General features: G+C 44.5%; 1 protein-coding gene and 1 long non-coding RNA gene across 3 annotated transcripts; one reads left to right on the top strand and one right to left on the bottom strand.

Moving 5' to 3' along the window:
• Nucleotides 1-60,142: 60,142 nt before the first annotated feature.
• On the top strand, nucleotides 60,143-63,846 carry LOC136498459 (uncharacterized). Of its 2 annotated transcripts, none has more exons than XR_010769628.1 (5): nucleotides 60,143-60,830; nucleotides 62,530-62,742; nucleotides 62,813-62,922; nucleotides 63,495-63,612; nucleotides 63,715-63,846. It is a non-coding gene; the product is annotated as an uncharacterized lncRNA (long non-coding RNA). The 2 variants fall into 2 exon arrangements; XR_010769627.1 differs by lacking the exon at nucleotides 60,143-60,830 and adding an exon at nucleotides 61,307-61,949 and having other exon boundaries at nucleotides 62,063-62,742.
• LOC136498458 (non-specific lipid transfer protein GPI-anchored 5-like) lies at nucleotides 63,011-64,103 on the bottom strand. Its single transcript, XM_066494386.1, has 2 exons — nucleotides 63,677-64,103; nucleotides 63,011-63,602 (listed from the first exon to the last, which is right to left on the bottom strand). Exons 1-2 carry the CDS (start codon nucleotides 63,978-63,980, stop codon nucleotides 63,409-63,411), a joined length of 498 nt encoding a protein of 165 aa, XP_066350483.1. The 5' UTR covers nucleotides 63,981-64,103; the 3' UTR covers nucleotides 63,011-63,408.
• Nucleotides 64,104-72,089: the final 7,986 nt, after the last annotated feature.

Below are 72,089 nucleotides of genomic sequence, written 5' to 3'. Positions count from 1 at the left end.
TATCTGCTAGGCCAGGACCTCTAGATCTGCTTCAAGGAGGCCTAGCAATGGCGGTGGCATCAGGAGCTCGTTGCTCACTAGCAGAGTCCCCATTGATTAGATGAAGTTTGCCATAGTAATCGGTGATGTAGGCCAGGCTCCAAAAGTTGAGGACCTATCCTAGAGAGAAGGCACTGGCTATGATGAAGAACTCGCTAGGGAAGTGGATACCGCTGTCTAGGGTGGTGTCGCTTGCTCCGGCGGCAAGGCAGATGGCTTCAGCCACCATAGAGCCTGAATCGCACTTGACACTGCCCCCTACCTGGCGAGCCAGTGATCGCCGGGTCAAAATCATGGCAAGCATAGTTGTTCAAGTTGGTGTCAAAGTACGGGTTTTTGGTGGCTTCGGGTGGACTCAAGAACACAAGAATCACAGAGAGGACGCAATGGTTTAACCTTGTTTGGGCCAATCAATGCCCTACACCCAACATCTAATGATCCTTATACTCAAGAGCACCCAAAATCGGGGGATTACAACAGAGTGTAAAGAGAGATTTGGTAGGGAGTTAGCTTGGTGCTAATCCTAAGGTTGCCTCGCTGTTGGTGGAGCCTTCCCCTCATCATAGAGGAGGAAGATGATGGGATATGGTGGAGGAGCTCTTGGTGCCCCTCTTGAAGCGACCTGATTTCGACGAAGAGAAATCCACAGAGTCGATGCGTATTATGACCGTTGTAGATCATATTACCCAAATTCCAGTCGAATACCACATCCATACAATGATAATATCAGAGTACATAAAGTGCGGAATTACATAAATTATTACATCGCTGCATTGGCAGAATCAAAAGTAGCATTCATTCAGAATAGCTTGAAGATAAGATTGCCAAACTCGAGCGTATGAACGAACCCCTCAACTGTCAAACTCCTCGGAGCTATACTCCTCAGCAGAACCCGTGTGCCAAAATTTATCAGTACGATTTGTATTGGCCACTCCCACACTATGCAAGTTGGATATAATCAAAAGGAACCTATAAGGCTAGGGTTTCCTATGTTTTAGCATATCAAATATATAGTCAAGTTTTAACACCATTCCCACACACATTCCACCCCATTCCCTTTCTAGAGCCAGGTTTCGATCCTAGGATCGATATACCACCATCTCCACACCATCACCATACCATCGCTCAGTCGACAGGCCAACTCCCTCTCGGCACTATCTCAAGGCCCGTAGCCCCTGGCTATGACCAACACTCTCTCATGGGGGAAGAAGAGAAGGACTCATCTCATTATCTAGTTTAAGCAAAACCCAGGAAAGGTCCATAGCCGACAAGTCGGCACATGTATCGATTGATCAACCATACACTCTATAGAGGTTTTACATATCCACAAGATCTGCCTTCTTCGCTGACCATCGTCAACTAGGCTGATTCCGGTTGCTTGCTAGCCTAGGATAATGCCACTCTACCATTCAGCCCTGGTACACCCCAAGTCTAGTGTGGGGTGGCTGAAACTGTGAGTCATGAGCTGGGTCCACAAGGTCTCCATGAAGTCTCGGAAGGGTGTGGGGAAAATCCTCCGTGCCCCATACCTCCTTACACTGTCCGCTATCAACCTAGCAGTAGTGGCAATATCCTACCAAGTAGTCCGGCCACCCCGCACCATATAGAGCGAGTGGTATGTAAGGCTTCCCGGTGAATCTGAGTACTAGTAAGTCCTTAGGGATGACCAAGTCAGAACATCTTCATCAGGGTTTCCATTTACCGTGCCACCACAGCACCTCCATCCTAGGCTCCTCCCATCATAGGTTCACACCCAGGGCCACCTCAAATACCATTTACCCACCACAGGTATCCATTCCAGGGGTGCCTAGGTAGCACCCGGTGGCAAGACTTCCCCAGGCTCATCGTATACTCTGATTTGGTCGACACAACCCTCACCCTACACACACCCAAGTCACACATGCAACACTCTCCCCATAGTCCAGATAACACCAGTTTCCACCACGCATTTAATGCAGTATAAGCGTAGTAGAAGTATAAGCAATGAAATATAGCAGTAAGCGTGTGTCTAGCCTAATAGCAGGGTATGCAGGGGTAAGGTTGCGTCAAGGTAAAGGCCAATAAGTAAGCATACTACCATGCAAGTCCTATCATAGTATGATTATAACAGTAAAGTGAAGCAATAGCAGTCCTATATTAGCCATGCGTAATAGGTGCTACGAGATTTGGTGGGATGTGGCACCTTCAGTGTAGTCGTCTCCATACTCCTCATGGTACTCACGTTCCTCGTCCGTCTGGTTCTCCTCCAAGTCTACATACGATCGAATTATAGTCGTGTTAGCGATGTCTATAGAATAACATAAAGAAGCAATGAAAATTCAAAAGAGCCAAATGCACTCAAACATGGGTTCATTGCGTAAAGCTCGATTTTAGATGAATTTTGGTCCTGGTTTCGTATTTTTCTGAGGTCGTATGAATTAGTTATGAATTTCCAAAGTTTTAATCATTTCTGAAAATGGGAAAAGGCTGAATTAATCCTGGGCTGACACGTGTCACGCTGTGATTAGTCCATGTGGCATGCTGATGTCAGCATGATGTCAGCACCGGGCTTCGGATCTGACAGGTAGGTCCCACTGATGACGTCAGTAAGCCATCATCATGACATCATCAGGTCACTGTTTACTGACATGTGGGACCCTGCGGCTGTGACGCTGACATGTGGGCCCTGGTCAATGGTCAACGTTGACCGATCAACGGTCAGCTCAGACTGGGTCTCAAACAGGCTCTAGCGGGCTCAGGTTGGGCCGGTTTGGGCCAGGCCGGGCCCGCCATGGGTTGCTCTGTGGCATTGCCATGTGTCCAGTCAGGGCTGCCTGTTTGGGCTTGGTCCGGTGCGTCCACAGCGCACCCACACTGCCTGGTCCATCATGGACCAGGGCGCGCTGGTCTATGGACCAGAACGTGGTTCACGGTGGACTTGGTCCACCCATCATGTCCTCCGTTGCGGTCTTCGTGAATCGGGTGCACACGCATGTGTGGCCAGGGAGAAAAGGTCTCCCCAGTATCTCCGAAGTGTCCTCGCCGGCGGCGAGCGCCCGGTGAGCCTCGCCAGCAGCGCTGGTGCGCGATTGATGTGGGTGAAAGCTCCGTCGAGCCTCGGCGTCCTCATTGGTGGGGTTAACGTGGCGTGTGGGGTCCCATAGAGTGCCGGCCACGGCGGCGGTCTTACGGGCATGATGGCAGCGGCGGTGAGGTGGCTATGGCCTCGGAGAGGCGACTCGGTGGTGCGTGTGAGCTTCACGAGGCCATTGTGGGCACAGCGGTGCTCTTGTGCTGCCCCGGCGGCCTCTGGTGGTGGCTGGCCACGATGAGGACTATGGTTGACACGGCGGCGTCGCAGTGGAGATCGGCGCGGCCTGGTGTTCTCAAGCCGATTGGCTTGACGTCGCCCTCCTCTTGACTCCTTGTGTGCGCGTGGGACTGGCTTTGATTTCAAGATCATGTTTAGGGCCTATGCGTGTGTGCGTGCGTGCGGTAGGGAGTGTGGTGGCGTGAGCGGTATGCTAGATGCCGGCGTTTTTCGAGTAGAAGAACTCGGCGTCGTCCTTTCACTATGGGATCATGTTTGGCTCTACAAATCGGTCATGGCGGTCTTCTACGCTACTCGAGTGGCTAGGCCGAGTGCTCAGAGGCAACGGCAGGGTCTCAACGGCGGCGAGCTCGTGCCGGTTGGCTGGGGAGAGGTCTCAACAAGGTGCTCACCATGCTGTGCTCGTCGAGGCTAAGCAATGCAGCATGTGGTTGACGTAGTGACGATCACGACGGCGCCGGCTCGTGGTACGCTCCGACTTGATCCGCGGCGGTGCTCCGAACTCCGGCGTGCTCCTGGTCCTCCTCCCGGCAGCGGCTCCACCCTCCTTGTTCCTCTCCTCCCCTCGGCCCTCGTGCTGAGTGGTCTAGCGAATACTGCACGGCGGCGGTGTGATTGAGAGGGAGAGGCTAAGGCTCCGGGGTCTTTTTATAGCCAAGCTCCATGCCTCTAATGGCGATCGGCATTGTGCGGTGGGAAGGTGCGCGACGCATCCGATGGTGGCGTGAGGTTGCGTGAGTGCGGTGTAAGGGGGAACAAGGGCCATGCCCGAGCGTGACCCCCTGGCCCGCTCCTGCCAACGCTGTCGGCCTCCAGTCGCACTGGGCGGTTGATGCGTGGGCGCGAAGAAGATGAATAGGAAAGCTGACAGGTGAGGCCCGGCGGGCAGTGAGAGCAGCTCAGCGTCGCAACGCGTGCGCGTGGTGCAAGACTGGGCCGGCATGCTGGGTCTGCGTGAGCTCGTGGGCCACGCGTGTGGGTGGGAAAAAAAGGAAGGGATTGGCAGGTCGGCTGGGCTGGCTAGCTTGGGCCGAGCTGCTGGCTGCGAGGCCCTCTCTCTTCATCTCTCTTTTTCCTTTTCTTTTGTTCTTTGTTTGTTTGCTTAAGGCATTTGCTCATCAAAGGATTAATTAGCAAGCTTAATAGTTGTTTGGTGATTTTTAATTAGCATAACATAAGGCAAAAGAAGAATCCAACTCACAAGTGGTATTAATATGCATGCAAGGTTCATTTAGTTAAGGAACTTAATCACATGTTTATGCCAAGAGTTATGCCATGCTTATGTGTTGACTTAGGTTGGGGTTAGACCTAATGCATCTCTTAGGTTGGGTTTCTATACATGACACTCATCAACACATGGGAGTTTTAAGAAAATTTTTGTAGTTGGTATTTTTGGTGTATGGATTTTTGGGTTGTTACACCTCTCTCTAGGTTGCTCTGCTCTCAGTGCTGAGCTGGAGCGGATGGAATGGAATGATCTATCTTTTGATCCTCCCTCTGCCCCTAGGTCTGATCTTATCCCTTATATAACGAGATAGGTCAGGTACATGGTGGTTTGGGGAGGTGAGTCTATGGTCTACATGTGCCTAAGTCTAGGAGGGTCTTGCAGTGGTGCTCTATGGACCATGGCGGTGTCATGGAGCCAAAGAAGCCTTGGGCGTTGTCTGACTGCTCTATTCTGACACTCTGCGTGTCAGGCCATGTTAGCTTGGACCGGTCTCCCCCAGGTGGACCTTCTAGAGTCTTCTTGTGTCACAGGAGTGGCCGGCAAGGCCATGCCCAAACCATAGTGTATGGGACCCCCCCGAGCCTCGGTAGCTCGGGGCTTCTCTTCTTGCACCTAGGCCTTGGCTGGCATCGTAAGCCAGGCAGGAACCAAGGCCTAAGCTTGAGCATGTTGTCGATTGGGAGCTGGGGCTTAGGAGAGCCCTCGAGCCTTGAATGGGGGCTAAGCCCTGCCTAGGCTTAGTCAGGTTTCTTCATTGGAGGGTGCGTGCAAGTGTACCTAATGGGTATAGCCCCTGAGCCCCGAGTGATCCTAGATGTGTTGGTTGGGGTCCCTTCGGTCAGGAACCATTGATCCCGAGGCTTAACATACCCATATGTTAGGATCTCATTAGCTGGTCTTTTCAAAGATGATGAAAGCAGGCATATTCTATCTAATATGAGGTGGGTTGTATCTTGCTTCTCATCAACATCTTTGCTTAAGTCCTGGAAAGGCTCAATGCTATGTTGTCTTTAATGTTGCTCGTAACCTGTCAATTTTTTTCGTCCACTTCCACAGCTATAGTGGTGATTTCTGGATTTGTAGGTTCATACCAAACCTTGAACAGGCATAGCTTATATTCATTCTTTCCTATAAAATGTTAATAGACACATACCCAAGGGAATATAATGAATTTGAAACACGGGTTGTTGTCCATAATTTTTGTGATTTTCCTTTATGCTAATTAAAGGATATTTTTTTAGAATTATCTTAGCATATATTTTGTTTATCATGTTCTTGTAGCAATTTTTATGTGTTTGCTACATTCTAGCATGGTTCAAGGCAAAGATAACTTGAAACATATATTAAGTGAATAAACCTTGATACTCACAGTTCTTCCTTCCATGAAGAATGAGCTCAGTCTTGTTTGCGCAAAGTTATTGGAGTTCATCACATGCCTTGATTCACCTTTGATGTGAATTCATCTCTTGACTTACCCTAGATTAAATTTAAGAGTTTTCTATAGGGGTTAGTAAAACAAAATATCCAGTGTCTACACAAGCAATTTTTTGTTCAATAACCAAACTAGACTCCATGTCTAATTTTGATTAAGGAAGGCATTTTAACCTAAGCACCATGCTTAATTTAAAAGCCTATGGAAGTGTGTCGAGTACTTCCAAACCAAAGCATATTATAGCAGACAAAGGTAGTATGAAAGCACTATAGAGATTTATTCAAATAAAGATGAAAGAGCATGATCATGGTGAGTAATAACTTTTTTTATTTTTTAATAAAGATGCAAGTGACATGGATGTATGCAAGGAACTAAACATGCTATGGATTTGAAATGAGAAAACCTAAACTAAGCAGAAGTGTATGCATGGATTATTCAAAGTAAACATGCAATGGAATGCAATAATTAAAATATAACTACACATCAAGTTTAAAGACTACTTCACTTTTTTTATCATACTTACCATGAATCACATGGAATTTATGAGTTGTGTAGCGTCTGTATTCGTCACTTGAGACGTGATTTAAATTCTTGTGACGTCGACCTTTTTCTCCAATCTACACATAGTTAGAATAATATATATGTTTATGCAAACCTGTGAGATGGCAGGATTCCAATGTTGATGGATCTTCAATGTTCAGGCATTCTAGGTTCTTCAATGTGTCGACAAAATATGGTTGACGGTCTACCTAGGGGTATGCTCAAGGTAGTAGATTATCGGCAGACAGGTGCGCAAGCTACGAACGAGATGGTGACGTAAGACAGACACGAGGTTTTATCCAGGTTCGGCCGCCGTGAAGGCGTAATACCTACGTCCTGCGTCTGATTATATTGCTGTGTGTAAATGAGATGATCTTTGAGAGGGGTCCCCTACCCGCCTTATATAGTCTGGGGGCAGGGTTATAGATCTAGAAACTAATCCCAACCAGTTACAATAGTCATAGGTGGCCGGATAAGGATTCCTATTCTAACTGACAAGGATCTTGCTTGATCTCCAAGTCTGCCTTGATTCCTTACGTGGGACTCCGAGCAGATCGGCTGGGCCGCGCGTCGTCTTCTAGTGGGCCAGACCTCCTGGTCCAGGCTGGCCCAAACCTAGCCATAAGGGTATAGGGGTTAATACCCCCACAGCTAGTCCTTGAGCACCATGTATTATGTTGCGACACGCTATTTGATCTTCTTCGGCTAATGCGGCCTGTCTTCATGTCATCTCCAACTGGTTGAAACATTGACCAAGCAAATGTGCCAGTATTCTGGTCAGCAGAGAGAGCAGTAGACCACGATTATAGCTGAAGATTCTGCTTGTCTGAAGAATGCATGGTGCTCTAAAGAAAAAAGAAAAAGATTTCTTTCCTGATCAAGTGTGCCCACTTGTATTTCTGATAAGAAATGTAAGTGACCCTTGTACAGTAGTAGTTATGGCCAACAGTCAGAGCGTAGGGGTCGATAAAATAAGCACATTCACCTCAAGGTGAAGTGTGCCCACTTAGTCCCCGAGCCTGGTAGTAGGTGACGTAGGCACGTGGTGCGAGGGTCATAAAGTAGAAGACCAGCCAAGCAGTCACCAGTCCCCGGGCGTAGCCTCAAGATGAGAACAAGCATATTCACCGCAAGGTGAAGTGTGCCCACTTAGTCCCCGAGCCTGCTGGAAGATGAAGAATGAATCTTGTAGCAGGGTCAAAGAAGTCTGAAAGCTTGCCGACGTTGTCTGACATGCGCGTATCAAGACCCCAGACGTGCTGCCAAGATCAGCACCCTGATCCAAACAACATGGAACAGCTTGATAGCACACCAACGAGATGTAGCAAGATCCGAGCAGCAAGGGAGTCCCCGGCATTGCTGGCGATGACCGAGCACCGAGGAGCGAGGAGTCCTCGGCGTCGCTGGCGATGTCCGAGCACCGAGGAGCGAGGAGTCCCCAGCGTCGCTGGCGATCACCGAGCACCAAGGAGCGAGGAGTCCCCGGCATCGCTGGCGATGTCCAAACACCGAGGAGCGAGGAGTCCTTGGCATCACTGGCGATGATCGAGCACCGAGGAGCGAGGAGTCCTCAGCGTCGCTGGCGATGTCCGAGCACCGAGGAGCAAGGAGTCCCTAGCGTCGCTGGCGATGACCGAGCACTGAGGAGCGAGGAGTCCCCGGCGTCGCTGGCGATGTCCAAGCACCGAGGAGCGAGGAGTCTCGGCGTCACTGGCGATGACCGAGCACCGAGGAGCGAGGAGTCCGCGACGTCGCTGGCGATGTCTAAGCACCAAGGAGTGAGGAGTCCCTGGTGTCGCTGGCGATGTCCGAGCATGGCGGAGCGTGGAGTCCCCAGTGTCGCTGGTGATGCCCGAGCACCGATGAGCGAGGAGTCCCCGACGTCGCTGGCGATGTCTGAGCACCGAGGAGCGAGGAGTCCCCGGTGTCGCTGGCGATGTCCGAGCACCGAGGAGCGTGGAGTCCCCAGCGTCGCTGGCGATGTCTGAGCATCAAGGAGCGAGGAGTCCCTGGCGTCCCCGGCGATGTCTGAGCATCGAGGAGCGAGGAGTCCCCGGTGTCGCTGGCGATGATCGAGCACCGAGGAGCGAGGAGTCCCTGGTGTCACTGGCGATGACCGAGCACCAAGGAGCGAGGAGTCCCCGGCGTCGCTGGCGATGTTCTAGCACCGAGGAGCATGGAGTCCCCGATGTCACTGGCGATGACCGAGCACCGAGGAGCGAGGAGTCCCCGGTGTCGCTAGCGATGACCGAGCACCGAGGAGTCCCCGGCATAGGCGGCGATGTCCGAGCACCGAGGAGCGAGGAGTCCCTGACGTCGCTGGCGATGACCGAGCATCGAGGAGCGAGGAGTCCTCGGTGTTGCTGGCGATGTCCGAGCACCGAGGAGCGTGGAGTCCCCGATGTTGCTGGCAATGACCGAGCACCGAGGAGCGAGGAGTCCCCGGCATCGCTGGCGACCAGTTCGATCAACTGGTCGGCGATGGAGTCCATGAACCAAGAGGTCCAACCAGTTGATGGGTGGAGAAGTCCGAGCACTAGGTGGTTCGATCACTTGGACAATGATCCTGCAATACAAACATGTAGAACGGGTAGTACATGATGTAAAAATAAATGAACTCTAGAGAAAAATCAGCAATGGTGATGAAACGGCGTATGTAGTTCGGCGATTAGTTGGCGTGAAAATATATTTATGTTTAATATAAACCACCCGACCAGTTAGTGTGTAGCTGAGTCTCCAGCCCTAGCTAGCCCATAGTCCATAACATCGAGCGCGGAGCCCGTGCACGTGTAGGAGGAACAGGCATGACCAAGGAGCCGCTACCGACCACCCATAACGTAGAGCGTGGAGCCCATAGCACATGTAGGGAGGAGCCGGAGACAGGGCCATCTCTGGAGGTGTCCGAGCATCAACAGGACTATTTGGGGGTTCGGAAAATCATTTGGAGAGCAAACATGGAGAAAACAGTTCGGAGAAACATTATGGCGATATACAGAGATTGGAGAATATTTAGAAGAATATTAAAGAGTGACTTAGCTTTAGGCAGAAAGTATGATCGACGGCATATGGCGTTATCTGGTCGGCGTTGATGAAGTTGCGTGGCTTTGGCTGAGGTCGATGTATAAAACACAGATCCGAGCAGCGTTGTATATTGTACGCGTAGTTGGAAGTAGTGTTTCGCAGGCCATAGGGCTAAGCCTGGTAATTCTCCATCAAGGCTTCGCACTCGGAGAGCCGAAGACCTGTTGCGGGGGCTGGTCGGTGATGAACGGAGCGCCCTTCAGGAGTAGACGTGACCACGAGATCCATACCGAGTCGTGCAGGACGACTGGCATGAGCTGGTCGGGTAGATCTATTGTGGGTAGTGGTTACCTACTCAGTAGGTTGATTTTGAATCGAATCTACCAGAGCTAGGGTTTCAGCAAGCTTGGTGCCGACCTGATCGATGGAGTCGAGCAGGTCGGTGTTGTCGATCTACCTCCCTTTGTAGCGAGGAAGCGAACGATAGGTTATCGGCGTGGCTGAAGACGATGCTGGTGTGGCCGGAGCCAGATCCAACATGGTCGGAGCCGTAGCTGATGCTGGTGAAGTAGTGGTCGACGCAAATTGGATTTTGCGCCTACCCCCAGTGTAGGAGTAGTGCATATTTGGGTGGAGTGTATGTTATGTTGATTTTAAGAACATGACAAATCTCTCATAAGTGTCAACAAAGCTTGACAAAACTCAATGGAAAACAAGTAGCATATAAGTGGAAGTTTTCCTAGCCTAAATAATATGTATGGCTCTAGTGGGAATTCAAGCTTTATCATACTAGAACTCATCATTGGAACAAGATAAACAACAGACCTTCTCATATCATATCCATCAATTACCTAGACTTAGATCAAGCATATCCTATCCATGAGTTTCAAGTTCAGAGTAAATCCTTATATCAAAATAATTTTATCCAAAACTCAGGAGAATTCAAGGCTGAAAACTAGGTACTTGAAAATAATTACAACAGAGCAACTATTCATCATTTTCATTTTAAGAGATTATCTTTAGAATCCTTTTTATTTTATTCAGTTCTTCAAAACAAATTAAAGCAAACTGGACACACTCTCTTTATTTTGTTTTTATTTTTAGATCACACATTATAACTATATATATTTCTATAAGATAACTTTTTATTTCGTTTTTAGTTATTCATCTTTTTTCTAATATATATATAAAGCAAACTAAGAATAATAAATGGAAAAGAAATACTTATCTAGATACATGGGGGATGCCTTCTCCCCCAAGCTGGTTGTTGTCGTGGTTGCTCAATGAGGTAGCCAAATGTGGAGGTGCTGGAACATAGCCTTCCAATTTTGACTCGCTGGAGGCTAGCCATCTCGTGTCCCATGCTTAGCTTGGTTTGCTCTTGAAGATGAGGAATTTTGTGGTGACGCCCCCAGTAATGGCACCTCCAATGGTGGTGCCACCTTCTTCTACCAAACCTGTTTTGGTTTTGAATTTGATTTTGGTTTTACAGGTTCATCCTTCTTGGCTTGTTCTTCCTCCTTATTCAATGTTTCACATTCAATTATCAATAGTAGAAGCTGGTGACATCTTGTGTGCATCATTATTACCGGTTTAGAACTTTCACTTGTGGAATTTGAGAGATCAATTCCCCCACACTTTGCTCAAAGTGTGTTCTACTCATAAAGGCAAGGTAGAGATCAAGTGCATAGGCTCTGCTGGTGGAAAAACACCAATAGAACCAAAACATTATTTATTCTTCTCTAACCTTAAGCACACTGAATCGTGATAAGGTTGATGTTATGTGCATCGTTCATTCTTATAACATGGGTGGCAATATTAGAAGGATGAGGATGAATGAGACATTTGAATAGTTTTGACAAAAAGAGTGGAGTTGCTTAACATATAGAAGGATTGTCCATAATGTATCAAATTTTACATGATTATGACTATCATCTTCCAAAAATAAGATATGCAATATTTTAGCTCATTTGGTTAAGACTGAGATCAAGAAAGTGGTGCTATGAACAAACTTAAGGAACAAGACATGTTGAGTTAATCCGGTTGGATCGAGCAAAGTTGTAACTAAAACATGTTTGTTTCTTCATTTGTGAAAATAGCAAGATCAAAGGAAAGACTTTTAAATAATTACCACTTACCTTAAGACGTTACCTTCACTATTGGAGTATGATGACACCATGTGACGAAGGGTACATAGATGACTTGTGGTGGTCTTTTCTTCCAGCTTGAAGCATTCCTTGCTTCAACTGTCTATGAGCATCTTGTCTCCTGTATTGTATTCCTTTCTCATCCTTTTATCATGCCATCCTTTTGTCCATTCTTTTGTGGATCTCGGCACTTTGTTTGGATCTCCTACTGCACTCATTGATTCCTTCCTAAAAAGATTAGTGGACAACACATACCCGAAAGAATATACAAATGTTTCAAAGTAAGTGTAGTGTTGTCATAGAATTCAAGGTCATCCCCTATGCTATAACAGAGTTGGTTTTAACATTTTAATAGCATAGAATCTTTATCCCATGTTTTAAATGATGTGCCTCAATTATTACCAAAACTTCTACTAATGAGGATTGACCTTAAGTTTGATTTTTATGTACGGAATTTGTAAACTCGTTCAAACTTATAGTAATATAGAGCAGAGGGATTGCAAACCAGTGTGCTAGAGTGACAGGAGCCCGAGAGGAGGAAGGTTAGTGCTGTATCATCTATAGAAGATTCAGCCTTCCTCCTCCACACTTAGGCTGGTATGTCACTTGACACTAAAGGGATTTTGTCCTGTCGGTGAAGACTCATGGTTTTAGTTCTGTTGAGCAGGACCTCTCCCTTGTGTTTAGCTCTTCTTTGCACTATCCGATTGAGGAGATGAGGATACGAACAGTTGTGTAATCTTCTCAGTCGACCTCTCTTGATTTTTGTTGATTTCCTGGTTGATGAGTTGGTGTTCATTGAAGATGCAAACTCAAGTTCCTCCTTGATTGTCTTTGTCCTATGAGAGCGTCATCTCCAATGACTTAAGGGTGTCTTTGTGTGACCATGGTCGTTCATAGCCTTACAAGACACCGTCGGCAGACCACTACTTATTGATGGTGTTTGTTGGTATGAGGATGTATGGTATGATGTAGTGACAACTCGTCATCTCGGTCCTTGTTGTCGACGTGCGAGTCTGTATCTTCGAAGATGATGGAAGCAGGGGTATTCTAGCTAATACAAGTTGAGTTGCACCTTGCTTCTCATCATCAACATAGCTTGTCTTGGGAAGGTTTAATGCTAAGATGTCTTTGATGTTACTCATGACCTATTGATTTGTTCGTTCATTTTGTATGAGTGAGTGCTTCTTTTTTATGGCACTCGTCTTTTCCTCTTTGTTCCATAACTGAAGTGGTGGTTTGGTTTGGGTTCGTAGGTTCATACCAAACCATGGACAGGCACAACTTATATTCATTTTTTCCTGTAAAATATTAATGGACACATACCCGAAGGAATACAACAAATTTAAAATATGGGTTGTTGTCCATAACTTTTGTAATTTTCCTCTATGCTAATGAATACATGGTTTTAGGATTACTTTAGCATAGATTATGTTTTATCATGTTCTTATAGCAATTTTAATGTGTTTGCTACATTCTAGCATGGTTCAAGGCAAAGATAACTTGCAACAAGAGATAAGTGAATAAACCTTGATACTCATAGTTCTTCCTTCCATGAAGAATGAGATGGGTCTTCTTTGTGCAAAGTTATTGGAGTTTATCGCACGCCTTGATTCATCTCCGATGTGAATTCATCTCTTTACTTGCCCAGATTGAATTTGAGAGTTTTCTATAGGGGTTAGTCCAACAACATATCTAGTGTCTACACAAGCAATTTTTAGTTCAATAACCAAACTAGACTCCATGTCTAATTTTGATAAAGGAAGGCATTTTAACCTAAGCACCACACTTAATTTAAAAACCAATGGAAGTATGTATAGTTCTTCCAAACCAAAGCATACTATGACAGACAAAAGTAGCATGAAAGCATTTCAGAGATTCACTCAAATAGAGATGAAAGAACATGATCCTGATGAGATTTTTTTTATATATTTTTTTAGATAATTGATGCAAGTGGCGTGAATATATGCAACGGACTAAATATGATGTGGGTTTGATATGAGAGGATTCAAACTAAACAAAGTGGATGCATGTATTATTCAAAGTAAACATGTAATGGAATGCAAAAAGTTAAAGATAACTACTCATTAAGTTTAAAGTCCATGAGCATGACTATCACAACTTTCTTGATCATACTTACCATGACTCACATGATGAAACTTATGAGTAGTGCATCGTCTTTATTTGTCACTTGAGATGTGATTTGAATTCTTGTGACGTCAACCTTTTTCTCCAATCTGCACATGGTTAGATTAAATATATATATGCCTATACAAACCTATGAGATGGTAGGGTTCCAGTGTTGATGGTTCTTGAATGCTCAGGCACCCTGGGTTCTTCAATATATCCTCTTTTCTTGTGGAAGCTTGCCGAAAGGTCGAAACAACATCTACTGTCCTATCTATTCCATAATATAACTAGAACAGGGTTAATCCTACTAAAGCTAGTGGTATGGTAATGATCTAAATCTTTACATCAATTGTTTCCCCCGACAATGGTGCCAAACATGCTTGTTGGTTTTATTAACGCAAATAGAATATGAAGGATTCCTCAAGCGCGTAGAATACCATTGTAGCATTTAACCGGGAGTATTCCAGGTATCATTATTTATATTTTACCATAGGGAAACAATGGAATAAAGACTTATTATGTAATAAAGGAATATCTATCAATCAACATACCAGCATAGCTAGAGTAGGTGTAAATGTAATGATAGGAATTATGCATAATGACACTCACGGGGTAAATCAATAAAGATAAATAACTAGTCAACTCGAGAGAACTAAGGGAGAGGTAGATTCCTATGACATTCTTATTACATGGTCAAAGTACAAACAACTATAATTAAGACTAACTCTACTCTTGTGCACTTTGGAACACCGCTAGACGGTAGAGCTCCACAAAAGATAACTCTACTGACGCGACTACGGTCCTACAATTTAAGAACCTGCTCACATGGGGTCGACTACTGTAGCACCCGATTTTAAGAACAAAACCAGATACACACCATATATGAGCGTAGGAAGTCAAATCTCACATATAACTACAAATAAGGGTAATATCAAAAGACAATGCTCAATATATAACGTACTTAGTATAAAGAATATAACCTTAGACAACAAACAGCGGAAAGACAACTCCGATCTTCGGGTGGAGACTCCAATTCCACAGGGACAACTGACTAGTTGATCACAAGCCTAAGTAAAGCAATCTGGTACCCATTTGGGATTTTTCTAAAGATTTAAAAAGTAAAGCAAATGTAAGTACATGTCGTACTCAACAAATATAACATGCGGTTCATGAGGCTTAAAAGGCTAACACTGGTTTAACTACAATTAGCTTTTAATGAGTCATCTTTTAGCAATTGGGTGGCAACAAGTTCATTCACAAGCCCATATAAACACATGATCAGGTAAACATGAATAATAAATAGCATAAACAGTAATCATTAGTGAGCATCTTCATCATCAGTATCATCAGCGTCCATCATTTATTTCGTAAGGGTTCCAAGGCTGCTCATGACCATGAGCATGGCTGATATACCAGTTTTACACTCTATAGAGGTTGTACACTTTCACTATGAGTCGTGATTTACCCTTTCGCCCGAGGTGATCAGCCTCTTGACCCACTACCAAGGAAGGTCAGCAAGGTTCACTATAAAGCCTTTCAAAGCTTTGTCTAACAAGTTAGGGCCGCTAAGGTTTTCCCATCAATAAGCATGAACCCCCCTCCAAGGAGTGACTAACAAAATACCAAGAAACCAAAGTGCACCCTCTTGGTAGGCCAAGATCATACCTGTTAGAGCCCCTCTTGCGCCATAAAGGTAACCACTAACAAGCTAAAAAAGGTCCTCATACTGAGCTAAAGCTAGAGCCATGTAGCCCTCACTGCTATACTGTAAGTCCTGGATGTTCGCTTACAGATAAGTCCTTAGGGAGAGGAATCTAGAGCACCATAAAAATAGCCCAATGCTCTAGCCCCTTGTTCCATGTTGCTAAAAACATCTTTTAGTGTTTATTGCATATTCCATTAGTCAAGTTACAAGATCATGGTTGTAGTTGAGCACTAGCATCATGCTACCCAATGCAATACCCCATAGGTATCAAGGCACAAGGTACAAAGTACTAGGAAATCCGTAGTGGTAATCAAGGTAGACACATGCAGCATGAATTAAATGATTAAAGGTGTATAGGACAACAAGGATGATCCCATGCTATACTCGCCTTAAAACACTGATCCTTCGGTAAGCTTTAATCTTCAATGTCCTTCTTCTTCTTCTTGATCACCACGTATATCTCACCGACTGGATGTAATCATAGAACACCACACAAACATCCATACACAAACATGCATAGCATACAATTACATCTACATTAGAACAATACAACAACCATAGAAAAATAAGTAGAAGAGTTTGAAACACGATTCTACGCATCGCTACAAACATCCAGTCGCAAGAGGCACGCTAATCGGAGCTACGATTTGAAAGAAATGGCTACCGAAAGATCTACTCATAAGAGAAAATATAAAACTATAAGCTTCATGTGTTTTAACTATATAAAAGCTTATTTAAATTGAATTAAGTCAAATTTAGATTTGAATTATAAAACTAAAGTAAAACAAATCATATTTTATTTATAAAATCTAGTTGCATAATTATTATCCAAATTAGAGTTTAAACCATGAAATTCCAAAAATAGTGACATGATAAACATTGTTACTAACGCATAGATCTCGTTGTAATGAATCTAGTGCAACTTGAACATGTCAAATCGGAGCTAAAACATATAAGATATGAATTAAACAAGATTTCCTTTAATAAAATAAAAGATTAAATCTAACCTCGAATTTCAAAAGTTAAAAATATATTTAACAGTTGTATAAACATATAGATTATGCGATTATGAATCTAACGCAACTTGAACAGATCAAATCGGAGTTAGAACGGAGATTTTATAGCTAAAACAAGATTAGTGGCAAAACTGTAAATAGATGAAAGCGTATTTTGAATCTACTAGAAAGAAACTACGCTTTCAGAATATGAAAACGTATTCTGGAAGTGCGCCATGGACTACGGGTTAATTTCCCAAAAACAGAGGGACTCTTTAGCAAAAAGAACAACGAAGGGGTATGTTATAATCTGGGCCGTTGATCTCAACGCGGACGGCTCAGGATGATCGTAAGTATATGTGTATTTCCATTGTATTTCTGGATTTATTTTCTTAAAGGAAAACAACCACAAAACTCATGCATGACCTCATGTGATGTCATCAAGCTAGCTAGCAAATTGGAACAGGACAAAGCATGCACAGCTGGGCTGCTCTGCTAACTCCGCTCGCTCGCGTGGTGTCACACGTTTGCGCGCGTGTGTGAGGGAGCGCAGGAGCTATGCGCTCGTCTCGGCTGTGGGTTGGGCACGGCACCGCTGGAGCAGCTGGCACCGGTAAAAGCGTAGGGTGGCTATAGGTGGCACGGATTGCCCTGCAAATAAATGGCGACGTCGTGCTACCGCTACAGAACGAGAGGGAGCTCATGGGAGGCACCTGCGGCATCTTTACCTCAACGCGAACCTTGGCTGAAGATCCTCGATGATGGCAAGGCAGCAGGTGAGATCAAGAGCGGCGGTGGTGCTATAGCTCTGGACAGGATGCGAAGCGAGCTAGGGTTCTTGCAGCAATGCTGGGTTCTATGAAGGCGACAGCGGCTCCTAGATGCAAAGAGAGGGCGTGGAGGGGCGTCGGCTTTAATAGGGCCACGCTCGACGTGGGGATCACGCCGACCGGTGATGGTGGCGTGGAGGCGGACTCCCAGTGGTAGAGTCTGGCGGCCATGGGAAGAAGGCATGGCTGACGAGGTGGCCCGACCTATCGGCGAGAGAGCGCACGGGACCCGACGACCAGTCACAGCGAGAGAGAGGAGTGGGCGCGTGCTTGGGCTTCGGCCACGCTCGGGCCGACTTGGCAACTGGCCACACGAGGGATGGAAGGAGTTGGCCTGCGGAAGGGATGGAGTGGTGCTGGGCCTGCGCGGCTACACTAGCTAGGCCACCAGACCGAAAATAGAGAGAGGGAAAGGTTCTTCCTTTTTTTCATTTCCAAACCTTTTTCAAATTCTCATTTCAAAAGCATTTCAACAAATTTTGAATTTCTTTTTGAAGCAAAACAACTCATCTTAATAAATCAAATGCAATGACATGTATGCTCAAACATGTTTCTAAACCCTATGATGAATTTTATTTTAACAAAAAAATATTATTTCCTATATTTTATGAGCACAAAAATACATAATTGAATCATTCTAACTTTATTTCAGAAAAAACAAATTTTTGGGTGTTACAACTATAGAGGATAGACGGGACTGTCACCTCCCATTGCTACCACATGGCCAGGGAACAGGGTGCACTTACAAACAGAGCAACGTATAAGCACCATGCTTACACGAGGCTCGGCTACTTAGCCCAACCGGTAAACTAGCAGGCTAAGCGCTTTATGAACCCGTCCACAAAAGTTATGATAACCTTTAACTAAGCGAGATATATATTGAAAGTAAGCATAGTCATGTAGATAGGAATATGATAAATTGACAATAAGTCTTTCAAGTTGTAGAAGTGAAGATACAAGGCTTTGTTGAGCCTCTAGGACTAAATCCGAAGCTTGAGCATGAGCCCAACTCGACCCTCACTCCTGAGCTACTAATCTACTACATTAGAGAGTTCTAGACCTAATCCTCCTAGTGTGTGTTGATCTGAATGAGAGATATAAATTAAAACTTTAGGATGTCCTCAGGGAGAGTGGTAGGGGCTACTATATATAGGGGGAACCATTAATTCTGAGCCCTTGGATCAAACCGACTTAAAACAACAACGTAGATTTGATCTTTAAGGCGGCGAAGAACCGACGTAGCGAGGAGGAGCTGACTGGTGGGGCTAATAGGCCGGCTGGCCTGCAGGTGGGGCCAGCCAGCCCCCCTGTCCGCCTCTTGGCTTGATTTTGGTGGAGAGCCTTCTAGGGTCTTCTAGAGTCTTCTGGAGTTGTTTTCGTTGTAGATCAACATGACTAAATCTGATGATTGGGTCCACCTTGACGGTTTTCTGAATAAATCCTCCTGCAAACACAAATTCACCAAAACTTGTGTAATTTATTAGTTTACACCCCTAGACCTATGTTTGGTCATGGAATTAAGTCCATATGCAAGATCAATATCAAAATCATTATGCCAATTGTTTCCCCAACAATAGTGCCAGAAAGCTTGTTGGTATGTTTTAAACACACATAAATAAATCCGCAAGAGCACGGATAATGTTGTAGCTTTCACCTGGGAGTATTCTAGAGTATCATATTTATCTACATGGAAACAATGGTTAAAGAAGTTGATAATTCACTATGATGTATCTACTAACTGGTATACTAACTAAACTAAAGTGGGGGTAAGTGTTGATAATGATAGTAGTTATGAATAATAACACACATAAGAGAATTCCATAATAAATGAGCAGTCTAGCTAAGTTGAGAGGACAACGAGTGAGTTCAAGGTTCTTAAATACTTCTCTATTACTTTGGTTCTATAGGGTATAACTAATTCATCGGTAGATATAGCGATCACACACAATAACACTTTGGAGCAATAGTACCTTTCCAACTCTCGAGGGTGGTGAGAAAGCATAGTTGGGGGAGGGCTGCCTAAAGCTCTATGAACACCAATCCTAACGTGGTGGATTACAATGGCCTGACAGAGCTGTCACCCCTGGGGCTACCACAACAAACCGTAAGATTGAGCGTAGGTAACCTATAGTCTATACTATGGATTACTACTGTAATCACATATGCTAACTAAAGCACTCGATGCAAGTGGAGATCCCATGCTAAGGTATGATAACTATACTAACCAAACACATGAAAGGCATAAAAGTAGATAGAGAATATAACTATATTAAAGCATAAGTCTTGCAAAGGTGAGATACAAAGATATACCCAACCTCTGAAGATTTCTTCAAAACCTGAGCATGGCTCAACTCTCCCTAACTCTCAACTAGAGCTATTCTACTTCTACATCTTGAGAGCTTTGTGGAGATTTCTCTCTTGTGGTGTATCTTGATCTGAATGAGAGATGGCCTCTGTTGGTGTTTCTAAGCATAAGTAGAAGGAATCCACAAGCGCATGGATACACCGTTGTAGCACTTTACCCAAAAGTATTCAGGGTATCATATTTTCCTAAAGGAACAGTAGTGTTGAAGATCTCTTAGATAGTTCCCCCTAGAAGATAAGAAGAAGGATAACTTGGGTAGTGAGGTTTTCCTATGGATAGAGGATCTACGTGAAATGAGCTTTTGCCACTAGATACTTGCTTTGGGCACCGAATCACACCTGATCTGCCAGGCAAGGCTGGCCTATAGCTCTACGCCATATCTGAACATGGGGGATTTTAAAGGACGGACAGGGCTATCACCACCTGCCGCCTACCCCTCAACCGGAGGATACGAGGCAAACGAAGGTAACATGTAGCTTAGACACCACATCTATGCTATCTGCTACTACTCTAGCGTTGGTCGGGAACTTCCATCTTTATTAGAAGTCCTTTACTAGAGTATTCATCACAAGGACGAACGACGAAACCACAAGTATAAAGTGAACAAAACTAACTGAAGTAGAAACTCACCACCGTAGGTAAACACGAACCTTATACTCCAAGTAGTCTTGGTTCATAGAGGTACAAGTGTAGAGGGAGCCGAAAGCCCTGGCACTCCTTCCACTACGTGTACAAGTTGCCTAGTACAAGAAGTAGAGGTAGCCGACTCTTCCGCTACTCCTCTGACTTTTCCCTCTCTCACTCCCTATACTAATTTAGATATAAGCTAATGTAGAAGTGGTGCTTGCTCTTCTTCTTCTCTTCAAGTGTATGATTCTTCAAAATGTGAAGAGGGGGTCTTCTTATATAAGCTTGAGGAGGTCGGTTTGCTCGTTATTTTAGAAAAGAACCACATGCAATCGCCTCCCCGTGCATTGAATGCACTACCTGAGGAAGGTGGGGTCAAGCAGAGCTAGGGGCGGTGCACCCACACCCAGGGTACGACCGCACCCTGGGCTAGCCTTCTTGCCACCGCCTTGCTCTGGTGGGTTGTTGGCTGGGCCTGGATGGCTCCCACGCTGGTGTTCTAGCCCAAATCTAAACTTTGGATGGGCTTTGCTTGTTGTTTTGCTTGAATGCGCCTTCTCGGTTGCGCATTCTGGTGTATTTTCACGTGTTATCCTACAAAACATGTATATACCAAAACTCATGGAAAATATGAGTTGTAAACCCTAATTCCATGTTTCGGTATTTATATTTGTTTAATTTTTTTTAATTGTTGGTGGTAGAAATATGAGTTAAGCACTGCCAACAAGCTCCCCCACACTTAGTCCTTTGCTCATCCTTGAGTAAAGTTCAAAGGACTAAGTGGGTTCATCTCCTTAATTTTGAAAATCTGCATACAGGTTATTCCAAGCTTCACCTAAACCTGTAAACTTCCAATTGTCTACCAAAATATCTTAGGTAATTGAAAAATACAATAACTTGGATTCAAATCTTCATAGTCTACTCCTGCTTAGAAGCTTGGGTTTTTGTATGATTTTGGAAAACATAAAGATAGCTTTTGTTCGTTAAATGATTCTCTCAAGTTGCTCAGATTTGTAAATGGTTCCTCACCAAGGCATATTTGAAAGTTTTGCCTTCTCTTTTGATCATCCTACTTCTATAAAGCTTATATGGAGCTTTGGGTAGGGATGAAAACTTTGAGTCACACTTACCTTGCATATATTGTAAAGTCAAATCCCGGACCTCACCGAAGAGAAGCGTCATACTCTTAGATCAAAACAGTGCAAGTGTGTGGATTTTTTGGTGGAATTATACTCCTCTATTTGATATGATCTCACTACACCACAACACCAAGATTAGCGATGGACGATCTGATGCTAAAATTGGCTACAGTGACAGACGAACTGACGCTAAAAAGTTACAGCGACAGACTTGCGCAGACGCTGTAAGTCCTGTCGCTAAAAATCTTTAGCGTCAGATGGTACTTTTAGCGTCAGATAGTCTGTTGTAGTGAATATTTACAGCGATAGATAACCTATTGCCACTCTTTAGAGACAGATAATCTGTTACCACACATTCACCGTCAGATCATCCAACACTCCATATATTTACAGCGACAGACTGTTCAACAGAACAATTTAATATAGAAAAAAAATACAATTTTTAGCACATATCAAAACGATATTCAATGCTCATATAGTGTCCACATGTCACATGAAGATACACAAACACATATCACATGCAGCTCAATACATATAACATCCGATTTGTCTTGTACATCACATCCATCAAAGTCAAGCACCAAATGAATTTGTCTTGTACACCATATGTTTGTGTACATCACATCCAGCAAAGTCAACCACCAAAAGAATTACATGAATGTACTCCTCAGGAAACAATACTAGTACTTTGTGTTTCACATCCTAAGGTTTGTGCACACAATCATTTCTAGGAACTCAAAAGCCAAAAGGAATGACGTGCCAAAAGTAGAGCACATCCATCAGATTATGAGGAGAATCATTTTCCAGAAACTCAGGCCAAAGGCTAGTGCCCAGCACTTCCTGAAAAATAACTATGTAATTAGGCAAGTGGAGAAAATATGTAAAGCTGTTGTACAGATCAGTCAAGTGTAGACAACCATTTTCCAAAAACTGAAGCGAAATTAGATTTTTTTTCTCCTACTACAGTTAAATACTACAACCAATGAGGAACTAAACAACCAACCCCAAGCATATCAGTATGGAACAAGATGAAATCATCACTTCTATAGTAGTAAAATTGTGTATTACTCTATAATATATAAAGTGTTATTCTCAAAATAGAGAAGGCCTAATTCCCTGAAATACATGTACATAAGTATCACTTCAACAATAATACATCATTGGAAGCAAAGAAATAATGGATTTAACTTACTAATCTGCCGGCTACTAAATGCTCTAATTGATTTAACTTACTAATCTGCCAGCTAATAAGTGCTCTAATTAATTGAACAAGAGAGAAAAACCTGATGCACATGCTGCTATTGATCTAGTGCTATTGTCAACACACATGCAAAGCATTCTATAAAGCTCAGTGCGACTGTCAAGCTGATGTTTTTGCTACAATGTGAAGAATAGAGAGTTGACAAACCTGATGCTGTCAACTGTGATCAACTGCCATTGAGCTGCTAACATCCTTCATGCTGCACAAGTGAGTAAAACATGTCTTCAATACAAAGGAGGCAGTGAAGATTCATGTTCAAAATTCAAACAGTAATGCAAGGTCATGGATTTGTGGTTCAGCAAAACTCTGGTGAATGGAACCATACAGTATAAATAGGTCTTCAAGTTACTACTAAATTTCAAGTTCAGGGCCAACATCATAGCCTCATCGGCAAGGCCCGCATCACTGCTGGGCACTGCCGTGAATCCCTTATTAGGTTCAGAGCTTCAAGGACAAGACGTAGTTGCTCCCCACTAGCACCTTGCTGCTTAACTAGTCTTGTACCCATACATGTGAGCATCAGATGCTTGTGCTCTGAGAAAAAAAAGGAAGATGCTTGTGCTCTAAATTTCATTACCCAACCGATTCAATTTAACTAAATAGCTTCTGCTTGCTAATGAGGCCCGTCATCTGAAAATAATACTATTGTTCTTTAATTAGACAATCAGGCTCCTTTTCAGCTTAAAAACAGTACAAATATCAGTAAAAAGGTCAAGACACCTTTGTTTAGAAACAGTAACCAAGAGACTAGTATAACAATTTTTTCACTTAAGTTTTTTACTTTTATAACCATGGAATCAGAAAGTGTAGACAAGTTATGTAAAACTGAAGTACAGTATGAGTTATCATCTAAAGCACTAGGCCTCATTTGCGCCTAAGTGCGACAAATGCCTCTAACCAATTTAACTTTCAGTCAAGTTTAAATTTCAACAGTAAATTATCCCATCAACTAAGAGAAACATGCCTCTTGTTTGTGCCTAACAGTAATCAAAACTCTAGTCCATTGCTGGTTCTTAGCTGTCCTATGTTCTGAAATTGTCACTTCTATAGTAGTACATGCATACAGCAGTGAGTTAAATCATTACTTGAGGATGGAACAGAATGTTAGTAATTGTCTTCCAAATATATTTCTATATGCTGAATTTAGTCACTAGGTTTTTACAATTTGTCACTAGTTTTGTATGCAATTTGATGAATGTAAATTTAGGGACATACCAGCAGTGCCCTTGAGAGGTCTAGATGCCTTGTTGCACTCCTTTTTCTTGCATTCCTTTACCTATCACAGATAGGTTTAATTAAGAATGCCTTATTTGCCATTGAAAAGGAGCCATCAGATCATGTACAAATTGTACTAAGCTGCTATTAATTGGTATGTGGGTATTAGATTGCTACAAAAAACTGATTATTGAGGTACAGATTGCACTAAGTTGCTATTGATGCACAGATTATACTAGCTGCTATGAATTGGATAACTTGCACAAGGGCAGACAATGTTATACCTTCAGGTCATCCCAAACTTGAAGCTTCTTTTCAAGGGGAACAGCCCTCCAATCATTAAATCGAACTGGTAATTTCTTTCTCACTTGACAATGAATGGCACTAGCAAACTTCCTATAATTTTCTCCTACAGGCTGTCCATAACCATTGACTGTTATTTTGATTTTAGGCATGTCAGATGTCCTTGAGAATATGTCAGGCATTGTGGTGATTTTCCTTCCATTCCTCTTTTGAGTACCACTGCACAAATCTGTACAGATGAAAACATAAATGTGAATATTTTCAGAAAATATCAGCATATGTTCTCAGAAATTGTAGCAAGAAATTGTAGCAAATGTTCTCAGAAATTTAAGGAAATACAATACCTTCATTGTTATATAAGAACTCTCCAACTATTTCATAATCAGGATCATCAACAATCTGCTCATTTGCAGTCTGAACATTATTTCTTTGTGGTCTTGGTCGCAGATTATGATGTTCAATGGCTGCATCACTTGGGTTATGAGTTCTCTACAGGAAAATGCACATGATAATGTCAATTAGTATTTGTACTATTTCATAATCAGGATCCAATGCAGAACAAAGAATAGGAGAAATTTTTTGAGCTAGGACAAAAGCCTCAAAGCAAATATAGCAGTATAACTACAAAACAAGACCAACTTATTTTCTATACAAATTTGTGAGTTGTGTCATGTAGTTCTGCTAGGTGAGTGGTCATAGTATGTGGTTTCTGATGAGTAACATTGTGCTCTTCTAAGTTCAGCTAAACAAAATGCATTTTACAGGTAGCCTGTAGTTTGCAGAACTTACTGCAACTAATTTTATTCAGGAAACATTTATATGTGTTATACACTGGCAATCTCAGTTAATGTAGTTTTGATTCAGGTACCTTCGGATTTTGCGTTTGTGGACAGTGATTGCTTAATCTTTGAGTACTTTATAATGCTAGATTTTAAATTATTGCTCTCTGCGAATTTACTACACATGCAAGACATCCCAAAACAGTACTGTAGCTTGCCTAGTTCATATGTAACTGTTTGTTCCTCTGTGTTGGAATTAGAAATTGAGTAATGGACAGATACTTACCAAATTGGCATATGAAAGGAAATTTTCTTTAAAAAATAGCAGCTAGCATACCACTAGAGCAAAGCTGCAACCAAATTTGTAGGATCCATCTGGACATGTGTTGCATTCAAGGAAAATTCATCTAATCATCCATACTAGGGACATAAGGTAAACTGTGGCAACCAGGAGGCACAGCTAGACGCTGTCCTGATGCCTGCAAGTAATAGCTCCTCACAGACCACAATAGCTATTGTACAAGGCTAACCTTTGCTCTTTTATTTGGCTGGGGAGGCTGGAGTGTGGCCCTCAACTGATGAAGACGAAGGGATTCCATCTTATCCTTGTTTCTTGCAACTTGATCCCATTTCTGCCTCTCATAGTCAGTCATGTCATCATCTTCGTTACCTCTTCCTCTTGCGCTTGACATTTTGTCTCCTAAAAAGGTACAAAGGAATTAACAATCTTTTCCTTGTATAAGAAATAATACAAACTGAAGGGAACAATTTTTTTCAAGTAATCAATGAGGCAATCACATACTGCATAAATAACACTTATTTTTTAGGCTCAACAATTATACCATCTATGTCTGTCCTAACAGCGGGGACAACCCCATTAATTGTTAGATAATCTACTGCTACCTTGTGTGAATACAGCAAGGGGAAGGCGGCGCCGAAATGGCCCCCTGCTATAATACTGTAGCCGCTGCAGGTGCAGGCGCTGAACTGCTCACCTGCAGCACTGTAGGCACATGCAGTGGCCGGCGCAGAGTCAGCCCTATATGTTATCTAGTCACTGTTGCGGCAGGGTAGCTGTACTGCGACTAGAGGGATAGAGTTGTATAAATAGACTACCACGACAACTCAGTAAAAAGAGTTCAGATTTGCCATCTCACAGACAGGACTTCGGCCAACGCTGGTGTCTTGTATTGTGTGTGCTTGCTCTGTTCTCCCTTCTTCTTCTAGCTCCAGCCATAGCGTGTGGGGACGGACAACGCCTGTTCGTGGTCGGCACGGCTAGTGGGTGCTCGGCAACACTAGCGGGTGCTCGGCAAGACCGGTGAGTGGTTCACTCAACTGAGCCGGTGATCCTATGGGCCAACAAGTGGTATCGGAGCCATACAAGCGCCGTCGCCAGACTAACCGCTGGCGATGACTGGCAGTTTGAAGATGGGCGATAGCAGTGGCACTGCTGTGGCTGCCCAGCCACTGACCAGAGGTCGTTGTTCGCATGGTGCGGGAGGTCAGTGGCACCAGTTGATCGACGCTGACTTGCACCAACTATGGAGAGTGGTCGGTGACCATGAAGGTCAAGCTCAGAGCCTGACGGCTCTAGAATGTTGTTAACAAAGGCACCAACAATGAAGAAGATGACATGTCAGCGCTGGAGGCTATCCTCACTGTTGTACCAGCGGAGTACAGGGAGCCGTTGGGGGCGAAGAGCTCAGCTAAGGAGGCATGGGAGGCTATTGCGGCGATTTGCGTCGGTTTCCGACCGCGCAAAGAAGGCAACGACCCAGCTTCTGAAGCAGGAGTATGCCAACCTCAAGTTTAAGGATGGTGAAATGGTGGAGGACTTCTCCCTCCGCCTGCAGACGCTCATTAGCAAGCTGAAGAGCCATGGCATCACCATCGACGAAGAGGAGGCGGTCTCCAAGTACCTCCACTCCGTGTTGGCAAAGTACATCCAGATCGCTCTCTCCATAGAGACGATGCTAGACTTGTCCACCCTCACCATTGAGGATGTGATAGGTTGTCTGTGGGCGGTGGATGAGCACCTGGAGTAGGCGACAGCAACAAAGGACAACGAGAAACTCCTGACAAAAGAGGAGTGGGCTGCTCGGAGGAACTCTAGGAAGGCAGCCTCCTCTAGTCGCGGTGGCGATGGCAAGCGCCACAGTAAGGCTTCTTTAGAGAAGAAGCAGGTCGACCCCAACGCCTGCTGGCGTTGCGGGAAGATGGGCCATTGGGCATGGGAGTGCCCAAATCGCAAGCAGGAGAAGAAGGCTCAGGCTCACCTGGCGCAAGCCGATGATGAGGATGAGGCCACTATCCTAATGGCAATGTTCTATGCACTGCACGACGTCGAGGCCGAGGAGGGGGAAGAGGCAACAACGATGGAAGGACATAGGAAGGCCCTAAAGACCGTCAACCTTGATGAACCACATGCCCAAGTTCACCTTGGACGTGTGGGCGCCGACCAGGAGCAGCGGTGGTATTTGGACTCTAGGTGCCAGTAACTACATGATAGGCTCCAAGGCATCCTTCTCTGAGCTCGACGGCGATGTTACTGGTACGGTGAAGTTTGGTGATGGCTCAAGGGTGGCTATCCAAGGGCGTGGCACCATTATCTTCAGATGCCAGAACTGGGGAGCACCGCGCGCTAACAGATGTATATTACATCCCATAGCTGTGTTCCAGCATCATCAGCATTGGTTAGCTAGGATGAGCATGGTAGTGAGGTACTGATGAAGGACGAAGTCCTTAGGATCAGGGACCAGGAGCAGCAACTTCTCACCAAGGTGAAGCGGTTCCTTGAACCGGTTGTACCTGTTTGACCTGAAGGTAGAACACCTGGTGTGCCTAGCGGCAAGGCACTCCGAGGAACCGTGGATGTGGCATGCCCAGTTTGGACATCTCAGCTTTGACGCGCTTGGTCAGTTGGAGAAGATGGTCCGAGGTCTACCCCACATCAAGCACGAAGGTGAGCTGTGTGATAGCTGCCTGGCCGGGAAGCAGAGGAGGCTACCTTTCCCAAAGGCGGCCAAGTATCGCGTGAAGGACGCTCTCGAGCTCGTTCACGGTGACCTCTGTGGGTCGATCACGCATGCTACAAATGGTGGTCGGTGGTACTTCCTCCTGCTCATGGACGCTTGCAGTCGCTACATGTGGCTACAACTCCTGACAAGCAAGGACAAAGCGGCGGTGGTGATCAAGAAGTTTAAGACACGCATGGAGGCCGAGAGAGGCAAGAAGCTCCTGCGTGCTGAGGACTAATCACAGCGGCAAATTCACATTGGTGGAGTTCACTATGTACTGCATGGATCAGGGTGTGGGGCAACACCACACCACGCTATACTCGCCATAATAGAATGGCGTGGTGGAGAGGCAGAACCAGACGGTGGTCGGCATGGACCGATCCATGATGAAGGTCAAAGGCATGCCGCAAGGTTCTAGGGAGAGGCAGTGACCATGGTGGTGTTCATCCTCAACCGCTCTTCGACCAAAGCCCTAACGACTAAGACATTGTTCAAAGCTTGGTATGGGCGCAAGCCGAGCGTGTCCTTCCTCTGGACATTCGGCTGCATCGGCCATGTCAGGAAGACGAAGCCAAACCTCACCAAGCTGGAGGACAGGAGCACACCGATGGTGTTCCTAGGCTATGCGGAGGGTACCAAGGTGTACTGGCTCTACGACCCACAGTAGAGACAAGGTGTTTGTCTCGCGCGATGTCGTGTTCAATGAGGAGGCAGCTTGGGACTAGAGTAGTCCAAGCATGGGGGAAGCTGGTAGCTTCACCAACACCTTCGTCGTCGAGCACCTGGTCATCCATGGTGGTGGAGACACTAGGGAAGAGGTGCCGAGCACTTTGGGAGGAGTACCGAGCACTTTGACGGTAGAGCCAAGCACTCCTGGGGTAGTGCCGAGCACTTTGGGAGGGATGCCGAGCACTCTGAGAGGACTGCCGAGCACTTCTGAAGGGATGCCAAGCATGCCAGGAGTGGTGCCAGGAGGTTCTGTAGTGGTGGCGACCACTCTAGGATGGGTGCCGAGCACTCCCGTGGTGGAGCCAAGACTTCTTACATTGGTGTCGACCACTCCAAGACTAAGATAGGGCACTCCTATAGTGGGGCCGAACACTACAGGAGTTATGATGAGATGTCTAGAAGTAGTGCCGAGCACTCAAGGTGCTATGCCAAGCACTCCGGTTGAACAGGGAACTCCATCGACGCCAATCGAGTTCGCCTCACCTCCCGGTGACATCACCGAGTTCGTGGATGCCTTCCACGAAGGTGAGGAGGTGCGGTTCCGTAGGCTGGACAACATCATCGGTGGCAAAGGTCCCTCAAATTTGGTGGGTAGGCTACTCAATGACGCAGAGCTGCTACTCGTTAGTGCTGAGGAACCACCCACATTTGCGCTAGCCTAGCGCGATGGAAACTAGCAACGAGTGATGCTGGAGGAGATGAAGGCGATCGAGGAAAATGAGACTTGGCAGCTCGTCGATCCACCTCTAGGATGCCGTTCGATTAGCCTAAAGTGGGTGTATAAGGTCAAGATGGGACGAGCTCGGTGCCATTGTCAAGCATAAGGCGTGCCTCGTTGCCTGAGGCTTTGTTCAGTGCGAGGGCATAGACTTCGAGGAGGTCTTTGCACTAGTAGCGTGCATGGAGTCAGTCCATTTGCTACATGCTTTGGCAGTAGCAAAGGACTGGCACGTCCATCACTTGGACATTAAATCAGCCTTCCTCAACAACAAGCTAGCAGAAATGGTCTTCGTCAGGCAACCTCTAGGTTTCACCATCAAGGGAGAGGAGCATAGGTTGCTCTGACTGTGCAAGGTGCTCTATGGACTACGGCAGGCCCCTCGAGCATGGAACGCCAAGCTTGACGCCATGCTGGGCGAGCTTGGGTTTCAGAGGTGCGCAACCAAGCACGTGCTCTACACGTGGCGACAGGGGAAGGAGGAGCTTGTCGTCGGCATGTATGTGGATGACTTAATCATCATCGACGTGCGCACGGAGGATATCAACAGCTTCAAGCGTGAGATGGTAGCTTGTTTTTGATTGAGCAATCTTGGCACACTCTCCTACTACCTCAGCATCGAGGTGAGATAGGGGAAGGAGGAACTCATGCTCGGTCAGAGCATGTATGCCTCCAAGTTGTTGGAGAGGAGAGGCATGGCTGAGTGTAAGCCATGTGTGACTCCAATGGAGGAGCGGCTGAAGCTGACGAAGGCCAGTACCGCGGTGAAGGTGGATGTGACACTCTACCGGAGCATTGTTAGTGGTCTACGCTACCTAGTCCACACAAGGCCAGACATTGCGTTCATCGTGGGCTATGTCAGTCACTTCATGGAGGATCATAGAGAGGATCACTGGGCTACGGTGAAGCGGCTACTACGCTATGTCAAGGGAACGGTGGATCAAGGGATCATTTTCCCCAAGACCGGTGGGAGTAGGCTGAAGCTCACTGTGTTCAGCGATGCAGACATGGCGGGGGACATCGATGGGCAACAGAGCACCTCTGGCGTGCTCGTCTTCCTCGGGTCGGCCCCAATTTCATGGTTGTCACTAAAATAGAAGGTGGTGGTGCTATCTTGGTGCGAGGCAGAGTATGTAGCGGCGGCCACAGTGGCGTGCCAAGTTGTGTGGCTGCGCCGGCTGCTGGGCGAGCTGACTGGCCTGGAAGCTCACCCACCAGAACTGATGGTGGACAACTAGCTCGCCATTGCCCTCACGAAGAATCCAGTTCTGCACAACCGGAGTAAACACATCGACATGAAGTTCCACTTCCTCAGGGACTGTGTCGATGGAGGGCAGATCGTCATCGAGTTTATCGAAACTGGTCGACAACTCATAGATGTCCTCACCAAGCTGCTCGGATGTCATTGACTCATGGAGCTGAAGGAGATGATCGGCATGGAGGGGGTACAAGGCATAGTAGTAGGATTAGGGAAGATTGTTAGATAATCTACTGCTACCTTGTGTGAACACAGCAAGGGGAAGGCGGCGCCAAAAAGGCCCCCTGCTATGATACTATAGCTGCTACAAGTGCAGGCGTCGAACTGCTCACCTGTAGCATTGTAGGCACATGCAGTGGCCCATGCAGAGTCAGCCCTATTTGTTATCTAGTCACTATTGCAGCAGGACAGCTGTATTGGGACTAGATGGATAGAGTTGTATAAATAGACTACCATGGCAACTTAGTAAAGAGAGTTCAGATTTGCCATCTCACAAACAGGGCTTCGACCAACGCTGGTGTCTTGTATTGTGTGTGCTTGCTCTGTTCTCCCTTCTTCTTCTAGCTCTAGCCATAGCGTGTGGGGATGGACAACGCCTGTTCATGGTCGGCACCGCTAGTGGGTGCTCAGCAACGCTAGCGGGTGCTCGACAAGACCGGTGAGTGGTTCACTCACCTGAGCCGGTGATCTTGTGGGCCAACATTAATAACATCCACAGTCACCTTGGCATTTAGATCAGGCAATGGTAGAACTAGCCCATTGCCATTATCTAGGTGCTCACTCTCCAAATTATCCAAATCATAGAAGTCTCTTGGTTTGGACTTATGAACATAAACCCACTCAGAACCAGCATGTTTAGGAACATAGAAACTTGCACTGCTTGTGATGCTAGTATGAAAGGCTCATCTAATACTTTTTCACCAGTATTGAATAAAAGTTTTCTAGACAGATACATACTAAAAACTATTTAACTATGCAAGTTTCTAGATAGATACATACTAGAACTAGCAATAGATGGAGAAGAAAAATCTAACTATAGATGCCGAATATCCCCAACCTAAGAGCAACTCCAAGAGATGCCCAACCATAACCCAAAACAAAATTTTAGAAACTGAGGTATAAATTCCGCCTCCAACAGCTCCCCTTTGTTTCTCCCAAAATTACCGCACCTCCAAATTTCTCCCCTGCACCCTGCATATCTGCAACACGCTGAAGTTCCCCCAATCCTCTCCCATGCTTGTTCGCTGGCCCTTTGCCTGCTCTATGTAGGTCTCTCATGAGTGCAGCGGTGGCACTCCTCGGTCAGCGATTGCTGCCGGCGATGATGCAGATAAAAAATACAAGGAAATATCACCAGCTGCCAATATTTAATTACAATGTGGCTTATTTTTAGCTCCTGTAAAGGACAATCATACTCCTGTAAAGGACACCTTGAATTAGTAGACCCACCAGAAAGAAGCCTACTCCAATTGAGTTAGGACCCTTCACACATGTTAATTGACTAATCGTCTAGTACTGAATTCCAGCAAATCCTACGCCAGTCAAGTTATGCATGTTAATTTGACTAACCATCTACTACTGAACCGAGGAGTTGGTGATAAAAAATACAAGGAAATATCACTAGCCGGTGATGAAGCTTATTTTTAGCTTTCAGCACATGAAAGAAAGAGGCAGGGGAGAGCATTTGGACATACCAATGGATCTGCAACAGAAGCATGAATCAGAGTCACGGAGAAGGCAGAACCACTCCTAGTCATGTGCTCCACCAACGAAGTCACAGAGATGGCAGAACTGCTCCTACTTGCGTGCTCCACTGTCGCGTGCTCCACCGTCACGTGCTCTAGGTGCGGGGCAGGCGGCACTAGGGGGTTGACAGGGCTCTAGGCGGTGCTCCTATGAGGACAGTTAGGCAGGGCGAGTGGGGTTCCTAGCGGCACTGTAGGGTGGGCGGTGCAATAGCATTGGGCGATCACAGAGCGGGGCAGCGTGCTGAGTCGCGGCGTGGGAAGGGTGGGATTTGGAGCGAGCAGGGTGGCGGGCGCAGAGCTTTGGGCGGGGCGGGGCGAGGCGCTGGATTTGAGTGTGGCCGCGCGCTGAGAGGGAGAGGGCGACCAACGTGATTTGGGATGGCACGACAGGCGGGAGTATGGCAGTGGCAGCTGGATTTGGGATTGGAGTGGGGTGAGAAGCATCTAGGGTTTGTCAATTGTCACTGTATTTGTGGGCCCACACTAAAATTTTCCGTGTGAACTCAAAGTAGGCAGGCGCGCGAGCTCAATGTAAGCCCGGTGGGCGAGCTGGGTGGGGGCACTTCTTTTTAGCGTCAGATAGATTGATGTTGTATATACTTTTAGGGATAGAGAGATTGATGCTATACATGATTATCCATAGCGTCAGATAGTAGCTCACTAAATGAGGATTCAGCGACAGATTGTCTGTGAGATATCTTTAGCGTTAGATCGTCCATCGATAAACAATTTTTTTAGCGTTAGATGTCTAACGGTGTTGCGGTATTGTAGTGTAGTGTCTCTAGCTTTTTGTTTCAAGACATGGCTAGCTTATTTTCTCTATGAGCCTTCATGTGCTCATCATTTTTTAATGCTTTTGGGACCTTAATGTGTCCCTCTTCTCTTTTTTCTATACCTTGGGACCTTCATGTGTCCCATTCTTTCTTTTTCTTTTTGCATAGCCTTTTTGTCTCTTTCTAAGAAATATGCTAGTGAGATCATATTCTAGAGCATGGAGTATTTATTTTGTTGGAGATGGAAAACATATTTTAGTGTATTCCTAGTGTAGGAATAGCTGATTGTTTGTGGCGTGTACGTGAGTTTTGATCTTGGGAGCATGAAACACCTCTCAACAGGGGTCACAAAACTTGACCAAACTCAACACAAAGTAAGAGGCATATGTGGAAGGTTTTTGTCATGTAATATCATATATGGCCTTGGTAGGTATTTGAATGTCATTCAAGGAACATGCTATTTTGAATTTTGATTTGTAAAATAATCCCCAAGTACTTTGCAAGAAATGAGCAAGTCTCATGTCATCCTACTATATCTCATTTGTCAATTACTTAGATAAAAATGGGTTTCCTATTAATAAGTGTTCACAAGTTTTAAGGAATATTAGCAAGGAATAAAAAGTATGCAAACCTTTTTTAATCATAGGAAGACATGGAGATGGAGCATTTTTTAGTTTATTAAAAATATTATTTAGTTAAAAATTCTTTTTTATTAAATATGGAATGAGAGAGTGAGAGTTGCACAAACCAAATTTGAATCTAGCCATCTTTTATGCAACTAAGTCAGAGGTGAGTGTGGTTCCTCACCGACACTTGTTTTCTTTTTGGTCTTTATTTGACACAAAAGAAAAAGAAAACAAGTGCAACAAAATATTTCTAATAATAAAACTTTATTCAATGATAAAATGATAGGCGCATTACAAGATTGGAATTTAAATATGATAAGAATGAAAAACTTGAAAGGTAACGATGTGCCGAATTATTTTGGTGGGAGTGGCCTAGAAAGGTTGGTTTAGAGCGTGCTCAACTCCCGCTGCCTTTGCCACCCTAGCAACCTTTTCTCCAAAGCTGTGGTGACACTCATTGATCTCATCACCGAGGTCTTTGATTTTCACTAGACTTTTGGCGAGATGATCATTAGCCATCCTAATGCTTGTGCACAGGCTTTTGGTGCTAGTACTAAGTGAGGCAAGCGTAGGTACTTTTAATGGCCGCTCACTGTCACTATCGCTAAAGAATCTAGCGGGCTGCCCTCTAATAGGAGGCTTCACCATCCTTTTGAACCTTAGAGGTGCACCCGAGGATTCCATCGTCTCTTTTCCTGATGGGGTAGGCTTGTGTACCAGTTCTTTAGCGAGCCTACACATGAGCACCTTGCCATACCCTCCATCTGGTTTGCGCATGCCTACCATGATGTAGTAGAGACAAGGCCTAGCAGATGGTAAGGATGAGCTAGCGCAAGAGACCGAGTTGCCCAAAGTCGTTACAAGAGCATGTTTGCTAGGTCCGCTAACTTTAGATGCCTTCCGCTTGAGGCCGATGGCGCCGATGGTTGGTTTTGTTGGTGTAGCTTTCTTCTCCTTGATGCTGCCAAGGGGTGCCTTGGAACATGCTGTGGACTTCAAGCCAGTGCCACCACTCACAGCATAGCTTGGTGGTTGCATGATGGCAAGCGGCATCTCGGTGATTGACCTCGCTTCTTTCCTCACATAGGAGCTCTCGAGCACTAAATCAATGGAAGTCAGCACTCCCTCAAGATCATAAATGGAGCTAGAGGCCGTGTATAAGGCGAGAGCATGGCTAGCCATCTTGAGCTTAGAGCTTGAGTGTTTTGTGGAGGGAGAGAAGAATGCTGGAAGCTTGGTGTGAAGAGAGGGAGAGGCTTGAGGTGGTTTATATAGGAGCTCGGGACTCTACCATGAAGGAAACAAACCAAGCACCGCCATAGCTACGATTCACAAAGGATCAGTGAGATGTGGACGAAGATTGGGGGTCAAAGGAGGCATGGGTGGTGTGGCCGCACCATGGGTGCGCCCGCACCCCCAAGTCCTCCCCCTAGCCTGATTTTTAGTCCAAATGCTCATGCATGCATGGGGATTCTAAGGATGTGTTTACACCAAAATTTGGGAGAAGAACACGGGAACTCGAAGACTTCCAAGATTGTGTAAATCAAGGAATCGATTACATAAGGATCGATATCAGCTGATTCAGACATGACACTAGAATCGGCTCTCTTTGAATGATGTCAGCAGATAACGATGATGAGCTACGGTTGGCATTGGGAAACTACATATCGGACTCTACAAAAAAAGAAAGATTAGTGTCCAAGTTATCTTAAGTTAGGAATGTTTTCTTATATACCAAAGATTGTAATGAGTCATACTAGAGTAGGATTTATGCTTAGGCTCCGGGTACAAATATTGGACCATGGCTATTGTAAGATACACAATCAATCAAATACAAGTTACTTACTTTTTTGGCTCCGGCCACCCCTTAGGAGTAGGAGTAGAGTAGATCTCAGCGAGTTCTTCAGCAAGCAAGGCTGTATCAGTTCGACCGACCTTCAGTTTGTCTGTAAGTACCATCATGGTTTATACTTTGGTTTGTATGGCTGCATCGATCCAGTCGACCTCCACTGCGAACCTTAGTATAAGCTAGTTACTGACTCTTATCTAGTTCAAGTACGGCTACATCGATCTGGTCGACCTCCACTGCTCAAACTAGATTAAGGTCAAGTTATCGGCTCTACCTGAGAGTGACAATCTTTGGTAGATTCATTAAGTTACCAATCTTGCTAATGTTCTTATCGTCATTAGTTTGCAGCAACATCAACCTGCTCGGTCAAGACCGATTTAGATTGGCCTCATATCCTTTGGGCCCGTCGTTTGCTTTGTCACAACACAATACTTCTTACAATGAACGATGGGTTATGTCTTATCAGCTATTCTATTTCAATCTTGGTCGCACATAGTACTGCGGTTAAGGCACGTATGATCTTGGAGAGGTTTGCTGGTTAGTCAAATCTAGTCTACGGTTCACAATTATGGCTGTAACGATCCGGTCGATCCCTACTGATAGCACTGTAGATTGGAGGATGCTAGTTAGTAGATCTATTCTTCATTAGGTGTGACCTTAACTATTTGCTATGCCTACATCGGCTAAATAGCCGATCACCTATGCGTTAACGCCTACAACATGTTTACATGATTCTATTGAACGTGAATAGATCTATTTACTTTAACGGTTTGATTTGTTGTCTTTATCACGGCTGCATCGATTCGAGCGAACCCCACTGTTAGAGATACCAAGTTAGGTCTAATGAGTCTATAGGTTTGTTCATGTGAAATAGTCGATTGTGCACACACTGTAGTCCCTTTTCACCTGAATCAACTATTTCAGCTAATTCATTCGAGCCTTCACAAATAGTATGTCTTCCGGAAAGCCTATTGAAGTATGGATGGTTTTATGGATTCTTTGGTTTTAGTTTAGTTACTATCATCATAGCTGCCCTCAATCAGGTCGAACCTCACTGTTGGTGGTAACAAATTAGATTTAGAGCGTTTGTAGGTCCATTTGTATCAGATAGTCAATTTGTTCGCATGCTATATCCTTTTATCGTTAGATTCATCAGCTTACTGCTTTATACTGATTACATCTGTCTAGCTGATGATCTTATTTACACCTATGAGTACTATACCTATCAATATGAAATTAATCGCTACCCATGAGCTTTATAGTCCGTAACAGCCGATTTCTGTGCGTATCGGCTATTCAGTCGCTTTTCACGTCTAGCTGCTCCCAAAGTGGCACACTTGGAACTATCTGGGCATAGACCAGCATGTTCCACCTTAAATTACTGATAAACTTTCTCTCCTTGTCAATTGTAGGGTCAAATTGACTAGCATGTCTCAGGAGGAATACACAGGATCGATTATCCCTACGTTGAAGCTAGGCGGATCTCTAGCTCCATCGAGCATACCCTTCTGGCTTGCTATGTGTTGACACATTTTCATGCCGACACGTGTTCTAGCACGCTCGGTGGGACCCCACAATCATCATGGTGGCTTACAACAACAACGACATCCTTATGGTACCTTATGAAGACCTACCTGATGGAGATAAAGATGTCATCAGCAAAGCTATAGAAAAATTTCAGAACAAGTGTTTGTTGTCCTACACCAAGACACGTGACAATACAATTGGGCAGACAGATGCAGATGAAGCTAAAGACAAGCATTTCTTCGTGGAAGCTGTAAACAAATCTATTCATGATGCCATATCGAACCATAATGAAGTTTTCTTGAATACGTTCCACAACACCATGAAAGAGGTGTTTCATGGGTTTCCAGTTGATCAGGTTGGGCCAGCTTCTTACAACATTCCACATCTATCGACTCATGAGACTAATCAAGCCGGTACTAGCCATCAAGAAGCGGAACCAGCTGGTAATGATGATGTCCAGGTAGTTTAGAGTTCATCTGAGCAAGTTCAAGGTGCTACTACTGAATCACATACAGTATAATCCTAGATCATTAGAATAGTATGTGCAACAGCCGATAGGGCAAGCTCAGAATCAAATGGTCAATTTTGGCACATCAGGACAGATACCACCGCCGGCTCAAAAAATAGTGCCATCAGTTCAAAGGATTCATAGAGATATAGATCCTAACATTTACAACCAGAGACTTCAAGCAGCAAACCAGTAAAGGACCTAGCAGATGGAGATTCCACAAGGGTATCATTATGGCATAGATTACAACACCCTTCACATGATTCCAAATCTGGGGTATCAAGGTACTCAAAATTTTAATCCACAAATGGGTCAGCAATTGCAGAGAGATTCGAATTCAAATGTTGATGAGTTGTTGCTTAGAGTGGCCGAGTTAATAAAGAATCAGTTCGGTTTGAACCCAAAAGGGCAGACCTTTTTCGTACAAATGCCCATATCCATAATGGTATGATTTGGTTGCTCTCCCAGCGAATTATAGGCTCCCAGAGTTTGCTAAGTTCACTAGCCAAGATAACACAAGCACAATAGAACATGTCAGTTGGTATCATACACAGTTGGGCGAAGCATCCATTGAAGAGTCCCATTGAGTTTGCTTCTTCTCCTTGTCTCTGTCAGGGCCAGTCTTCACTTGGTTTTCATCACTGCTAGTTAGCTCCATTACCAATTGGGCTAACCTAGAGAAGAAGTTTCATACATATTTTTATACTAGGACTGGAGAAAAGAACATTACCGATTTGACAACTATAAGGTAGAGAACTAATGAATCAGGAACCAAGTTTCTCCAGAGATTTCGAGAAACCAGAAATCTATGCTTATCACTGAACTTGACTGATGATCAACTAGCTATTTTGGCCAGTCAAGGAATGTTGCCAACATGGAGAGAAAAGTTGCTCGGACAAGAATTTGATAACTTGGGTCAATTGGCTCAACGAGTGGCAGCGCTCAATAGCCAATTCTAGAATATGCGCAGAGATACCCGATTCCAGAAAAGTACCACAATGGCCAAAGCCTATAATGTGTATTTAGTCAATGACTGCTATGAGGACGATGAAGAAGAAGAGATTGCTATGGTCGAATGGAATTGGGGTGAGAAGACAATAATGGTGCCAAATTCTTAGGGAAGAGGAATCGAAGAGAGCTATGACTTCGATGTCACAAAATCGGACAAGCTCTTTGATTTCTTACTCGAGAAAGGACAAATCAAGTTACCCGACAATCATGTTATGTTGCCTCCCGATCAGTTGAAGAATAAGAAGTTCTGCAAATTTCACAACGCCACTTCTCATTCTACTAATGAGTGCAGAGTTTTCCGGCAGCATATATAGAGGGCTATTCAGCAAGGAAGGCTTAAATTTGATACGCCTCGAAAGATGAAAATCGATGATAATCCTTTCCCAGGAGATTAGAACATGGTTGATGCTAGGCTGCTCAAAGGGAAAACTAAAGTCCTAACATCAGTTAGATCTAATGAAACTAGAACAGTCGATCCCAAGATGCAAATATCAACTGATGAATACAGAGAAATTAGAAAGTGTTGTAACCAACAAAAGAGCCAATATGAGCAAGGAGAAACATCAAAGGGTGGGATGACAAAGCCACGTGTTACATCTTGAATTTTGTTGAATAAATGGCAGCGGCAGAAGGAAAAGGATTATCAGCATCGGTTAGAATAGCAAGAATACTAGCGTCAATAGGAGAAAGAGAGGTACGAGAGAAAACAAGTCAAATCACATTGGAATTGTCCTTTCTTCAGACATTGTTGGAATAAAGGTTTGAAATTGCCTACCAGAAATAACTGTCTGGAATGCAGCGAACAATATTGGGAGTTTAGGCAATCTCAAGCCAATCACCGATCTGTCCATGCTCAAGATGCGTATCATCATAATAACATGGATCAACGCTTAAAAATAAAAGTGTTCATGATCGGCTTGGAAAATGAGTTATTGATCAAAACTGGGTTGATTATGAAGAAGAAAGTAATGAGGAAGAATATGTTTCACAGAAAGCCCAATGGTGTCCAAGAGGTCTGACAAGAAGCTAGAAAAGAAGAGTGCAATGGCTAAGGAACAGAGAACTAGAATAGGCTCAAGCATCTGGTACCTCAAGTGTTGCGTGCTAAGCAAACAACCGATAGAAGGCAACCATCGGCTAACATTCAAATGTTTTTTCTGTTGCCATCAGAATTCAGAGCTCCAGCGGGTCAAGAAGTTTATTCAGATTTTGATGAATCAGAGTATGAAGAAATAGTTGCCAAGCTGATAGTTATACAGTAGGCTATATTCGATAAGCCAGTCAAGCATCGACACTTAAAGGCTTTATATGTAAGAGGTTTTGTTGATGAGAAGCCGATGAATAAAATGTTAGTGGATGGAGGTGCTTCTGTCAATCTTGGCAAGGGGCCAGGAGATTTAATTGAAACTAATATGATGCTTAAGGATTTTGGGGGTAATGCATCTAAGACCCGAGGGGCAATGAACATCGAATTGACGATCGGAAGTAAGACTTTGCTCACCACATTCTTTGTTATTGATGGAAAAGGGTCATACAGTTTACTCCTTGGTCGTGATTGGATTCATGCAAACTGTTGTGTGCCGTCAATCATGCATCAGTGTTTGATCCAATGGCATGGAGATGATGTTGAGCTAGTTCACGCTGGTGAATCTATGATAGCCGATCTAGTATACTAGGATCTAGAAGACTTCGAATGTTTTTCTAGCAAGTTGTGGGAAGGAGGCTTCATTAAAATCAGTAATGGAAGCCAACAGCTGATCCAAGCAAACATCTCTAAGAGTTTGTTTTAATGGATAATCATGGCTTCATTTCAGTTGTTGGATTAAAGGAAAGAAACATTGGTCCTGAAGATAGGCTCAGACTGACGTATGAGAATGCTAAGTCAAATCCTAAGTATGAGTCAGAGTTAGTAGATTCATCGAAGAAATTTAAGGATTGTTTTGCTTGGCCTGGATCAGTCAATTATTTAAATTTTGAAGAGTTCTAGGTAACCTATCAAGAAACGATCAGTGGAAAGTGATTGAAGGAGTATTATCTTAACATTCGGATCGACGCTTGACAACTGATTCATTCAGTCATCAGCTCTAATAGCCGATACTAGAAGGGTATCGCCTCTAGTTCAGAAAACAAACCCGAAGATGTAAAAGCCGATACGATATGTATCGCCTATAGAGCAAAAGCAAAAAATGAAGAAAATTGTGACACATACAAGGACATTGCACTAAGACACGGTCATGGAAGAGTAGAAGATTTCATTCATCAGTTTGCCCTAAATACAAACTAATTGAAGACCTTGTTCACCACATCCTGAGCAGATGTGATGTCCACAATGGCCTTAGCCGCGACGACAAATTCTTTAATCAGATCTTCATGCTCCTCAGGGCCGTCACCCATTGGGAAGCCAGTCTCCATGGCATGGAGCTCATACCCGGTCTGGATTTGTGACGCAGCCAGTGCCACCAATGCACCATGACGAACACCGTGGAGAGCGATCTCCTAGACATGGGCCAGGACATCATGGAGGCGGGCCTTTATGAGGGGGCCTCGAGCATTGACGGCATCCATGGCCGCATTCACCGCTAATTGAAGGAACTCCAACTGCATTGTCAGGGCTGGCGATCGCAGAAACAGAAGAGCTATCAATATAAAGACAATGGAAATTAGAATAAAGGTGTTCCTAGAGTTTGTCATACCTGCCACCATAGCGTTGGACTCGGCCAGCCGCACCCGAATGGCACTGGCCTCTTCTTTAGCGGCATGAAGGGCAGCTTGAGAGACCCTGAGACGGATCTCAAGCTGGCTGTTTTCCCGAGTCACCTCAGAATAATGGTCTTGGGCCGCACTCCACTTTTGGAGGAAACGCCGGTGAAAGCTCTAGTTTGGTTTTAGTGAATTGATGAAACCCTAAGTGCTAACCTAGTTTATCAAGTGATCATGAGATAGGTAGCACACTCCAAGTGGTGAAGCAAATGAAGATCATAGCATGACAATGATGATGCCATGGTGATAATCAAGTGCTTGAACCTAGAAAGAAGAAAGAGAAACACAAAAAACTCAAGGCAATGGTATAAACCATAAGAGCTATTTTGTTTTGGTCATCAAGACACTTAGAGAGTGTGATCACATTTAGGTTTGATAGCCATACTATTAAGAGGGGTGAAACTCGTATCGGTATGCGGTTATCAAAGTACCACTAGATGCTCTAACTCATTGCACATGCATTTAGGATCTAGTGGAATGCTAACACCCTTGAAATTGTTTGTGAAAATATGCTAACACATGTGCACAAGGTGATACACTTGGTGGTTGGCACATTTGAGCAAGGGTGAAGAAGTTAGAGGTGAAGAGGAGCTAGTCTCGCTGGTCACAAGGTGACCAGATGCTGGTTCCTGTGGAACCAGCACGTCCGGTCAGTTGTACCAGTAGAGATGCTAGCATCGGTCAAACGACTAGACGCTGGGTCTTGAACGACCGGACGCTGGCTAGGTGTGTCCGGTCCTATTGTCGGGCAGCACATAGAGGCTAGGGTCTTTGACCGGATGCTGGCAGAGTCCGATCGTGCATGACCAGACGCGTCTTGTGGGCAAAAGGCGTTTCCAGAACCTTACTAGAAACGACCGGACACTGGTGGCTCAGTGTCCGGTCAGTATTGTGAGCAGTGTCCGGTCAAATCAAGTGACCGTTGTGATCGAGACACGTGGCTGTCATTGGGCAACCGAACGCTGAGGTCCAGCGTCCGGTCAACATGACCGGAGCGTCCGGTCAACATGACCGGAGCATCCGGTCAGCCCGCGTTGTGCCCAGTGAAGAGGTACAACGGCTCTATTTCATGGGGGCTTCTATTTAAGCCCCATGGCCGATTGAAGCTCATACTTTTGGCCATTTACATTGACATAGCAACCTTGTGAGCTTAGCCAAAGCCCTCCCACTCATCTCCATCATTGATTCATCATCTTTGTGAGATTGGGAGAGAATCCAAGTGCATTGCTTGAGTGATTGCATTTAGAGGCACTTGGTGTTTGTGTTTCGCTGCGGATTTCGCTTGTTACTCTTGGTGGTTGCCACCACCTAGATGGCTTGGAGCAGCGAGGATCATTGAGCAGAGAGTGGTGATTGTCTCTGGCTCCGATAGTGGTGATTGTGAGGGGTTCTTGACCTTTCCCTAGTAGAGAGCCAAAAGGTACTCTAGTGGACTGCTTGTGGCTTGTGTGATCCTCATCTTGTGTTGGTTGTGCGGCACCCTATTGAGGGTTTGGCGTGTGAAGCCAATTAGCGCATGAACCTCCAAGTGAGTGAATCGCCACAACGAGGACTAGCTTGCCGGCAAGCAAGTGAACCTCGATAAAAATCATTGTGTTCATCATTGATTCCGAGGTGATTGGTCTTCATTGTTATTCATCCTTGTGATTGATTGGTTCCTTTATCTACACGGCAGTATAACCTCGTTGATCACTCTCCTTACATTACCGCAAACTAGTTGTCAAGCTCTTTAGTGTAACTAGTTGTGAGAGCTTGCTTGCTTGCTTGGTTGGTGTGGCTTTTTAGTTAGCCTTTGAGAGCACACTAACATAGGGTAGTGTCATAGCTATTGTGTGAATAGATACTATCTAAACTAGAATTGTGGTAGGTGGCTTGCATTTTGAGTAGGCTAGCGCAACACTTGCTTCACCTCATAATTGTCTAACCATTTTGTTAAGTATTGTTGTAGAAATTTTTATTAAGCTATTCACCCCCCCCCCCTCTAGCCATTAGGACCTTTCAAGTGGTATCAAAGCCGAGGTCACCGTGATTTGAGGCTTAACAACCTTCGGTGTAAAAATGGCTCAAATCAACAACACCAAGAAGCCACCCCAATTTGATGGCACAAATTATCCTTATTGGAAGTCAAAGATGACCACACAAATCAAGTCAATCAATAGAAAAGTGTGGAAGGTGGTAGAAACCAAAATTGAGATTGGTGATCCGGAGACTCCCACCGCGGCCGAAGAAGTGCTTCTCCAAAACAATGACATTACTCTAAGTGCTATTCATGATGCAATTGATGAGAGAACATTTGAGCAAATCAAGAATATTGAGATGGCACATGAAGCTTGGAAGAAGTTGGAAGAATCATTTGAGGGCACTCAAGCCGTAAAGGGTGCTAAGGCATATATCCTCAAAGAGAAGTTTGCAAGCTTCAAGATGAAGGAGGATGAGAGTGTGCCGGAGATGTTTCATAGGCTTCAAGTGCTTATCAATAATCTCAAAGCACTTGGAGAACAGGTGAAAGACAAGGACTTCTCCCACAAGTTCTTGAGATGCTTACCCTCAAGATTTGGCACATTGGTCACTATTCTAGTGAGAAGCGATTTGGACACCATGACACCAAACCAAGTATTGGGGGATATAATGACCAATGACACATATAGAGATGATGATGAGAAGAAGGATGAGAAGAACAAGAGCGTGGCATTCAAGGCCACATCATCCAACGGCAAAGCTAAGCAAGAAACATCAAGTGAAGATGATGATTCATGGGATGATGATGATGAGAAGATGGCTCTCTTTGTCAAGAGATTTGGCAAGTTCATGGTGAAGAAGGGCTACCATGCTAGAAGGAAGAAGTCTTCATCCAAGAACAAAGAAGAGTCAAGAAGGTGCTTCAAGTGTGGAAGCAAAGATCATCTTGTTGCTCAATGCCCATACAATAGCGACAATGATGATGGCAACAAGAAGAACAAGAAGAAGGACAAGAAGGAAAAGAAAGAGAAGAAGGACAAGATGGCATTCAAGAAGAAGAAGGGTGGTTCATATTTAGTCACTTGGGATAGTGATGCTTCCTCAAGTGATGATGATGATGATAGTGATGATAACAAGGCCACCAAGAAGAAGGTTCTTGCAAGCATTGCTATCAATTAGAAGCCTTCTCTCTTCGAATCTTCATCATGCTTCATGGCTAAGGCCACTAAGGTACAATCTTGTGATGATGAAAGTCATGAAGAACATGATGATGAAAATGAACATGAAAATGAAAATGATAGTGATAGTGATAATGATGAACCTACTAAAGATGAATTATTTGACATGCTAGAGGATGCTAGAGAACACTTTGACATCAAGAGAAGGGAATGCAAAAGCTTGCATAAGGAACTAAAAGACCTTAAGCAAGCCTTTGATGAGCTCAATGCATCTCATGAGAGGCTAGAGGAAGCCAATGAGAAGCTTGGCAAAGCTCACAAAAAGCTTGAAAAGGCTCATTCCTCTTTGCTTGATGAGCAAAATAAAAAGAAGCATGTTGAAACTTGCAATGTAGGTTTAACTTGTGATATAATTGATTAATCACTATCTATGCCTATCATTGTTGCTCCCACTAACCCTTCTTGTAGCACTTCCATTTCTACCTCATCTAGTAGTGATGGTCTCACTTGTGACACCTCACTAATGGTTGAGAATGAGAACCTCAAGAAGGAGGTCAACAAGCTCACTCACACCTTAGCTAAAGCTTATGGTGGTGAGGACCGCTTGCTTATGTGATTGGGTAGCCAAAGAGCTTCTCTCTACAAAGAGGGATTGGGCTACACCCCCAAGAAAGGCAAGGCGGCCTTTGCTCCTCACAAGACTATTTTTGTGAAGAACAATGATCGGTTTTGCACTAGTTGCAAGCAAGTTGGTCATGTAGAGCAAAAATGCATGAACAAGAAATCACAAGCTAATGTATCCTTCATAAAGCTTGATTCATGCTATATGCTTACTAAGGGTACAAATGGTGTGAAGGCTAAGTTCATTGGTAAACCATGGATGGGCTCAAAGAAGAAAGCCATTTGGGTACCAAAGAGCTTAGTGACTAACCTTCAAGGACCCAAGCAAGTTTGGGTACCTAAAAAGAATTTATCTTCTTTTGTAGGTCAATTACAAAGTCGGAGGAAGGCATTGGGTTCTTGATAGTGGGTGCACTCAACACATGACCGGTGATGCAAGAATGTTCAACTCAATCAACACCAATGGCAATGATGGTTATGATAGTATCACATTTGGTGATAATGGCAAAGGCAAGGTCAAAGGGCTTGGTAAGATTGCAATATCCAATGACATGAGCATATCCAATGTGTTGCTAGTTGAGTGCTTGAATTTCAATTTGCTATCTGTGGCTCAATTATGTGATCTTGGATTCAAATGCATATTTGGGGTAGATGATGTAGAGATCATAAGTATAGATGGCTCTAACTTGATCTTCAAAGGCTTTAGATATGAGAATCTATACTTGGTTGATTTCAATGCTAGTGAAGCTAGATTATCTACATGCTTGTTCACTAAGTCTAGCATGGGTTGGTTATGACATAGAAGGCTTGGTCATGTTGGAATGAAACAATTGAATAGATTGGTTAAGCATGACTTAGTTAAAGGCTTGAAAGATGTTGTGTTTGAAAAGGATAAGCTTTGTAGCTCTTGTCAAGCCAGCAAACAAGTTGGAAACACCCATCCTAAGAAAAGCATGATGAGCACTAGTAAAGCATTTGAGTTATTGCACATGGATTTGTTTGGGCCAACACAATACACTAGTATCAGTGGAAACAAATATGGCTTTGTGATAGTGGATGATTATACTAGATACACTTGGGTATTCTTTCTAGTGGATAAAAGTGATGTGTTTGCAACATTCAAATCATTTGTTAAAGGCATTCACAATGAGTTTGAAACAACCATCAAGAGAGTTAGAAGTGACAATGGTAGTGAGTTCAAGAACACTAGAATTGATGAGTTATGTGATGAATTTGGAATTAGACATCAATTCTCGGCCAAGTACACACCTCAATCAAATGGCCTTGTTGAGAGGAAGAATAGAACACTCATTGATATGGCAAGGTCTATGCTTAGTGAGTACAATGTGAGTCAATCCTTTTGGGCCGAAGCTATCAACACGGCTTGCTATTGTAGCAACCGCCTCTATTGTCACCGATTGAAAGAGAAGACACCATATGAGCTCTTGAATGGTAGAAAGCCCAACATCGCATATTTTCAGGTCTTTGGTTGCAAATGCTATATCTTGAAGAAAGGCACAAGATTGGGCAAGTTTGACAAGAAATGTGATGAAGGATTCCTACTTGGCTATTCCAATAGAAGCAAAGCATATAGAGTTTGGAATTTGGATAGTGGTACTCTTGAGGAAGTTCATGATGTTGAATTTGATGAAACCAAGGGTTCACAAGTAGAGAATGAGAACTTAGAAGATGTTAGAGGCATTCAACTTTCAAAGGCCATGAAGAACATGGATATTGGTGAATTGAGGCCTAGGCAAGTGAATGATGATGAAAGATAGATGAAGCATTGAAGGATGTTGATTGGGTAAATGCTATGCATGAAGAATTGAATAACTTCATAAGAAATCAAGTATGGGAGTTGGTAGAAAGACCAAAGGGACACAATGTGATTGGAACCAAATGGGTCTTTAGAAACAAGCAAGATCAAGATGGGATAGTATTAAGGAACAAAGCAAGATTGGTAGCACAAGGCTATATGCAAGTTGAAGGTCTTGACTTTGGAGAAACATATGCCCTGGTTGCTAGATTGGAAGCAATTAGAATCTTGCTAGCCTATGCTTGTGCCCACAACATCAAGCTCTATCAAATGGATGTTAAGAGTGCATTTCTAAATGGCTACATCAATGAAGAAGTATATGTTGAGCAACCTCCCAGTTTTGAAGATGACAAGAAGCCCAACCATGTATACAAGTTGAAGAAGGCTTTGTATGGATTGAAACAAGCACCTAGAGCATGGTATGAGAGATTGAGGGATTTTCTACTCTCTAAAGGGTTCACAATGGGTTTGGAAAAGATCTATTTGTATTGCAAATCTATGTTGATGATATCATATTTGGATCAACCAATCAAGACTTTTGTGATGAGTTTGGAAAGATGATGGCTAATGAGTTTGAGATGTCCATGATTGGAGAGTTGAGTTACTTCCTTGGTCTTCAAATCAAGCAATTGAAGAATGGTACTTTTGTGAGTCAAGGCAAGTACATCAAGGACATGATCAAGAAGTTTGGCTTGAGTGATAGCAAAGTCATTAGCACACCAATGGTAACCAATGGCAACTTGGATAGTGATGCAAGTGGAAACATGGTGGATCAAAAGTTGTATCGGTCTATGATTGGAAGCCTACTCTATGTGACCGCATCAAGGCCGGATGTCATGTTTAGTGTGTGCATGTGTGCAAGATTTCAAGCCTCACCAAGAGAAAGTCATTTGAAGGCTACAAAGAGAATTTTGAGGTACTTGAAGCATACACCAAATGTTGGTTTGTGGTATCCCAAAGGAGCAAAGTTTGAGCTAGTTGGTTACTCTGACTCGGATTATGCGGGATGCAAGGTCGAAAGAAAGAGCACATCAGGCACATGTCAATTATTGGGAAGATCACTTGTCTCATGGTCATCAAAGAAGCAAAATAGTGTTGCATTATCAACCGCCGAAGTCGAATACATATCCACCGGTAGTTGTTGTGCACAAGTACTTTAGATGAAGGCCACTTTGAGTGACTTTGGAATCAAGTTCAAGAAAGTGCCATTGCTATGTGATAATGAGAGTGCAATCAAGTTAACCAACAATCTGGTTCAACATGCAAGAACAAAGCATATAGATGTCCGCCACCATTTCATAAGAGATCACCAACAAAAAGGGGACATTTGCATTGAGAGTGTTGGCACCGAAGATCAACTTGCCAATATATTCACCAAGCCATTGGATGAGAAAAGGTTTTGCAAGATAAGGAATGAGTTGAACATATTGGATTTCTCAAATATGTGTTGATGCACCCCCCACTCATATGACATGCCTCTCCTTCGAGCTATCTAAGGTAAAAGTTGACTGGCATGACATACATCCCTGCTAAGGACATGGTTAGTGCATCTAGTCACATTTTTTTATTAGGACCATTCAAGTGGTTCCATTTTATTAGGCTCATTCATAAAAATAAAATGATTTTGATGTTTATATGGTATCACTATTGCTTCTATGCTTGACTTGATCTAGTGGTAGCATATGACATGTTTATGGGCTTGTAAACCTAGTGTTTGATCTAGAAAATGAGCTCTAAGTATTTAACTCAACATGGTACAAGATAACCCTTATTTGGAGGTGTGAAGAAGCTTGTCCTTGGATCAAACCGAGTTAAATATCTTTGGCAAATGATCTAGATTGGACCAAATTTGGGAATATGATCCTCACCCCATTGATTGACATTGATAATCTCTACCTATCTAAAATTTAAACCTTTGTGGTCATTGATGACAAAGGAGGAGAGAAACAAAGATATAAGTAATAGGGGAGTTTGACATAGGGGGAGAGATATGACAAAGGAAAGGGATCAATTAAAATTTTGAGCACACAAGTAGGGGGAGCAAGCTCATGAACTTGTATGGTGCATTTGAATGTGCATTTCATATGTTTGCTTGCATAGCACAAGTTTTAAATTACAAAATCCATGCTTGTGTGATGTATGCTAGTTGTAAGATTGAATGATGAAATTGAAATCATTAGATTACTTTCTTTTTTAAGTAAGTTTTCACAAGTGGTATCTTTTCAAAGTATGTTTCCAAGTGGTATAGAGCTAACCATGGTGCTAAGGATGGTATAATGGTGCACTCCGATTGGTATCACGCTTCAAAGGTCCATCTTTTATACCTTAGCATCATTTGGTAGACATTGTCTCCTATATTTCCTATCTAAGCATATGTGCAAGCTACAATCCAAACTCGTAGCACATATGTAGGGGGAGCAATTGCTACCATATGGGGTTCATGAAACTTGTCCATATTCTTTTACACATGGTAGATATGCTTGGACAAGCAACGTGGATTCAATTGAATTTCAATTCATATCTTTGTGAAAGGGTTGTCATCAATTACCAAAAAAGGGGAGATTGGAAGCTCTAGTTTGGTTTTGGTGAATTGATGAAACCCTAAGTGCTAACCTAGTTTATCAAGTGATCATGAGATAGGTAGCACACTCCAAGTGGTGAAGCAAATGAAGATCATAGCATGACAATGATGATGCCATGGTGATAATCAAGTGCTTGAACTTGGAAAGAAGAAAGAGAAAAACAAAAAGCTCAAGGCAAAGGTATAAACCATATGAGCTATTTTGTTTTGGTGATCAAGACACTTAGAGAGTGTGATCACATTTAGGTTTGATAGCCATACTATTAAGAGGGGTGAAACTCGTATTGGTATGCAGTTATCAAAGTGCCACTAGATGCTCTAACTCATTGCATATGCATTTAGGATCTAGTGGAATGCTAACACCCTTGAAAATGTTTGTGAAAATATGCTAACACATGTGCACAAGGTGATACACTTGGTGGTTGGCACATTTGAGCAAGGGTGAAAAAGTTAGAGGTGAAGAGGAGTTAGTCTCGCTGGTCACAAGGTGACCGAACACTGGTTCCAGTGGAACCAGCATGTCCGATCAGTTGTACCAGCAGAGATGCTAGCATCGGTCCAATGACCCAATGCTGGGTCTTGAATGACCGAACGCTGGCGAGGTGTGTCTGGTCCTATTGTCGGGCAACACACAGAGGCAAGGGTCTCTGACCGGACGCTGGCAGAGTCCGGTCGTGCATGACCGGACGCGTCCGGTGGGCAAAAGGCATTTCTGGAACCTTACTGGAAACGACCGGATGCTGGTGGCTCAGCGTCCGGTCAATATTGTGAGCAGTGTCCGGTCAACTCAAGTGACCATTGTAATCAGGACACGTGGCTGTCGTCGGGCGATCGGACGCTGAGGTCCAGCGTCCGGTCAACATGACCGGAGCATCCGGTCAGCCTGCGTTGTGCCCAGTGAAGGGGTACAATGGCTCTATTTCGTGGGGGCTTCTATTTAAGCCCCATGGCCAGTTGAAGCTCATACTTTTGGCCATTTACATTGACATAGCAACCTTGTGAGCTTAGCCAAAGCCCTCCCACTCATGTCCATCATTGATTCATCATCTTTGTGAGATTGGGAGAGAATCCAAGTGCATTGCTTGAGTGATTGCATCTAGAGGCACTTGGTGTTCGTGTTTCGCTGCGGATTTTGCTTGTTACTCTTGGTGGTTGCCACCACCTAGATGGCTTGGAGCAGCGAGGATCATTGAGCGGAGAGTGGTGATTGTCTCCGGCTCCGATCGTGGTGATTGTGAGGGGTTCTTGACCTTTCCTCGGCGGAGAGCCAAAAGGTACTCCAGTGGATTGCTTGTGGCTTATGTGATCCTCATCTTGTGTTGGTTGTGCGGCACCCTATTGAGGGTTTGGCGTATGAAGCCAATTAGTGCGTGAACCTCCAAGTGAGTGAATCGCCACAATGAGGACTAGCTTGCCGGCAAGCAAGTGAACCTCGGTAAAAATCATTGTGTTCATCATTGATTCCGAGGTGATTGGTCTTCATTGTTATTCATCCTTGTGATTGATTGGTTCCTTTATCTACACGGCGGTATAACCTCGTTGATCACTCTCCTTACATTACTGCAAACTAGTTGTCAACTTCTTTAGTGCAACTAGTTGTGAGAGCTTGCTTGCTTGCTTGGTGTGGCTTTTTAGTTAGCCTTTGAGAGCACACTAACATAGGGTAGTGTCATAGCTATTGTGTGAATAGATACTATCTAAACTAGAATTGTGGTAGGTGGCTTGCATTTTGAGTAGGCTAGCGCAACACTTGCTTCGCCTCATAATTGTCTAACCATTTTGTTAAGTGTTGTTGTAGAAATTTTTATTAGGCTATTCACCCCCCCCCTCTAGCCATTAGGACCTTTCAGCCAGGCATCATCGCCATTGTAGGAGTCGAAAGAATAGTTCATTGTCATGAACAGAAGATGTCGATCTCACCTCATGCGTCGAAGGCGCTGACTCACCGGCATATTCTCCTCTGGAATCTTCTTTGTTGCATGCTTGCCTTGGTTATCCTCGCCGGCCATTGAATCTACAAGGAGGGGGAAACAGATGCTACAGAGTTTGTGAGGGCGGAGAAGTGCAAAGGAACCAAAGCGGTTGCAAGTGTAGATGTGTTCAAGGCTGGAGCCCTCGGTTGGTATTTGAAGTCACGGAGCGAAGAGGTGGACACCTCGGGACATGCAAAAGGCAACCATAATTAATAGAAGGTGAAGTGCCACCTCACTAATGCTAAAGAGAATATGGCGTTGGGTGGCTAAGGACAGAAGATCGAGGGGTTCTCTTAATAAAGGCCATGTTTTCAGACTTAGTCGGATTAAGGTTAGAAGTTTGGAATCGGCTATTTTCAAATCGGCTCTTTAGCCGAAACAAGTACAATTAGGCGACAGGGAGTATGGTTACGATTAATTCTACACAAGATATATGTTGACATATGAATTACAAGTCTAGAACATCCTAGATTGCTTTCAACACTTCTAGCCGGATAGCATCAGCTTCTGCGATTTGTTGCTTGTCTTCTTCGGCTGATCCAGGGATGTTCTCGAGGCTACTTCAGATGGCTCTGCCTTCTCTGACTTTGGTGAGAGTTCCTGTTTCTTTTGTTTGATGGCATCAGGTATTTTGAGCTAGGGTGGACTTATGACAATCGATGGCAGCCTTCACATTTTCTAGCTCCTTCTCAAGTTCTGCACGCTTGATTTCTAGCTAAGACAACTTTGAGTCAATCCTGAGGGAGGAGTTCTTCAAATCATCAATCCATTGTGTCAGCTCTTTAGCCTCTTGCCTGTTGGAGTTCCCCTTGGCTCATAAGGTTTCATGGTTGGACAGGCTCCTCTAGACCTTTTTCACCTTTGAGGATTGATCTTCAATGATGGATAAAGGTGACAAGACTCTGGAAAGAACTGGGGATGGATTATCCTTAATAGCCAAGAAAACTTTATGCATTGAATTAGTATCTTGGACCAAATCGGCTATATTCTTCTCAAACATTGGTAGTACATCCCTTAGCCAATTTCTGGTCTCTTCTGACAAAGCTTCCTTAGAGGAGGCGGTAGATGAGTTAATCTCATCTTCATCCAAATACTCCTCAAGATTGAAAGAGTAGCTCAGAGCTAGAAGATTGAGTGCCTATATATAAGAAAATCTTGATTAGGAGGTTTGGATCAGTTTATAATGAACGGTGAAAATGGATACGGTACCTTTTCTGTGATAGCCTCTATCTAAAGAGGAGAAACAACTGATGATGCACCAATGATATCTAGTCGAGTCGGCTCTGAACTCTCAACATTAACATCTGCAAACATTAGGGAAGATTTTTAGTTCATGTTTGTTGTAGAGAAATAAACTAAGCATATAACTTTCTTACCATCAGTTGTACGATGAACTGGGGAATCGACAGTATGAGTGTCAACAACAGGGTCATTCTCAACATCAACAGGATCATTGTCAATACGTGGACTGCTAGACTCCTACTTTTGCATGGGCGTCTCCTCAAAAAGTATCTGGCGTGATAAAAGATTAGATGAAGGGTGAAAACTAAATAAAAATTAAGAATTCAAAGAAAATACCTTGGCGACATCGGGGGGTGAAATGGAAAGACTTACATCTCCTGCCATCTTGGAAGCATCGGTTATTTCCACTGAAATCAGCTCCTTTTGAGGATCAGCCGATGAAGGTTCAATTAGTGCTGAATCAAACGCCTGGGATGACAGCTCCGCACCCAGGACAGATTGGGACGCAATGGTTGATAACTGCGAAAAAAAATGGGATTAGAAGTTGAATATCAGTTTGATAAGAAGATGGATTGTTTACCTGAGTAGCTGAAGGTCTCGTTCTACAGAGTCTTTTCCTGGTAACGGCTTTCTAGGTTACCCCTTGGACCACCTTGCGCTTTGAAAATTAATATGCCATGATCGTGGGGGCAGCATGAGTTTTCATCAATTTCTTCAGTGAAGGTGTGGCCGATCCTATTCTTGAAACTGGGCATGGTGGCTGATAATCTATAGGACGTCCCTTCCTATCCAAGCTCAGAGGATCAAATTCAGTGTCCTAAAAGGGTCGGTTAGAACAGTTGGCAAAAGAATTCATCGAACAATTTTCTTAAAAAGAAATGGCAAGTTACCTCTCTGTTAGAAGCAAATTCCCCATCTAGAGCTATGCACAAAGGGTGGACCGACCCACAAAAAAGATGGGAGTGCCATTCTTGCCACCAGGAGTCAAAGAGAGTGGAAGAAAAACTGACCCTGATCTAGTCATGCAAGCAAAGGGAAGGAAGATCTGATCCTAGTTGGAAAACTCTAGAGGCTTCTAGTACTTCACTAATATCTTCTCTTGGCCTCAGTATATCCTTAAAGAAAAGTTAAGGAGGCAATTGACCAAGACCAAACTGACGAGCTACAAAAGAGGGGTTGTAAAACTCATAGGTTGGAAGGTTGCCCAGGAGGAAGGAGCCTATAGCCATTTTGCCTCAACCATGATGAAATTCGGCTGGAAGGACACAGGGCTTGATGAAGGAATTAAAGATTGTAGCCACCATCTCGTCTGAACAGCCTGATTTAAATTGAAATTTGAATGGGAAGATCAGCTCATTGTTCTCATCCTCATCGTATGGTAGCCAAGTTAGGCTGTCTGCATGAAACCCTCTATAAAACTTTTTAAAGAGATGGTCAATATCGATATCAATTGTTATGGCCGATGCAACCTCACCACAACTCATGCACTGATAGGTTCTTCCTTCTCCGCCTCTATATTCCTCATCAAAGTTGGAGGAAGGGAAACTCAGTTTTCTGAGATCAGGTCTTACAATCTTGTGCATATATAGGTTGAGCCATAGTTGTATCAGCCACCAAGGGCCACTGATAGTATGCACTGGTTCATTCTTTAGTAATTGGGCAGCTACCTGGTACATCAGATGGTAAGCAGCTCCTTGCAAATACTTTCCAAGAGGGATATCCTTGCCTACTGCTAGATGCTCTGCCATGAGTTTATGATTGTAAGTTGGACCACAAGATGACCCACAGAAGATGAATCTTTCTAACCACATGTTCAGAAAGGCCACATATTCCTTTTCGCTAATAGTTGATTCATCTCCAATGTGGTTCAGAATATAACTTGCCCATCCTGTGCAGTCTGATATCTTGGCTAATTTCTTGGATCCAGCACTTAAGAAGTCATAAGGCTGCATCGATCCTATTATTCTAAGGCCAGTCAGCATATAAACATCGACCAAGGTGATGGTCATTGGGCCATGACCAAAAACGAAGGCATTTAGGGTGTTGGACCAGAAATAAGATGCAGAGATTAGGAGTGGATCATTCCTCTCCATTTCGGACAACAAAAGTGTCAAGCATTGATTCAGATCATAAAGCTCCCAATCTCCATCCTTTTTCTCGGACACCCTGCGAAACCAATTTCTCCATCCTTTAGGCATCTTGGGCCAGTTTCTAAAGGGAGTTTTGGTGCTCTAGGAGGACGAATCCACTACAGATTGTTTGAAAGGAATTTGGTTGGTTTCTTGATGGATGAAATCAGATGGATCAGAGTCACCCATGGGCCCAAGAAAATAAACATTGGGAGCAACGACTGATGGAATCAGGATTTCATTCCTCATTTCCTAGAAATCTGATGAAATAAATTTGAGAAGAAAAGAAATACAGGGTAGCGACCGATACTTGGAAGATGGAGACTTGGAAGCATACCTCAGGGACGTGATCGCGGGTTGCCATTGCAATCAAAATGGACTTGAATCTAAGGAAGATCGCTCGAATAAAAGATGGGGCAGAAGATTGGCTAGGGTTAAGGCTCTAGCGATGGCGGCGTCGGCCGTTAGGATTTGCTCGAGAAAGAAGGGGAAAGCAAACAGGCCAAGTAAGTTGGAAGAGATACTATTGGGATATTATATAAGACTCGGGCTAAGAAGTTAGGAGTCATGCGTATATCTCAGAATAGAACGGTTGCAGCATGGTAAACAGATAAACAGGAATTTTGGAATAAAATCATTTTTATCCCAAAATTGGGGGCCATGTGTTTACACCAAAATTTGGGAGAAGAACGCGGGAACTCGAAGACTTCCAAAATTTTTTAAATCAAGGAATCGATTACATGAGGATAAATATCAGCTTATTCAGACGTGACACTGGAATCGGCTCTCTTTGAATGACGTCAGTAGTTAACGATGATGAGCTACGGTTGGCGTCGGGAAACTACATATCATACTCTACAAAAAGGGAAAGATTAGGGTCCAAGTTATCTTAAGTTAGGAATGTTTTCTTATATACCAAAGATTGTAATGAGTCGCACTCGAGTAGGATTTATGCTTAGGCTCCGGGTATAAATATTGGACCCTGGCTATTGTAAGATACACAATCAATCAAATACAAGTTACTTACTTTTTCGGCTCTGGCCACCCCTTAGGAGAACAAGTAGAGTAGATCTCGGTGAGTTCTTTAGCAAGCAAGGCTGCATCGGTCTGGCTGACCTCCGTTTTGTCTGTAAGCACCATCATGGTTTATATTTTGGTTAGTACAGCTACATCGATCCGGTTGACCTCCACTGCTTGAACTAGATTAAGGTAAAGTTATCGGCTCTACCTGAGAGTGGCAATCTTTGGTAGATTCATTAAGTTACCGATCTTGCTGATGTTCTTATCGTTATTAGTTTGCAGCAACATCAACCTGCCTGGTAGAGATCGATTTAGATCAGCCTCATATCCTTTGAGCCCGTCGTTTGCTTTGTCACAACACGATACTTCTTACAATGAACGACGGGTTATGTCTTACCGGCTGTTCTATTTCGATCTTGGTCATGCATAGTACGTGGTTAAGGCACGTATGATCTTGGAGAGGTTTGTTGGTTAGTTAAATCTGGTCTACGGTTCACTATTATGTTGTAACGATCCGGTCGATCCCCATTGATAGCACTGTAGATTGGAGGATGCTAGTTAGTAGATCTGTTATTGATTAGGCATGACCTTAACTATTTGCTATGCCTTCATCGGCTAAATAGCCGATCGTCTATGCGTTAACGCCTACAACATGTTTACATGATTCTGTTGAACGTGAATAGATCTGTTTACTTTAAATGTTTGATTTGTTGTCTTTATCATGGCTACATCGATCCGATCGAACCCCGTTGTTAGAGATAGCAAGTTAGGTCTGATGAGTCCATAGGTTTGTCCATGTGAAATAGGCGATTATGTACACGTTGTAGTCCCTTTTCACCTGAATCGGCTATTTCAGCCGATTCATTCGAGCCTTCACGAATAGTATGTCTTTCAGAAAGCCTGTCGAAGTATGGATGGTTTTATAGATTCTTTGGTTTTAGTTTGTTACTATCATCATAGCTGCTATCGATCTGGTCGAACCTCACTGTTGGTGGTAATGGATTAGATTCGGAGCGTTTGTAGGTCCATTCGTATTAGATAGTCGATTTGTTCGCTTGCTATATCCTTTTATCGTTAGATTCACCGGCTTACTACTTTATACTGATTACATATGTCTAGCTAATGATCTTATTTACACCTATGAGTATTGTACCTATCAATATGAAATTAATCGCTACCCATGAGCTTTATAGTCCGTAACAGCCGATTTTTGTGCATATCGGCTATTCAGTCACTTTTCACGTCTGGCTGCTCCCGAAGCGGCACACTTGAAACTGTTTGGGCACAGACCAGCATGTTCCACCTTAAATTACTGATAAACTTTCTCTTCTTGTCAATTGCAGGGTCAAATTGACTGGCACATCTCGGGAGGAATACACAGGATCGATTATCCCTGCGTTGAAGCCAGGCGGATCTCCAGCTCCATCGAGCAGACCCTTCCGGCTTGCTATACACATTTTCGTGCCGACAGGATGCTAGTGTCGGATTTTTATTTATTAGGATCATAGTGTGATAGAGCAAGATATACTAGTAATCATGTTGAACCAAGATTATTCATGTTGCAAACTTTCACATGATCTTGTAATTAAGAGTGGATACTCATGTGATCAGCAAGAATCAATAAGATTAAGCCAAGGATCACGGTTTGTCAAGTGAGGGCATAAAGGTCTTTTTAGCCATGATGACTTGCTTAAGAAGATAAAGCAATATTTGCCTATATTTTAAGTAAAAAGAATATGTTAGCAATATTATTTTTAAATTTTCATAAGTTTTGAATGAATTTATTGTGAGAAGGCCCAAGGAATTATGTCTATTATGTCTAATTCTTGGTTAAAGTCAATATTATGAGAAGGCCCAAGAATTTTTTTCAAATGTTGACCTTTGACTTTGAATAAGTTACTGTCATCATCTTGGATGGTGATTGCGCCATGTGGCAATGTGTTGATGACGGTATACGGTCCTTTCCACTTGCTTCGTAATTTTCCTTCACCGAATAGCTTGACCTTTGAATTGAAGAGCAAGACCTTGTCTCCTTGCTTGAATTCTTTGAGCTTAATTCGGTGATCATGCCATCTTTTGGTTCTTTCCTTATAAAGCTTGGCACTATGGTATGCCTTCTCGCGCCATTCTTCTAGCTCGACTATTTGTTTCTGTCTATTTCTGCCGGCTAGCTTGAAATCCATATTCCAGCTCTTGATTGCACGGTGAGCTCGATGCTCAAGGTCAACAGGCAAGTGGCAACTCTTTCCATAAACTAGCTAGAAGGGTGACATGCCGATGGGGGTTTGTAAGTTGTCCTGTATGCCCAGAGTGCATTAGGAAGCTTGTTCTTCCATCCTTTCCCCATCTCATTAACCGTTTTCTGTAAGATGTTTTTGATCTGTTTATTTGAGGATTCAGCCTGGCCGCTAGTTTGATGATGGTATGGGGTGGCAATGTTGTGCTTAGCTCCGAGCTCTTTTAGGAATGCTCTGAATCTTGTCTATGAAGTGGAATCCCCCATCGCTTATCACCATCTTTGGTGTTCCAAAGCGAGGGAAGATTACTTCATGGAACATCTTCCTTGCATGCCTAGTGTCAGCAACTCGGCAAGGTAGTGCTTCCCCCATTTTGATACGTAGTCAACAGTGATGAGGATGTACTCGCAATCATGGGATTTTTGAAATGCCCCCATGAAGTCAATGCCCCACACATCAAATATTTCTATTTGAAGATTGTAGTGTAGGGCATTGTGTTGCGAGCGTTGATGCTTCATTGGAATTGGCACTTTTCGCACCTTCGGATGAACTCCTTAGTGTTCTCGTACATCGTTGGCCAGAAGAATCCGCACTGCCAGATTTTGGCTTGTGTGTGGAATATTCCGTAATGGCATCCGTACGGTGCTGCATGGCATCATTCAATGATTTGCAGCCCCTCCGCTATTGGCACAAACCTCCTCAGCAGGCCATCCGAACACACACGGTACAGATACGGATCCTCCCAAAGGTGACGTCGGCTTTCGACTTACAATTTTCTCCTGTTTTCACCTGTGTAACACCCTAAAAATTGATTTCTCAAATTTAGTAATTAAATTGAGCATTTATTTAATTTTTGTGCATTTAATGTAGGTCAAATAATAATTTTGGTTTAACTAAAATTAATATAAGGTTTAGAAACTTTTATGTTGCATTCATGCTGGCCGCATTTCTTTATTTGAGTGAAAAATGAATTTTAAAGTTCGCTTAAGTCTCGATTAGGTTTTTGTTTTTCAAAAGTCAAGTTTGAAAATTTTCAAAAATCTCTAAGGTCTCATCTCAACAATTCCAAAACAAATCTTTTTGATAGGCACTCCTTTGAAGTTGAGGCCTAACTCATTTTTTTCGCTCTCCTCCTTTTTATCATATTTTTCGGTATATATATCTCTATACACGTTGAACCAGCCAAGGAAGCAAGTAACCAGATCGTTCACGTCAAGTTCAGACAATCTAAATTCTCTCTGATGCTCATCTTTTCCTCAATTTCTTTTTCCTTTTAGCCACTTTTCCTTTGCATGTAGATTATATTATATATTATATAATTCATGCATGCAAGAAATAGCCATCGTGTGTCCATTGCAAAACCCATTTCCTCTCTCTTATATATATATATATATATATATATATATATATATATATATATATATATATATATATATATATATATATATATTCTTCGTCCATGTATTTATCCCTTTGCACGTGACATTATTTCAGCAAGCAAAAGCACCAACCAGGTATTCACGCCTAAAGTCCAGCCCAGCAGACAGCCCACCCGCACCTCCTCTCTTTTCTTCACACTGACAGGCGGGTCCCTCTCTCACCGACGGGTGGACCCCGCGTATCCTCTCTCTTCATCCCTTGCATCCATGGCCGATGGATGAACTGAGCCAGGAAGCCGGCCAGGAGTGCCCCCTCCTCTCCAGTTGGTCAAGCCGCAATCAAAGCCCCACAGTAACGCCCCTCTTCACTCCGTTCATCACGCCACATCAATCCCTGCATGCAGCAACCGACGCCATTAACGCCGCCAACAGAGCTCCGTAGCCAGCCCTTCGCCTCGCCTCCTCGCCCTATAAAAGGAGGGCCCCGGACTCACGCGCGCACGCTGCAACCGCCTCGCCTCTCCGCTTGGCCTCTCGCCCTCCCCTGTGCCTCCAGTTGCCGCCGCCGCCGCCATTGACAGAGCTCGGTTTGACCTATCGATCTCCGCGTACACTGCATCAACCACCTTCCCGTTCCCTTTGCTGGCATCATAGAGACACGACGCGGCCGCCCATACACCTCTCAGCTCCAATCCGTGGCCGCCGTGGTATCTCCCCGCACATCCGAAGCCCTCCACCGGTGATCCCAGCTCCTCAACGCCGCTGGCCATCAACATCCCCTTGGGGTCGCCAAGAACACGACCAGCGAGTTCGTCGAGGCCTCCTTCGCGTTCTCCGACGCTCGCCATCGACTACGGACGTTGGAGCGCCGTCACGGTCGGTCACCGCGGGCTCAGGACGCCGCCTGCATCCGCCCATCACTGTCGTCTGTGGCCTCTGAGAGGCACCCGTCGACACGAACACCACCGGCATGACTGTCGTGGTCACGTCCTCCTACGCTGCCACTCACCGGAGCTTCCGAGCCCGCCGCCGTCCACCTTTCCCCGGCGCCCTACCTCTCTGTGCCGGAGCCGACACCGAGAACCCCTTCATCGTGTTCACGGTGAGCTCCTCTCTGTTTTACGCTATGTCCCGTCGTCCGCCGTGCTCTGTGGCTCGGAGTCATGTTCGCGCCGACCAACTCTCACCGTGATGTCCATGGCGCCGCAGCCGGCACCGAGTCCCAAGCCTGCTGCCCTGCTGCCTGGCACGCACGCATGCAAACGTGCGACTCCAGCAAGCAAGTAGCCCGGCCGTGCGTGCCCTGTTTTGCTCGTTAGCTTGTTGACATCATCATGACATCACACACATTTATGGCCATTTTTCTTTAGAAAAATAAATCTAGAAATACAACTCCAAATACACCATTCACTACGTAAAAAACGATTTGCAGCAACGGGATGAATTTTTTGTAGGGGCGGCTGGTGATGGAGCCGCCCCTACAGTGACGTGCTCGGGAGCCCAAACACCAGCCGCCCCTACAAAAGAAACAGTAGGGGCCGCTGGTGATACGAGCCGCCCCTACAAATGAGTCTGATTTGTAGGGGCGACTCACTCACCAACCGCCCCCGACGTTGCTATTTTTAGGGGCGGCTCAATAACCAGCCGCCCCTACAAATGCTCCAACAAATAAATACTCGGAACCCGCACGCGACGCCTACCGCAGATCCTTCGTCTCTTTCTCCTCTCAGCCCTCCCTCCCTCGTTGGCGAATCGACTCAAACCCTAACCCCTCCCCTTGCCAATCCCCACCCATGGATCGCGACTGCTCCTCGCGCCGCACTCACGACGATGACGGGCACCATCGATCCCGCGACCGGGACGACGACCGACACCACCGCCGCAGTCGCCACGACACCCACGCTCACCACCGGCGCGACGGCGGGGACGAGGACGGCCGCCGCCGCCACCACCACGACAAGGACGGAGGCGGCGGATCTGCGGTGAGGAGTCGGATCTGCGGCGGATCTGCGACGAGGAGGCGGATCCAACGGGGCCGCACCAGATCCGGCTCTGTGTTCGTCGCGCGCCTCGTCGGCGAGGGCGACGGCGGCGAAGGCCGGCCATGCGCCGAGCTCTAGATGGGCACGCACCCTGCCGCGCCCTCCTCGCTCGCGCCCGACGTCTCGCTCCGCGACTGGGTCGCCCGCAACCCCGCCGCGACCTCCCCTTCCTCTTCAAGGTCCGTCCCATCGCCTCCCCCTTGCCTCCGCCATTCCCTTCCTCCCGTGCCCCTTCATAAAAAGAACATTTTTTTCTTGTCCGCTGAGCGGCTCCTCCGGCTGCTACGTGTAGGTGCTGTCCGTGGCGAAGGCGCTGTCGATCCAGGCGCACCCGGACCGGGACCTCGCCGTGGCGCTGCACGCGCTGCGCCCGGCCACGTACCGCGACGCCAACCACAAGCCCGAGATGGCCGTCGCCGTCACCGAGTTCCACGCGCTCTGCGGCTTCTGTCGGGATAATATGTCGATTCATAGCTCGATCCTTGAGATATTTTTAAGATGTTCCTTTTTTTTTTACTAGTAGGTTAGGCAGTAAGGGACAGTGAAGTGGTTACTGCATACTATATTCTGGGAGAGATTCAGTTTACATGATCAGCATGTTCTATCTCTTTTCTATAGCTGTGAAGTTGTTTAAATCCATTGCATTCCTTTCAGAAGGGAATGCTAATTGTTCACTATATATTTTTCAGCAGATCATCAGTGTGGGCTATTATTATTATTATTATTATTATTTACTGACTTATTTATACTGATGTCCAGGAGCTCAAGGAAGTTTTGAGGACTGTACCTGAGGTTCAGGAATTAGTTGGCAAAGAAGAATCTAGGAAGCTTTTGGGTGTCAAAGAGCAAGATGGGGGGATCGGTGTGAGGTCATATCTGAAATCAGCTTTCACCAAGTTAATGACAGCGAGTGACGAAGCAGTTTCTAAAGCAATTGCAAACCTTAAGACTCGCTTGAACAGTGAGAGTAAGGTAAAGATCTTTTCTGAACAATTCTTGCTGCATCGGTATTATGTCATCTGAATTACTTGTATAATCCCAGAGATTGGTGGCAGTGACTTTCTGGCTGTGGCGCTCTACTTTGATCCAGTTTATATCTTTTTTACATTCATAGGGGATTGAAAGATTTTACACATCTCAGGAATTAATTTGGTAACTAAACTATTATTTAGTTCATCATATATGTTTTTGTTTCCCACTACTTTCTTATATGCATAGATGTGTTCGTGTTGTTTGGGGATACCTGCTGCTGCTTTCAAGCTACTGGAATATGCTAGATTTAAACATGTGTAAAGCATAATGCAAGCTCTTCCCAACAACACTTATGAAAACATTTGAACGCATTTGAACGCTTATGAAAACATTTGAACGCATTTGAACTGCCAATCTCTTCCCAACAATGTTTTTAAAGCATTTGAACACTGGTTGCCAACACTTATGAAAACTTTTGGTGTATAGATAGAGAGAACAAGATAACATGTAAGGACTTATAGGCCAGCTCTTCCGCTCCTCTGTTTTATCATGTACGGACATGTGGTACATGGTACAAGGATTCTTTGCATGGCCATCTGAAGTCCTAAAGCAGCAGAAGAAGTCATCTATTTTGCAGCACAACAAACCATATTTTTCTTTTAACCATTACAGATGTAAAATTTGGTCTTCTGTTTTGTATTGGAATAGCCCAACTCCTGTTTGGTCAGAAGCATCTAAATGAGAACATATAGGTTTACCAATGACTTCACCTGATGGGGAATCTGCTGCTGCCTCAACTTCTTCCCCCTCTGCTGTTGCTGCCTCGTTGGAAGGTGTTGGTGCAGGTGCTCCTGGGACGCCTGAAATCAGGTAAGAATTTAAAGGGGCAAATAGAAATTGATAATGATTTGCATTTCATGATGACTTGACATGCCTGCGCACTGGCTGATTGGTGGTGCTTTGACCTTGCAGACTCCAGGGAGCTCCATCGCCCTCGGCTGGTTGATGGAGATGCCAAAGGATGTCGCAGTGCCATCCAGGACCATGCAGAGGCAGCGGGGGTCGGTCTGGACGACTCCGGCGATCACCGAGCAGCAGGAGATCCCTGGTTCCGGTGCCTTGCTCGAGATGAAGTCCATGCACGGGGAGAGGGTCATCATCACGCTCGAGCAGCCATTGCCCTGCGCTGCAGCCCTGGAGAAAACCAGCGCCACCAGCACCACCACCAGACTGGTCATCACCTTGATTCTTTCCTGGGACGGTCTTGGTTGTCGAGAAGATACATATGTGTGTGATATTGAGTTGTTATTTCGACTGTTTTGACTTTTGAGGACTTGCTAAGCTTGTACGCATCGGTTAATGTTCACGCTTGATGTACTTCAGTCTGATGTACATTCAGATTTGAATTATATATATATATATATATATATATATATATATATATATATATATATATATATATATATATATATATATAGTTGAATTTGAATTGTAAATTTAAATTTTTTTAGGCAAAAAATGTACTGTAGGGGCGGTTGGTACTGTAGCCGCCCCTACAAATCGATTTGTAGGGGCGGTTGGTACTATAGCTGCCTCTACAAATCGATTTGTAGGGGCGGCTACAGTACCAACCGCCCCTACAAATCGATTTGTAAGGGCGGTCTGGGAACTGCCCCTACAAATACATGATTTGTAGAGACGGTTGGGTAGGGGCGGCTAGCCAAACCGTTCCTACAAATAGTCTTCAACCGTCCCTAAAAACCCTTTTTGACGTAGTGATTGTGGACATGGTCCATGGTGGACTGCTTTCACAGCACCTCCACCAGTCCACAGCCCGCAGACTCAGTCCACAGTATAGTGCATGCACACTTTGCGTTCTAACCCCTATACTTATCTGTAATCGAGCTACTGTTTTACGAGTCTTGTATATCTTCCATGCTAGCCCCTAGAAGCTATAGTTAATCATGTTTCGGCCCAGAAATGTTTTCAATTAAATTGACGTTATAAATATTTGTTTCCATAAAATATTAATGTTGTATAAATATACCTTTTATATGAAATGTTTATAAATATATTTTAAATATATTTTGTCTTAGTAAAAGTAACTCTGAAAAAAAATCATATATGTTTTATATATCTACAAAAATATTAATAGCATGCTTTTCTTTTATAAAACTATTTAGAGACATGTTTTCAATATCTTGTCTTCATAAAAATAATTATGAAAATAATCTATTTTTCTTTTATGAAAGAATCATAAAAGAGATGTGTATTTTATCTTCATAAAATGATTAATGATGCCATAAAAATTATATCTATGATTGCACTAACGTGTTCCTATTTATAAATTAATTTAAAAAAAAGACAAAAGACCTTTTTAGCTTTATAAAATATAGTTTTGTAGTCCAAATATTTACACTTTGGACCCTGTCTTTTGAAAAGTAATTACAACTAAGCTCTTTTAATTACAAATAAATCCCTGAAACTTCAAAAGCTTATAACTTTTTAACCATAGTTCCGTTTTAGTTGGTTCTTGCGCTCATGAGTTCGTAGCGACGAGTAGTATATGTTAGTTATCTTTATAGTACGCTTTTTGTAATGATTGGTGTACTATTTTTAGGTATTTGTGATGCTTGTACTAGTGGATTGCTATCGTTAGAAGAGGAGCTCTGTAAGAATATCAAGAAGTTGGATAGAAAGCTTTTGGAAGGCAAGTGTAACATGAGTACCCTTGTTACCTAATAACCTTATATTCACATTTCATGTGCATGTGTCTAATTTGATGAACCCTTAAGGACTTTACCTAGAACTATTGTACCATGTATTCCTTGATTACCTTTGGGTTTATGCATATGGGTACTTGCTTAGTCTGCAATCACCAAGCTATATAATGTTAATCTTGACAAATAGATTATGGAATCAATGTTAAAATGATGTTTTTTAGCAACATGGATAGAAGGGGGCTAGAGCATTGGGCCTTTTTGGGTGCTCTAGTCTGCCCTCCGTAAGGACTGAATCTTAAAGTGGCAACACAGGACTTACCGTATAGCCACGAGAACTACATGGCTCTAGTCTTAGCCGAGTATCTTGATCTGTTCTAGTTCGTCAGCTATTTATCGAAAGGGCAAGAGGAGGGCACTAGTTGGTATGTTTCTTTTCCTGCTAGGGTGTGTACTATGCCGCGACCATGAGTGCCACTCCTAGAGGAGGGCTGCATATGGCTAGATGGCTTAAACCTTAGCGGCTGCTACTTATTAGAACGAATGGTGAAAAGCTTCATAGTGATCCCTGCCGACTTATCTTCGAAGTGAGTCAAGGGGCTGATCACCTAGGGCAAAGGGCAATCACAGCTCATGGTGAAAGTGTATAAACTCTGTAGAGTATAAAACTGATATATCAGCCGTGCTCACGGACACGAGCAGTCTGGATCTATTTCGAGATAGATGGTTCTATGGATGGTTTGGGATATGATCAATCTTGATGTTAAATATACTTTCCCCTTGGGAGCAACACAGGTTTAACAAATAAAATATGACCAACTAAAAGTGCTTACCGCAGTTCAGCCATGTCTAGCCTTTTGAGCCTCGCATCCCCTCATGTTATACTTGCTGAGTATGGTGCGCTCACACTTGCTTTATAATCAACAAAAATCCCATATGGGTACCATATGGTGGATTCAAGTGGTGAGTCATCCAAGATGAGTCCAAGAGTACTAGGAGAGTGCTTCCCTAGTCAATTATCCCTATGGAGTATGGAGTCCTAAAGAGAAGATTAAGAATAGTTTCGGCTATGCTTCTGTAATAGTTGTAAGTCCTGTTGTAATTATGTTCGATACATAATAAAGCATTATTCTTGATATTCTCCATATTTTGTCGCTATATGTGTCGTGTGGACATCTTAGGCACACATATAGTTAGCGCTTGGTATTCTTTGCAAAACCGGGTGCGACAACCTTGTGGTACATTGCCTGAAACCATGTAATTTATGATGTTTGCATACCATGGGTTGGAGTCCGTCACCTTGAGTAGCATGTCGTCGCATAGGAAGTCATTTATTGGTAGTTCCTATATGTTAGTGACTTGCATATGCGACAAATGATCTGCAACAGTATTCTCTACTCCCTTTTTGTCTTTTATTTCAAAGTCAAATTCTTGGAGTAAAAGAATCCATCTTATTAATCTAGGTTTAGCATCTTTCTTAGTGATCAAATATTTAAGTGCAGCATGATCAGTATAAATGATAACTTTTGCACCCACTAACTAAGACCTAAACATGTCGATAGCAAAAACAACTGCTAAGAGCTCTTTTTCTATGGTAGCATAATTAAGTTGTGCTCCTATCAGCGTTTTGCTAGCGTATGTGATCATGTGATGCTTCTTATCTTTGGTTTGGCCAAGGACTGCACCAACAACATAGTCACTAGCATCACACATGATCTCGAACGGCAGCGACCAATCGGGTGGTTGGATGATTGGCACTGAGATGAGAGCTTTCTTAAGAGTGTGAAAAGCAGTTAAGCACTCATATGTGAACTCAAAAGGTGCATCCTTAGCTAGTAGGTTTGTGAGGGGTCTAGTTATTTGTGAAAAGTCTTTGATAAACCGCCTGTAGAACCCTGCATGACCTTGGAAGCTGCGGGTACCTTTTACGTCCATGGGGGTGGTACCTGCTCAGTGACCTCTATCTTGGCCTTATCTACCTCAATCCCCCTCTCAGACATGAGGTGCCCAAGAACGATGCCTTCATGGACCATAAAGTGGAACTTTTCCTAGTTAAGTACCAGGTCCTTCTCTTGGCATCTTTGCAAGACTGTCTAGATTCTACAGACAATGGTCAAAGGTTTTCCCATAGACCAAGAAATCATCCATGAAAACCTCCATGATTTCTACTATCATGTCTGAGAAAATAGACATCTTGCATCGTTGAAATGGCGTGGGTGTGTTACACAAGCTGAATGACATTCTACGATATGTGTATGTTCCATACGGGCATGTAAAAGTTGTCTTGCTCTAATCATCGGGGTGGATGGGAATCTGATGATACCCTAAATACCCATCGAGAAAATAGAAGAAAGAATGCTTTGCCAACTGCTCTAACATTTCATCAATGAAAGGCAATGGGAAGTGGTCTTTCTTTGTTGCCGCGTTGAGTTTCCAGTAATCAATACACATTCTCCACCCTGAGATGGTTCGTTGTGGGATTAACTCATTTTTATTGTTTTCAACAACCATCATGCCTCCTTTCTTTGGAACCACTTGGACGGGACTAACCTAGTTGCTATGTGGTACGGGATAGATAATCCCAGCATGAAGAAGTTTGAGGACTTCTGATGAGATCCTAACATACATGTATGTTAAGCCTCAGGTCCAATGGTTTCCGAACGAAGAAGATCCCCGACCGACCCCTTCAGGATCGCCTAGGGGCTCGATGGCTATGCCTATCGAGCACACTCGCGCGCACCCTCTGGCAAAGAGATTTGACCAAGCCTAACTCGATCACAGCGTCTACCTAGGGCACAAGGGCTTCCTCGAGCCTTGGGCTCTCCATATATGGCATATCCAAGCTAGGTCCTTGGCTCCTGCCTAACTCACGATGCTAGCCAAGGCCTGGGCACAAGAAGATAGGCCCTGTGCTACCGATGCTCGGGGGCTCCTCGGCTTCGCTCCCTAGGCGTGGCCCTACCAACTACTCCTTCGATAGGGTCACATCCAGGGCATGACACAAAAAGACATAGCTTCCCATGGCCTCCGAGGGCTCACGGGCTTCTGGGCCCGCATGTCAGCCCCTGGAGCCGACCTCCTCCACCACCAAAAAGACGCTAGAAGGTCTCACCTGGGGGAGGCCGGTCCAAGCCAACACCACGTAAAATGCATAGTGTCAAAACAGACCAGCCAGATGACGCCCAAGGCTTCTTCGGCTTCAATACACCGCGACAGTCCATGGCGCACTACTGCAAGACCCTCCTAGACTCCAGTGCACATATATCGTAGACCCCCAAACCGCCATGTACCTAACGTATCTCATTATATAAGGGACAAGGTCAGACCTAGAGGGGGAGGATCCAATTATTCGATCACCAGACACTCCATTCCATCAGCCTCCGCTCTGCACAAAGAGCGAGGCAACCTAGAGAGGGGCACCAAGAGCCTCTCCTCCATCGCATCCCATCATCTTCCTCCTCTCCGATGAGGGGGAAGGCTCCTCCAGCGGGGAGGCAACCTTAGGATTAGTACCGAGCTAACCCCCTACCAAATCTTCTTCCTTTACACTCTGTTGTAACCCCCCCAATTTTGGGTGCTCTTGAGTATAAGGATCCTCAGCTACTGGATGTAGGGACCAAATTCGCCCAAACTAGGATAAACTGTTGCATCTCCCCTATGTGATTCTTGTGTTCCTAAGTCCAGCCGAGCCACCAGAGACCCATACTTTGACATGGACCTAAACAACATGCTTGTTGCGGTTTTGACCCCGCGATAGCTGGCGCGCCAGGTTAGGGGCAGCGTTAAGTGCAATTCTGGCTCTATGGTGGCTGGAGCCACCCGCCTCATCGTTAGAGCAGGCGGCACCACCCAGAACAGTGGTGTCTGCTTCCCTGGCGAGTTCTCCATCATGGTTGACGCTTTCGCTCTAGGCTAGGTCCTCAACTTTGGGAAACTAGCCTATGTCACCGACTGCTACAGTGACCTTTGTCCACTCCACGGGGCTACACCAGCGAGCAATGAGTCCCCAGCACTGCCTCCTCTACTAGGACTCTTGGGAGTAGATCTCAATTTTCTGGCCCGTTAGATCCAACATGGTCTAGGCCCAAACCCCACTATGTGGAACCATCGCCAGATGTTCTACATGTTGGCCAACATCCACCACCAGATCGCTACCAATGAGGTCTCTCGTCGCCTGACCGCTTCTAGTATTACCTCTCGGACCTACCTTTTAGGATACAGAATGTTGCAGTGTCCTTCTAGCTAGAGCTGAAGCACCTCATCAGTCGTGAGGCACCGCGAAGCGCCATCCTTTCTGATGTGGTGGGGACTGATGTCCCCTCGCTCCACACCTTCCTCGAGATCCTCTCAGGGAACGGCCTAGAGTATGACTCTGATGACATCAACTACAATGCCCTCCATGCATGTGCTACCACATCAATGATGAGGTTCTATTTGTGGAGGTGCTCGGGCTCATGTCATTGGACCAGAGTTCCTGTAGCCACGTAGCCTACCTTCTGGAGAAGGCGGACCGCTTGTGAGCTCGATAGGTGGACTTAGAGGCCACCGAGGCAGAGCTCGAGTGCCAAAGGCGGGATCTTACATGGCAGCAAGCTATGCACCCTCTCAACGATGATGATGACGCCCGCACGGGGGCTCTTAGCGGCCTTTGCTTCCCCCACGCTGTGGACAACATGGCGGCCATCACCTACCGCCTAGAAGATGTAACACCCTAGTGTTAAGCATGCATTGGGCACTTGCATTTCATGAGCACAAGCATCATCCAAGCATTCATGAGCATGAGCATAAGAAGTTTCATCTCATTCACTTTATCTTTATCACATGTGATGTTGTTTATATACATATATATGCTTGCCATTGTGTGTGGCCAATGCATGAAATGGTTGTGGGGTCACAAAAACACCTTAGACACACTTAGGATGGTACATGGAACAAGTTTGGTATTCATGACTTGGACCAAAACAGCCCCAAAGTCGTAGTTAATCTAGAAACTCCAATTTTCAAGATCCTACTTTGACCAAAGTTGAACTATAGCATAGAGTGTTTGCATGGCAGTGCACCCTTAAGAAAAGTTGTAGTACTTGACTAGAGTAACAACTTTTATTTTTGGGCCAAGACCTAATTCAGTGCATAGCATGCTCAAAAATAGCTCACAAGTAGCAACAAAATGATGTTTTCAACATAGAAAAATTTGCTAAGTCATGAACTGATTTCCAGTTTTGATGTACCATACTTTGAAGCTTTGCATTTTGAAAACCATGGTGAATTAGAAGAAACTTTTTTAAAGCAAAGTTGTAGATCTCGTGTAGCTCTACAATTCTCAATAATGGAGTTTTTGCTAACTCGCCATGGATTAGGAATACTAGTGGCTTGAACTTGCACTGTCAATCACTAATCGCGGGACTGAACCGGCCTTCGTCGCCCGTGTTAGTCGCCGATCAGCCACAAGCCGCGCGCGCCGCGTGGTGGCCATACGCCGACGTTGGCTCGGCTAGTTAGGCCGAAGCAGAGTGAAGAGTGAGGCGACATCGCTGCTCCCTTCATTTCTCGCTCTCTCGCCCTCGCTCGCCTTCTCTCCTGCCCACATACATAGAGCAAGCAGCAGTGCCATCATCGCCATAGCCACATGCCTCTGCCCTGCCTGCTCACCATGCACGTAGCCAAGCTTAAGCAAACCGTTGCCAGCCATAACCAAAGCTCCTCTGACCTCCGTTACCCTTGGTTGCTGGTCGCCATAGAGTCTAGATGCTAAGGCCAAAGTTGGTTTAACCGCTACCACCACCACCATGTGGGAACACATGACCGTGTCGTGTGGGTCCACCATGGCAGCGCGCATGAGCTTGCCACCGCCGACCTCAACCGGCCGCCCTTTGACTACTCTAGTGCCCGTTAGCATGTCACCTAAAGCCGTAGCGTCTTTCCCAAAGACGGAGATCTTCCATCAGCCACCGTCTTGCCGGAACGGCAAGCATCACCGTCGTGCGTTGTGCACCACCACGCCACCATGCACGTGGCCAGAGCACGCCGCCGCTCCACCCTAACCTAGACCTAACCCTAGAGCTGAGCTAGGTCACCACAAAGCTATAGCCGTGCTCGCCTGAGAATGCCATGGCCGGGAATGGCCAGAGCGCCGCTGCGTGCCTTCGCTGAGCCGCCATTAGCACCGCCGCCGTAGCCAACCGCCGTCAGAGGTTCGACGACCTACCTCATTCGATGCGGGATGTTGAGAGGAACACGACGGAGGTAACCTCATCGCCGAAGACCTTGTCGTCGGTGAGCTATCGCCGATCAACCTCCATCCTCTATTTTGGTTTCACTGACAAGCAGGCCCCGTTGACTGTGGGCCCCATCTGTCAGTCTGAGTGTGTCTTTGATTTTCTTATTTGTTTTCTTATATTTGAATACATGTTTCAAAAATTCATATCTCGAGCTAGAAGTGTCCAAATTGAGTTGTTGGATTCATCATAAAGTGTACCATTTGATAAAAATATGAAACCTACTATTTGGGATGTTTTTCTCAGAGAATTAAATTGAGCTAGATAAGTGCTTTTAAATTGTTTTCAATCTTGTAAAATGCATAACTTGAGCTAAGAAAGTGGTAAAATTCTGATTCCAATTTTTCTGATC

The sequence above is a fragment of the Miscanthus floridulus genome, chromosome 12 (genome assembly GCF_019320115.1).
Source record: "Miscanthus floridulus cultivar M001 chromosome 12, ASM1932011v1, whole genome shotgun sequence".
Lineage (NCBI taxonomy): Eukaryota > Viridiplantae > Streptophyta > Magnoliopsida > Poales > Poaceae > Miscanthus > Miscanthus floridulus.
The sequence above is the reverse complement of the archived record's forward strand: the minus strand, read 5'-3'. Positions and strand labels throughout refer to the sequence as shown.

What these genes read in the sequence shown, in the direction of transcription:
- LOC136498458 (XM_066494386.1), bottom strand. Translation starts at nt 63,980, where the DNA reads ATGACCAGTCTGGTGGTGGTGCTGGTGGCGCTGGTTTTCTCCAGGGCT. An exon ending in ACCAATCAGCCAGTGCGCAG is followed by an intron (nt 63,603 to 63,676) that starts GCATGTCAAGTC and finishes ACCTGATTTCAG; the next exon opens with GCGTCCCAGGAGCACCTGCA.